A 60,948-nucleotide genomic window follows, 5' to 3' on the forward strand; every position below is an offset into this window, starting at 1 on the left:
TGACACCCACATACATATTCGTTTGCATACTCTCAAACGTTTATACATCCAAATGTCCTGTCCTACTTATCCGTAAATTTTCAATTGTGTCATAATGGGCGACTTAATGGGTTGGAATCGAAGCAATTCAAATGTTGTTTTGCGATAGTGTAATGATTCCGGATATTTGAGGTACGACCATGCAGAGTTCTCAATTAGTCACTTTACATCACGTGATCTAATTTGTGTATAAATACCGAGACTCCGCAGTCGTCTGTTTCATTTGTTGCTAGCGTTCAGCAGAGGAAGGAAGAAGAAAACAGTGTAAGTTTGTAAATTAAATAAAGTACAATTCCTCGCCTGTTCTTACAGTTAGAGAGTGAATTTTGAAGGCCATCAGAAGTCTGGCCTGCCACGAAGAGGTTGACCTCCAGTAAAGAGGCTAGCCATAGTTTGTTTTCTTTGGTGTCGTCCGCATTGGCTGAACAGACCGTCGTTCAGGCCGCTATACTCATTGTCCGTCCTGAATAAGGCGTCCTACAGTGAGTGTAGTGGTTGAAGGGCTACCACATATACTGTCCGTCCTGAATAAGTCGTCCTACAGTATATGGGGTAATCCGAGGGCGACTGGGCTCTACATTTTAAGTTAGCACTACCAGTTGCTTGCATCTGATTGATATAGTGATTCTCTGTTTGATTATAATTAACCTGGATAAGGTTAGGACATATTTGTATAGTTTGGCAGTCCACTAAAATCATACCAATTAGTTTAAATTAGTTATTGTTGAATACCACAAATCCTGGAATTGACCAGGTACGATCCCAGAATTTAATGTAAATACGTTACAATAGATTTACTAAACTTCTTTATGCTAGCTTGTCTATAATCCACACAATTGTGTCTGACTTTTATTGCACACAACCTTGCATTCAGTTCCTCTCCCTTATTTTCCCGCCCAGGCATCAGGAAGGGAAGTATCATTTGCACAATTAAATACTGAATCGAACTTTCCGTTGAAAATTGCAAGCGACGCAGCTGGTAAAGAAGAAAACCAAGGTGATGGCGTGATAAACAATGTACCATGTGAATTGCTTGTTTATATGAAGATATATTTTGCTATATATATTTAATAAAAACGCTGAGAGCATGTGGATAAAACTATCTTTTTATAATTTCAGAACGAACTCCTCAATGGATAACTGCCCGACAAATCTTGTACTCATAGTTTTCATTGTCCACAGTTGCCTTATCTTGAAGACTAGACAACAACTGCAAACGTACCTATTTTATTTATTTTCGTCTTCGATGAATCTAATTTACTTTTCTTAGGTACATTAAATCATCATTCTTCGTTTCTTGTTAGAACATAAAAATATTACTTTTCTAAGCTATATTTTATTTGATATCGCAATAGGTCCATAAATCTACAAAGTGCAATAGATTTTGAAGAGATGCTGATGAGGAAGAATTGTTCAATTGACGTAGCGACCATAGCAGGTATGGGTCATACATAACCAACATTGGTGGCTATATATGTATTGTATTGCCTGTGGGAGTCGTGGGATTGGTCGTTGTTCGTTGCCGTCATCTTTTATGTATAATAGAGATCTAGCAATTAGTGTATTTATAGCTGGCAGTACGGTATACGCATGACGTTTTTAAAGATAATTTATTGTGTGACATGATTTTCATGTTTGCTGTAGTGTTGATACCTGTTGCATGAGGTCATAAACTTTCATCGGAATTGATATTGTTGCTTATGTGAGCTGAAAGCTCAAGTGATATTTCCTGATCACTTTTTTTTTCGTCTGTCTGTTTGTTAGGTTTCACATTTTTATGTTCTCCAGAAACACTGGACCAATTTCAATCAAAATTAGCACAAATCATTCTTGGGTAAAGGAAATTTAAGTTTGTTCAAATGAAGGACCATGCTCTCTTCTGAGGGGAGATCATTAAGAAAAGATGAAAGTCGGGGTGATTGAAAGAACAACAGGGTCAGAAAAGTTGAAATTTACATGAAAACTTCCTGATATAGTGTAGCTTCAAGTTTCGTCAAATCTTGGCCTCCGTGGGTTGGGAAGGCTTCTACCTAGGATCAAAGTTTACAGGCAGATTACCGTAGGAAAAAAACTTAAAAAATTTCCTACTCAAGAGGAACAGGATGAAAGCATTCCCAGGTATCGCAGATTCACGTTTGTTCAAATTATGGCCCGAGGTAGGGTGGGACCACTATAGGGATCAACTTTTTACATGCGAATGTACATGGAAAAGCTTTAGAATTCTTCGTGTAAAAAAACCCACAGGGCCATGATACAAGCATCTCCAAGCAGTGCGAATTCAAACGTTTTCAAATCATAACCCCCTGGGGGATATTTAGGGACGTCGGAGCTAGTTAGGGCCCACAATATGAGATCAAAATCAAAAATGGAAATAAAGATTTAAAAATCTTTTGAAAATCACAATACCTGAACAACAATAGGTGCAAGGTGTCTGAGGTGCGCGATGTAGGCCTCTTGCTTCTATTCTTACTTCAATTTTCTTTGTTTTGAATTTTGAAATACGTATGACCTGTACGTCAGTTGGTTCTTGCAGGAATGTGCTTCAATTTTATGCAATGTTTTACCCCAACTGCTGTTGGCTCTGAATGTGCGCTAGAATTTTCGTATTCTGTACAATTGCTGGGAAAACAAGGAAACTTCTACTCTACTTTGTAAGGGCATGTCTCACGATAGCGGCTTTGTCGGCATACGACTAGTATCTGAGAGAGAAAGAGAAAGACTTTCATAGGAAATTTAATATTTCGTTGCCACTTAGGAAGCATTCGTTAAGAGGGTGGGTGTACTAAAATTTGGAAAAATGTATTTTGAGAAATGTTCACATGCATGTGTTCCCTTCGTACTTTGTTTTTGAAACAAAATAGTCTTCATAGTCACCCAATCAAATGGACGTGCATGAAGGTACATGCACTTCTAACTATATACATTACAGTAAAGTGTTACGTCCATGTAGTACATGTATAATGTTAATTTCATGTAGCAATAATGTTAATTTCATGTAGTATATTGTTAATTTTATGTAGTATAATGTTATTTTCATGTAGTAATAATGCTAATTGCATGTAATATAATGTTAATTTCATGTAGTATAATGTTAATTTCATGTAGTAATAATGTTAATTTCATATAGTATAATGTTAATTTCATGTAGTATAATGTTAATTTCATGTAGTATAATGTTAATTTCACGTAGGATGATGTTAATTGCATGTAGTATAATGTTATTTTCATGTAGCAATAATGCTAATTGCATGTAATATAATGTTAATTTCATGTAGTATAATGTTAATTTCATGTAGTATAATGTTATTTTCATGTAGTAATAATGTTAATTTCATATAGTATAATCTTATTTCATGTAATCTAATGTTAATTTCATGTACCGGTAGTAATAATGTTAATTTCATGTACCGGTAGTAATAATGTTAATTTCATGTAGCGTAATGTTATTTCATGTAATATAATGTTATTTCATGCAGTATAATGTTATTTCATGTACATGTAGTATAATGTTAATTTGATGTAGTCCAATGTTTTCATGGTTGATCTAATGTTTTGCGGTTAGGGATTTCGTTGTGCAAATTAAGAAGTTCAACATAGGTAGTGACCTTTGCCCCCTCTAAATGTCATAGGTCTTTGGCACATGACCTAAAAAACCCCAGAGAACACGATAAAGAACTCACTGTTACGGCCATAAGTTTCATGCATAGGTCGAAATTTGTAGCTCTACTACAGCTAATGGTGACGTCGCTAGATGACGAACAAGCATTCATGATGGATCCATTGACAGTTTCATTTAATTGAACTTCAGAATATTTTTCTTTCAGATTCACAGTGTACCCAGTGTTGTACGCTGACATCCCAGAAATCAAATGTTCACTCCAATGACAGTTCATGGCATGTATACCTAAGTCTAAATATCACATACAAGAATTCTCATCTCATCAAAAACTCTCGATTGTTTTTCTGCGGTGGCGATGCAAGAGGTACATCATATTCTGTCGTGTGTATAATTAGAGACAGGAAACGGAAGTGCAAGGAATGTGCACGTGGTATGTTTATTTTGTCATAGAATGAATTTCTAGTGATCGTCTAAATCCGTAGTAATCGAATTCTCCAAAATATGGTTGAAATCAAAGATCAATAAGGATTTAATATTATTAAAAAACAATGTTTCTATTTATAGATATGGATGATTTTAAACAATATCGAGCGAACAGTGAGTATGCAGATTGTTACATGCACACATGAATGGATTGCATCTTAAATTATTTCAAGTTACATAACACATTGAATTGTGTATTGCATTACTAGGTAAGCTATAATTATTTTTATTGAATTGGCTGTAGAGTCTGGTAATTGCGACGAAAAGAGCGCCAGAAAGCATGGACCGCCCATAATTGTAGGGATCATTTGCCTTGTCTCTGGAGTAATCGTGGGTGTTTGTTTAAAGTCAATACTTAGTTGGTAAGATATATATAAAGTATATGTATATATATTGAGTTTGATATTCAATTCGACCGTGGACATGACATAATGATATGCATAAAAAATAAAGATCCATTTGGATATTGATGGTTTAGAGCAAATATATCAATGGACTTGAGGGAAGATTATGTTCGAATTAATTCAGTTTACATGTTAAATGAATAAGTCCTATTTGATTTCAACACCATCAAACATGTTATGTACACGTATTTCATGACTTTAGATGCATTTATTTGTTACATTTTGTCAATGGAAGTTTAAAATGAAGTGACATTGAATTGAGAGAGTAAATATAATCGCTCCCGGTGAATGAAATGAAGACCTTTCTCGTTCTACAAGGAAGATAAAATTGTTTTCCAGATTTTAGTCACTCCAAAACAAAACGACTAAAATACCATCAAACTGTCATTCCAAAACAAAACGACGGAAATATCATTACCCAAAACTGTCATTCCAAAATAAAAGACTAAAATATCACTACCCAAAATGTCACTCCAAAACAAAACGACGGAAATATCATTACCCAATATGTCACTCCAAAACAAAACGGACAAAAATATCATTACCCAAACTGTCGCTCCAAAACAAAACGATTAAAATATCATTACCTAATCTGTCACTCCAAAACAAAACGACTAAAATACCATCAAACTGTCATTCCAAAACAAAACGACTGAAATATCATAACCCAAACTATCACTCCAATACAAAATGACTGAAATATCATTCAAGGCTTCATAATTTTGTCCTCAATCGTAGTATTACATGTATTTTTCTATCAAAGATAATTATTTGTTTTCAAGAAATGTCGGAGATATTACAGTTTTAATATGTTTAAGAAAGTTCGATAAATGACATAAAAAGTTTTAACTGAATGACTAGGGAAATAGACATTTGGTTTTCCAGGTTTGCACGGTATAAGAAACGTTTTGAATGTATCAACAGTTATATCTTATCTTGTTTAATATATGACAACAGGTAGCATTCACGTGATGAATGGAAAAGGAGCATTACATGGCACGTGAATTCATTTTCGGATTTCCTTGCGCTGATCAGTGTCAATTTTAAGGGACAGTCTATCAATATACCGGATACTGTAAAAATGCATATACGATTGATATTAGTTGTTCGGTAAACATTTAAAATCACGACACTAACAAAACATGTCCTATTTGAAGGCGTGTGGATTTTAAACGTGTTCATCTTACTGGGTTTTAATCTGGCTCTGAGATGAGCATAGTAATCTAGCCATGTTTAGGGTGTAAACATTTTTAAGGAATTATGTAATTCGCGCCACTTTACAGGAAGAAATTAGTGGTCATCCATACTGGGATGAAACCTATACACAATGGTGGACAACCCAAAACTAGGCAGGAGAATGATTTTCTACTTTTCCCCTACTAAACAAATGTATACATATTGTTGAAACGACTTCATCATATTGATATATAAAGGTCCCAAACTTATCATTCTATTTAAATGATGAAAACAATTACCATAAGTGCATACATTGTAATTAACAGTTTTTCATACAAATGGAAATATAGAAAATGGGATGGCCTCCTACGTAAATACGTGCTAAAATAGCAAGTATATATATGGGGACCGTTATTCATTTTTTGCTTGTTTTTCTTTTGTGTGTATTTTGTTTTTTAAGTCAGTGCCAAAGTCCAACGCGAAAGACAAAGACACACAGTTTATTAGAAAACGACCGCGAACAATACAATTCTGTTTCATATCTTTTGGAAAATAGTGTCTAAATAGAAACACTTCAATACAGTAAATTATGTTGTCTATTAAACAGATATACATGCAATATATTGATGAGATGCTGGATTATGTAAACTTGCATTTCTGTAGGAAGTACATTTGTGTATAAACATGTGTGTATCAATTTTACTGCTCGAAAATAAATTATGAATGTAAAACTTATACGGTACCAATTTTGATGCACCAGATGCGCATTTCGACAAATAATGTCTCTTCAGTGATGCTCAACCGAAATGTTTGAAATCCGAAATAACAATGAAGTTTTAGACCTATTATAGGGGAAAACACTGTCGCAATTCTTCATATATCTTAGTACAATATTTCATTATTTGATTGCTGATGTTGATACAGGATGTCAGTTTCTTTGGATTTATGCAGGTAAAAATTATCATAATAGCAACACGAAGCTTTAACTATAAGTGAATCAAATGGAATCAAAGGATGATTTTAAACATGTAATGTTTATTTCTTAAAAACACATTGGCGTATTATGTGTTTAGAAAAAGAATACCTTTGTAAACATGTTTAGCATTGAAAAACGTTTTAAGATGAAAACGCGTAAAAAACTGTTTCACAAATGTGTAATAAAGCATTATTGACCTAAAACGATTTTTTTTTTACAGTGCACTGCAGGACTTCTGGAGAACTCGTACCCAGGATAACTCGTCACAGGCACTTGTTTCTGTAAATAACTTACGACCTCAGTATACTACTAATAATTAGTTATTATTAGTATACACAGGTCGTAAGTTAAGTTTGGGTAAGAGTTTTCCTGGAGAAGATAACTCGTAGACAGATTTTTATAATACAATTGACAAGTTTTTTCTAGGAGAACTTGTACCCACATTTCTATTTGATAAATGACAAAGTTTTTCTCCAGAAGAACTGGTACCCAGATATTGATGGGTACGACTTCTCTTGGAGAACACGTACCCAACCTTCTGGGTACGAGTTCTCCTGGGTACGGGTTCTCCTGATACCCACTGCACTAGTGTAGTACTTTAAATGAAAGTTAATTATAAGTAAATCCGTTATTGCATTTCTCCACATACAAAATAGGAGCTAACACAACTATATGAGTGTAGATTTCTTATTTCATTCCAGGAGAACATGCCAAAGTCAGTCTACAGAAAGTACTAGTCCAGAAGCTGTGCAGAATGCAGTCAATGGTGACACATCACAGGATGATTTGGTATTATCAATATATTATTTCAATCAATATTGAATGTGAAGATTGTACACATAATACCTTGGGAATGTTTTGTTTTCATTTTCAGAATGCTGACCAAATACTAGAAGTGCTGTCGAGATCTCAAGCTTCATCATCTTGTCAAAACAGTAATCTGTGCAACAATTTTTCAAAAGCCGCAAACAAATCCGAGTTTGTTGATGAGATAGATATACATGTAGATCATTATGAACAAATTGGAATGATTCAGACAGGGACAGATAGTCATCCGCTAGATGTTAACCATGGGCACACGTTATATGTTAACCATGGACATGCGTTAGTTGTCAACCATGGACATGCGTTAGATGTTAATCATGGGCATGCGTTAGATGTTAACCATGGGCATGTGGTAGACGATACAAACAATTTCGACTATCTCAGTCTGGGAGACAGACTTGGCGAAAATTACTGTAAACTCTCAAAAAGAGTATGAGAGATAGAGAGAATTCTTATTGACTGTTTGAGAGATAGAGAGAATTCTTATTGACTGTTTGAGAGATAGAGAGAATTCTTATTGACTGTTTGTATGAGAGATAGAGAGAATTTTTATTGACTGTTTGAGAGATAGAGAGAATTCTTATTGACTGTTTGTATGAGAGATAGAGAGAATTCTTATTGACTGTTTGAGAGATAGAGAGAATTCTTATTGACTGTTTGAGAGATAGAGAGAATTCTTATTGACTGTTTGTATGAGAGATAGAGAGAATTTTTATTGACTGTTTGAGAGATAGAGAGAATTCTTATTGACTGTTTGTATGAGAGATAGAGAGAATTCTTATTGACTGTTTGAGAGATAGAGAGAATTCTTATTGACTGTTTGTATGAGAGATAGAGAGAATTCTTATTGACTGTTTGAGAGATAGAGAGAATTCTTATTGACTGTTTGAGAGATAGAGAGAATTCTTATTGACTGTTTCAAATGACAAACACTCAAGAAGACAATACATGGATTACATGATATTGACTTTCTCATCATATTTTATTTTCATTTCATTTCCATTGGGATTTAAGTTGTTTTTTACATACATTTTGCTGAGATTTTTTATCATTATCATTCTTATTATTATCTTTATACTTTCTATACATGCATCTACACTTATGAAAAATTATAAATTCACAAAACCAATGGACGTTCATAATGAATTTCTATGCTCATCAAACTATATTGATGAAATTATAAACAAAGCCTACATGTAAAAGAAAATAGGACTTCTCAAAAAGCTGAATTTTTCTGTAACATGAAAAACACTTTCTAAAGTATATAGACACATGCCGCCTTTATAAGATAACAGCTAGTACAATATGAAGTTCAACTCTGGTCTGGCTGTACCGTGCAAGATGCTGAAAAAATTCAGCAGGTGAAATCAACAGCATTAAGAATTATTACAGGTTTTTCAATAATAGTTCCAAGAAATGTTTTGTACTAAAAACAGGGTATGAACCACTTGATAAAAGGCATGACGGGACTAATCCGTTGACCATGAATAATATTTACAACAAATTATTTCCAGTTTATGTGAAAAAATATAGTCCCATCTATCCCAAATATCGCTTCTAATCATGAAGCAACTCTTCAGATTACAATCCACCGTTTAGGAAATTGGAAATATTTGATAAATCGTTCATATTACAAGCTGTTCGCAGATGGAACTCGATATATAGTATGGAAGGCGAAGATAACGAACAGTCACCAATCTCATGAAAGGTGACGACAACGAACAACGACAACGAAACAACATTTCTCGTTTCGTGTATATTGCAGGATAACCTCCGAGGTCGAGAAATGTTGTTTTAAAATATAAAAGCCGAGGCGTTAGTCCAGCAATATACACGAAAACAAGAACTTTATTCCTATTCTGCAACGGCACAAAAATACCCGAGTCGGTAGTTTACCTATACATCTACGAATTAGGTCACCATGAGGTCATGGCATTTTCCGAAACGGACTGTTTGATGATGGAAAAAGTGAGATGGTAGGGTATACTACAGTGTAGATCTATTTTGAAAAATATATTAAGCATTTAGTTTGATGTTGACTAAATATTTCAACTGCTGTGATTGCACAGTCCAAAAAAACCGTGTGTGCATCGACATAAAAATGTATTTGTTTACATTTGGATCGATCTTAGAATGCAGACTATTGATTTATACTGAATAGCAAAGATCTTCAGTCATTCAAAGATTTGTTTTATAAGATATACATTTATTGATATATGATTATATAATTGAATTATCAGTTAAAAACAATAAGTGCAGGCGAGATTTGTATCAATTTTCTCATAATCAGTTATTACGTATGAAGGTATATCGCAGAATAATGACTGCAGCATTCCTTTGATCTTTACAATAACCGTGGTACAATATATAATAAAGAGTTGGACAAACACGGACCCTTGGACATACCTATTATGGGAAACAATATCAGTTAGCAGTTTCAAAACACTCAACATCTATTGTGTTTTACAAAGTATTTTTGATTTAAATACAATGTCTTTTACACAGAGATTATCGTTGATTACATTAATGTATAAGAAAGGAGACGATCAAAACCTATGAAATTATAGACCCATTAGCCTTACCAACACAGACTATAAAATAATAGCTTTCGTATTTGCCAAGCGTTTACAAAAACTGCTAGATGATTTGATATCAATAAATCAAACAGCTTATATAAAAGGAAGAAATATCGCACTAAATGCAAGATTAATTTTAGACATTTTTGATTATTGCAAAGAAAATAATCAATAACTTATACTTTCATTTTTAGACTTTCAGAAAGCTTTTGATTCGATTGAGTGGAATTTTATGTTTGAAGTACTGAAAAGATTTAACTTTGGTGAAAATTTGATTAAATGGATTCAAATCTTACCGTATAAGTTTTACATGCAAATGTAATCTTCAGAATAAAAAAAAATATGGATGGATATCCAAAACTTGCATGATGCATAGGGGCATAAGGCAGGGATGTCCAGTATCGGCAATCTTGTTTCTCTTTGTGGCTGAAATATTAGGAATTTCATTAAGAAACAACCCCAGCATACATGGGTTTCAAAAAGAAGGAATGGAAAAAGACATTAAGATAATACAGCATGCAGATGATTCTACCCTTCCAATGGAAAATGAAAAGTCTTTAAAGAAGGTCTTCGAGGTGATAAATAATTTTAGTTATATTTCGGGTATGAGATTAAATATGTCAAAAACCGAATGCATAGTAACTGGACCTTTAAAAACCGATTTAAGAAAATTCATAATGTTTATGTAAATGTTTCATGTGTAAAAGCATTAAGTGTATATATTGGCCATGATAAAGATAATTAATAGTCTCGCAATATCTAAAGTTATATATATAGCTTCATTCAAAGACTTAGATTTATTTACAATTTCATTTGGAATAAAAGAGATAGAATAAAAAGAAATACATTAATCGGAACTGTCATTAGTGGAGGCATTGGAGTTGTTGATATTTTATCAAAAATTAAATTAAGAAAATATTAAATAAAAGAAATAGATTATACCATTTTGTGATTATTATACTTTTATGTAAAATACTTGAATCTGATTGGTCGAGAAGCATTTGAAAAAATATATATTGTTAACCTCTGAGAACAGAAAGCATGCGCTCCAGGATGATAGTATCTAGCAACGGGTTACAGTACTTGACAACGAGTGATATTATACATTTATTGCATGATAGTGAGAGAGATATGAAGATTTATTCACCCAAGAAAAATCACATTCCCCGAGGGCAATATATTCATATAATAGCATATGTTTGGAAAATAATTATGATTTTGACTATTTAAGCAATACTAATATAACTAATATCAAATACAATGTAGTATGAAATAATGGATGGTTTTCCTTTGTTTTACAAGAAAATGTTCGCATATGTATATTTTTGATACCCACATTGCTGATTAACTGAAAAATTGTTGAGTGTGGCGGAAAAACATCAATCAATCGATCAATTACAAGTTGTTGAACAATTTAACCAGCAACCGAGTTATGTTAAAGAAATGGAAAGATACTGATAAAGATTTATGTTCACTATGTAAGGAAAAAGAGGATAATGAGCATCTGGTACTGAAATGTAAAAATATTTGTGAAATTTGGAAAATTGTTGAGAAAACATTGAATTTTCAAGTTTCATGGAAAAACATTGTTCTTGTTTGTTTGGGGGGAAATCAATGAGAAAACAATCTTTTTAAATAATCTTTTATCACCAATTGCATGTAAAATTTACAAATATAAAATGTATTATAGAATACAAAACATATGACATTCAAAATCATGTAAATCCTTGAATTCAATGTACATGTATTTGTATACAAAAGATTTAACAAGGTATCGTTTTCACATATTCTTGATAGCATTGTAAATTTTTTTAACCTTATATATTTATATTACAAATTATATTGCATACTTGTTTTTATCATGTACAAATAAAGTAAAGGGAAATGATTTGCCTTCCCATTTACATGACTACCCAGGGTCAAAATGAACTTTTTGGAGTGTGAGAAGGGCCCTTTGGGTAATTGTCACGGAATTCTTTCATATCCTCTAGAAATAATGTATTTATATTTGTATAACTTTGTTCGCATATGATTATATAATCTTGTATTTTTCTTATTTTTTTCTTCTACATCCTGCGAGATGTAATAGGGAATGCATGTACATGATATTGTTATTTAGTGGAGCTTAGTCAGGGCCCCATCCCTGGCAGCTTTCTACACTTTTTTTTTTATCGTTTGGTCTATTTGTGATGTTATACATGTAGTGATAGGTCTGGGAAATAAAAATGTCATTTAAATAAAACCCACTCATACTTCCAAGTATAAAGAAAGCACTCCGTTACTTTGCTGTAGTAAAATAATATAAGTATATATAAAAATATAATTAGTACAAAATTAAGGCATAGCTGTAGTTTGAGTTTTGGCTTATATAGATATGATATATTAGTCCTAGTATAAACTGTGAATGTGGTTTTTAAGTTTGACGCCTATCATTTCTTTTTTGTTTACAGTAAATGCGAATCATTAAATTTTACATGTTACACGCTTTTTCATTGGTTGAAAAATTATTGGAATATTGTATCCAACGAAAAAAATAAAATAAATGACCGGAACTACTTTCTATTGGAATGTTGGGGAGTCCTCTGGGTGCTTCGTATTTATATAGCAACAACCACGCTCGCTAGGTGGCGCGTCATGTTCTATTTTTATTTCTACAGGAAAAGTGGGACGAGGTTCCACCCTATTTTTTACGGGCTAGTATGGATAAACCTAGAACCTACGAATGATGCGAAGTTGATCGTTCGGATCTAAAATAGCTATATTTAGCGTATCTCACGTGATTAGGCACATTCCAGAAAATCCCCTTGAGATTGAAGCGATTAAGCAGAGCGAGTATATGTAAACATTTACTTAACGGTGAAATACGCAACAAAGAGTGACATATTAATACATTTTATGCATGAATAAATTATACTGAGATCAAACATGGACGATAATTGCCCGTGTTCATATAGTATTTGATTAATTTAGATATCCAAGAAAAGATAACTCCCATTATTAACGTACTCACAACGTACCGGTGGTATACAATAATACAATGTTTATACATTTCTGAATGATGAGTGAATCTTTATTTTCATCAGAATCTTTTCCATTACACTCACAGCCCAGGTCCCCATACCCCTACCAGTGTCAATATGTGATTGATAGCAGTGCGGTATTTAATTTGATATAGTCTAGAGGAAATTCGAAATATGGTAGTGACATTTCTTCCTCACTGAATTAGCTGGATTTTTAACGTTTAAAGAAAAGTGAGGTATTTGCCAAATTTTCAACAATATTAATTACAAGACAAAACAAAAGGGGTCATAAGCTACCGATGATGCAATTTTCACTTGCAAGTTGCACTGCCACTAGTTACACTTAATTAGTGACTTACTAACAGATAAATAAAGTAACTTACAAATATTTTATTTATTTATTTATTTCTCTATTGTTTCATGTCATTTTTTTTAATATCATGGTTTGTACTTGAAGAGTCATCGCAATAAAGGGACATTAATTATTAGTGTTACAAAAAAATCTGATCATGCAGTTTTTAAATTTCTGAATTTTGAAAAAATAAAAATAGATAAATAATAGATTTTGATACCACTCAGCCTCCCGACTGGCCAGAGAGTCCACTGTTTCGGTAAATTCTGATAATGATGCAACTCAGCCTCCCCTCCCCCCCCCCCCCCCCTCGACAACTCTACCAGAAGTTCTCGGAAAAGACTTGCTGATGTTTAATAAATCAGTTTTCCTATTAATTTTACTTTAGCTCCTGTTCATCAGTTCATTAGGCTATGGCCCAATCTGATTACTTTTAAGATCGTTGATCCGCTCCGTATTCCTCTTCCTTTCCTGTATCTGTGAAGTCCAGAGGTGATATATATTCTTTCCAAAACAACTAAGAATGTTCATGGAACAATTCAGTATTAATTGTTTTCCTTTTCTGTTGTATGCCTTATTTCAAGAAATAACTTTCAGGTCACTTTTTAATGTGAAATGGAACATTTTAATTTTTGACAACCTGACGGTAGGGGTGTTTAAGACACTATACCTCATTTTCTGTAAGGAAGTGGAGTAAAAGGAATTCAGAATTGGATTCAGCATACTCAAAATTGGTAATTACACCTGCTTTTTATTGTTTTGGGTAATGGTGTTTCAAGAAATAAAGTTGGGTCACTTTTTGATGCGAAATGAAACATTTTCCGTTTTTGGCAACCTGACGGTAGGGGTGTTTAAGACACTATACCTCATTTTCTGTAAGAAATTGGAGTAAAAGGAATCCAGATTTGAAATCAGCATACTCAAAATTGGTAATTACACCTAATTTTTATTGTTTTGGGTAATTTCTAAAAAAAATGGGTGGTGGTTGCTAATTTATATATAGATTAGGGAATCCTGAAAAGAAAGATTTAACAATTTTATCGATCTATATAAATTTATTAAACAAAAACAAACAGATATCAAATATAAATAATGATTAATTATGCAAAATGAAATAAACATGGCTATTTCAGGACACCCCCCCCCCCCAAATATAACAACACACGTCTGCTTCTGCCACAAGGGTTTTATATATATATATATATATATATATATATATATATAGTTTGTAAATAAAGAATTCGGTATTTGATACAGTAAATACATTCAATAATAAAAGTCAAGAAACACAAAACTCGAATAACTGTTAGCGCTTTCGGCTTTAATGCCTCTTCAGACAGTTATAAAATGAGATAATATACATTTATGCATGATAGTGAGGGAGATATGAAGATTTATTCACCCAAGAAAAATCATATTTCCCGAGGGCAACGCCCGAGGGAAATATGATTTTTCTTGGGTGAATAAATCTTCATATCTCCCGAACAGTCATGCAATAAATTGTTTCTTATACCGAAACAAAGCAAGACTCAAAAGTGCATTTAAAATTGGAGTCCGCTCATCCGCTCATCTATATACATTGTATGTAGCTGAGATCGTCCTAACGGTAACACCGCGCCGTCAATGTATTACAGTAGAAGGTACAAACAACGAAATACAGTGATAATCAGATATGATAACCAGTTTTTGTATTTCCATTCTCCTTGAATGCTGATTTACTTGCTTCGTTTTGTATCAATCAAAACCATGCATTCAACTGTGTATCAGAGACCCGCATATTTTGTGCCTTACGAACTATGAAAGTAGAATGACTCGGACTTATTGTGACGTCACAATATACTTCGTCTACCTTGACGTTAAATTTATGGAAAATGCACGAGACTGCCCAAGGGGTAAATCAAACTTCCACCAGAGTTCGTTTGCTCACAAACCAAACTCTTCCACTTAGGCATTATGGGATAGCGATTTCTTAGGCCGCGTATACTGCGACGTCACTGTAGAATGACGAAAAAACATAACGTCAAACGTAAACAGCTTTCAAAACAAGAACGTAAACATCAATTTCATTACTTTACACAATAATTCGAACAGAGTCTCCCTACTTTTTAATGGTCTTTTGATCATTTTATGTTTAAAATAAAATCCATACTTTTATATCAATGCTCTTAATATCAATATCTTCAAACTTTTAACTGCGAACTACTTCTTTAGTGTTATTTGCCTGCGTGATAATCGCGGACTCACAATATACAAATCTGTATATTGTGCTGGGTCACATAGGAGAGGTCTATTCGTAAGTGACGTAATGAGGCCTCGACGGGGAGTTTGAGGGGGTAAATATGATAGGGAAATATGATCTCTGAGAGGGAGATATGAAGTTTTGTCCTCCCTGGCACGTGACCGTCTAGACCAATGAGATTACGCGTTGCATGGCATTCTCATACTGAGGTATAATAATATTCACTCTTCCATGCCCCGCCCACCGATGACAACGAACGTTACATGTTTTCAGACTCCGTCAACTTATGTAAACAACATGGCGGGCGATTTCGATCTTATACAGGATACCTTTCCAATCGCCTCGTTTACTCGTGAATTTTCACAGAAAAGTCCGTCAAAGGGTTTGACATACTTCAGAGAAGGTTATGTTCACATAATTTCAGTGGGTAAAAACGCGGAAGAAACAGCAATTATAACTTATTTGTTAGCGCTAGATGCTTTCGCTGCATTTGAAGTAAAGAAACACTACATCGTCTAACCATCGAATTGCAGGATTCGGCTGCCATCGATGCTTACTGTTCATACACAGTTGGGTTAATCACGAAACGTTTTCCGAGTTTTGAATAATTGTTTTGTTACGGAATTGACGATGTTTGTTGTTCGGTTGAAACTGAATAACTATATCATATATGCTGCGTTGACCGGTTCAATAAAATGTTTCATCTGCTTGCTTGCTTTTGCATCTTTTATTTTACTATTATTTATGATTTACTTATGAAAAACAGTTAAGTATTATCAAGAATTTACATTGCAGCTCAAATACCATCTGTGATTTCCATTAAATGTTCAACTTCAGTTATATTATACTTGAATGGATATTGTAGATCTAGATATCTACATTGAGATATTTACATGCATATTTTTTTTTAATGGTAACGGGTTAATTAGATCATTCCAAGTTTTTATTCCACGTCCACCTAAATATCTATTTCTATTTAAAAAAAAAACAACAACTTGTAAATCAACAGAAAGAATGTGTACAATGTTTGACAGACATCACCATTTTGACAGTACAGTCAAGAATATGTTAAATGACACACAATAGAAAACTTGGATTATAAACAAGAATATTATAAAGACTCGGACCAAAAACAATTTCCTGTTCGTAAAACATCTGTTTTAATTAGTTACCCAACCTCTTGTACTATAGTACATATTGTAATTACATAGGATCAGCAACACAATATAATACTTAGTTAAAGGAGTAGTTTATCATAAATAGGACAATAAATTAAGTACCACATGGTTTTTTTTATTTTCAACAAATAATTCAAAACTATGGAATAATCATTGTTCTTTAAGAATAAATGGTTTACAATATCTGTCTATTTTAATTGTCAATGAATCTGCACAAATTCTTACATTTTCTTAGTTGTGAGCATTCACACATTTCGAAGGAAAATTTAAGTAATCTACTAGTTTATATTCATCATAATGTAAGTTTTCCCAAAGTTAGACATAAATTTACTCTCTTATAAAATGTTTATCATTTTAAATAAATTCCTCACATTGTATACAAGTAGTACACAATGAATTCACATGCTCTACAATTTTCTCTTCAACCCTGGGTTTTGCCCAAGAGTTAGTAGGGTGCAAACTATCCAACTTTATTGATGTCTCCATATATATACATATGCTAACTGGTGGGAATACACCGACAGAGATACAGAGGTGCAGACATATTTCCCCTGGTTCTTTGGATATCGTGAAACCTTTGTCTGCCAAAATGAATTCCCCTTCCAGAATAATTCAACCCACCATCAGTTAACAAAGGAGTTTGTAAAATCCACTATTCCCTGTAACAGCAACATCTGACATAGATCCAGTAAATAATTCACTAACAAATATGATAATAATAATAGCCTTTATTTATCCAAGATAACACAAATTAGCATACAGCTAGTTTCCATTGTGTCCCCTAAAGGATCACAATCCACAAGTCCCCTTTAGGTTGTAGCTGATCTGTAGTCAGAATGTATAATTTGTAACTGCAGTTTTAAAGATGGTTTCTGTGATTTCCGTTCTGCACAATCAATGATAGCGATGGTTGTTGGGAATTGAGCTTTTATTCAGTTGTCATGTTGTTAATATCATTCCTATAGGACTATATTGAAACACAACCTAACACAACATAAGGTCAATTCAGGCACAGAATACATCACTGATACACTGTGTTGAAATACAAAATCTTGATGCCAAGTCCTTGATTTCAAAATTATGTCTCAGCCTCATCAGTGTTAATAACAACTGCGATTGTTTTGTCATATTTGTTATGTCCCTCCTTTTTTAAAACACTGGGGAATTTGCTCAGATGTATATAAAAAAAAAACTCTAACAAAGAACAAAATGTGGCATGTCTCAAATTGATATAATATAAAAACAACCCTGTTTTTTTTCTCTCTTGCTGTAGAGTACTGTTAATGTCAAAAGGGGTGGCCTGTTGGTGGGGTTAATCTTGGGCTTCCATTGATAACTGGAGTTGCAGGTGATGATTAAGTATGCTCTGTTGATGAAAGGCATTTTCTGCTGCTGTTAACTGGTCTTGTAAATTCTGACTTGTGCTGCTGTTACAAGTATATCCAATGAATCTATAAAGAAACAACAACAATTTTTTTAGCATTTGGAAGTAAAACAGATGCTGAGAGGGGCCATGGAATTTTAAAAGGTGACCTGACCTATTACATGAAAGATCCTATGCATACATTACACCCAACAATTGATTAGCTACTTATAAAATTTCAGTTTGCTCGAATTATTATGAAATCTAAATTCGAATTTAAAACCATTTATTACAAAATATATATGGACATAAATTCTATCGATATTTAAAAACTTTGACCACGGAATTAGTCTGATTACTGAAACTTTAGAACTTTATCCCCTGGTATGATCTATTGTAGGAATCATGGAACGAAAACTTTGAATATGGCACTCTTACAGTCATGTTATGATATGTATGGCTGAGCAAGGAAAATTTAAGACACCAGACCAGAAACTGCATATTTAGTTATAGTTATATATATTGGTGTAAACATTAAATGAATTGACCCTAGATATGAAGATAGTTTAGATAGGGGATTCTTTTTAATAGATAATATTATAGTAAAAAAAAAATAGTATTGTGTAGCTCTTAGCACAGGTGCTTGGGTTCATGACACCCCCCCCCCTCCCTTGAATAACCTAGCTACACGAATTGTTATATCCAATTGGGGAAAATCTTTAAAAGAGCTATTTTGGGGTATGCATGACATTGTTGACATGCATTAGTAGGATTTTCAACAAGAAATAATTTAAATCAAGTCGTGCAGGTTATTCGGGAGAAGGGGGGGGGGGGGGTCCTGAACCCAAGCACCTGTAGCTCTTAGTACATGTATACACAAGACATGGGCATGTATTATCATCAGTCCCTGATTTAACTATTACTATTAACTAATACATAATTGTCTGCTAAGACTAACTTACTTTGTGTGCCGGTCCATTCTGCTCTTACTGTGGGGCCTACCGCACGCCTTTATCCAACGTAAACATTAATCTTTATGTGATTTTGGGTTTGGAAATGGGATAAACATTACTTCTAGTATCCTTTCTGGGTAACGTGAATCACTGTTGCATTTCCCCGATGCACACAATTCCACCAATTTTATGAGAACTCGAAGTAATCAGGCTAAAACATCTGTACCTCAAAACCTCCGTCATCAAAAGTTTTGACGGAGGTAATGGCGGACAATTCTTCCGCGATTCTGATTGGCTGTGCGGAGATGATAACCGCAACTCCCCTGACGCCAGTGGAAGCGTGAATTGCTAAGTAACGTCAACATATCACGACGTAAGTAATTGTCCTTTGTGACGTCATAATAAATTACACTGGTAGCGGTATAATACACACAATATTAGACAAAACTTGGAAATCAATTACAGAGTTCAGTTCAATATATTACATTTTCGGATTTGCATGTCATGTTAGAATTTGGTGTTAATTTTTTGCCGCATTTAAGAATTTTTTCTCTGCCTTTCCTCTAGATGATTACATGTACCGCAACGTGAATCACCACATTTTTGCACGGATTTGGAATTTTCCGTAGTAAATCGGGCACGCGTTAGAATTCTCTTCAGATTAGGAGCCTGTCTTCTGCTGTTTTTTATTTGAGATTCTTTTATCAGGTTTTTGAGATTTTGGGATTGTTCTAATATAGGAAAAAATCTTCTAGCTGTTCCAAAAATATTGTGGTTGCGTGGGTTATGCGTAATTACAAAAGGAATATCGTTGTTTACATCGTTTTCTTCGTGTCGGGAGTTTCTTAAGATAGATATAGGTGTGTTCCGTGCTTTGGTAATTCCGTCATTAATGAGGTTTTCCGGGTAATGTTGTCGCCGAAGGTATGCTTTCAATTCCTCCAGTCTTTTCGACCGTAATGAAGTATCCGTAATTATTGTACATATCCGTCTAGCCATGTTGTATGGAATGTTACGTTTAGTATGGGAAGGGTGGCATGAATGGAAATCCAAATATTGATGTGAATCTGTTTCTTTGCAATAAAGATCCGTGATTATATTGGTATCATCCTTAATGATTCGGAGATCCAAAAATGGTAGTTCTTTATCACTCACATCAATAGTAAATTGAATTGATTGATGTAATGAAAACTATATCGGACAAACCAACAAACTGAACGCCCGTGTGCGCGTCCACAAGCAGCAAATTCGCGATCCAAGTATCAGAAATTCGCCATGTTCCGAACATTTTGCCAATTGTGGTCATGGAGATTTCAACATATTTCCATTTTATAAAATGTATAATGACTGCGAAATTTCCAGTGTTACAAAGGAGGAATACTTTATAAAATTGTTTAATCCCAAACTTAATAGAAAATAACTGTGTAAAATTGAAACTACATTGAACTGAACTCTGTAATTGATTTCCAAGTTTTGTCTAATATTGTGTGTATTATACCGCTACCAGTGTAATTTATTATGACGTCACAAAGGACAATTACTTACGTCGTGATATGTTGACGTTACTTAGCAATATTATCTCATTTTATAACTGTCTGAAGAGGCATTAAAGCTGAAAGCGCTCACAGTGAAATGTTATTCGAGTTTTGTGTTTCTTGACTTTTATTATTGGATATATATATTTATATATATATATATATATATATATATATATATATATATATATATATATATATATATATATATCACTCTGAGCAATCATATAACGACTTATTGATAGAAATACAGGGGCCTGTGGCTTCTGCAATTCCGGGCTGAGAGTTAAATTATTCAACCGGGGATGACAATAGTCCAGTTTGCACCTTGCGACAACTTCCTTCATGTCACGAACCCAAATACCAGATACACCGCACACTGCCTCAGAGATATATAGAATATCACACTCTAATGTTGATCTCGGACCTGGGATTGGCCCCGAGAGTTGATCTCGGCCCGAGCCCGTAGGGCGAGGGCCGAGATCACTCGAGGGGCAATCCCAGGTCCGAGATCAACATTAGAGTGTGATATTGTTTATATCATATACCTAAAACACAACAAGTTGATAAACATTTTTTTTTTAAATGGGGGAGGGGGGGGGGGGTCATTGACCCAAACATAAATACATGGTATACTGTACAACGATATTTGACTATTTCATTCCTTCAGAGAGTTTACTTTAATGGTTACGTTTCCAGTACTATTGACATTGTGAAACATGCTAAAGTCTGGGTTTTGTAGCTTTATTCCATTGCTGATTTTTATTTATTTTTTCGGATTTACCAAACTCGCCCGTTTTCAATATTTCATATAATTTGTAAGAGTTGTAGAACTTTGTTTACGTGGCGTCATCGTATGAACGGGAATGTTTACAGATCTGATGCTGCTATTTCTTTGCTTAAGGAATGTTACCTTATACTGAAGTAAGTTTTTTTTTTACCGTTTCCCATCTGTTTAGCATCTATAAGTCGTTGAAATACGTCGGAAGATAATGGTTCTACTTTTCTCGTTTTATTGCCAAGTCCTCGGGATTTTAGATTTCAGAAATCGTTTTAAAACAGTTTTCTACATCAAAATTGCTGTAAATTAACATTTTATCTCCATTAGGACCGGGGATTTCTGAAAATGCTTCAGTATCACCCTCCATAATCCTCCTACTGTTTTCTGTCACCTAGAACGTTGATTGTTTTGAAATGAAGTTAAACGTGTTATTGTTCTAAATAAACAATTGTTACTTGGGTTACCCCCCTTTGCTTAGATACTCGCTACAATTTAGCGCTGTTTTCAAAAACGTTTTTATTTAATTTTTCTGCTTAAATTAAATTTTGTCGTGGAAGAAAGTATTATATATGAAAAAAATTGTGTCTAACATCATTTTTTCATGTAGTTATGTTAGATTTCAAAAGATTAAAGAAGAAATAGCCATTTGAAATTTGAGGGCGAGACAGCCCCTTGACAACGGGCCGAGACAGAGATATCTCGGCCCTTAGGGCGAGACAGCCCTACCTACTTGCAGCTGTCTCACCCTAGCCAAGATAGGTGTATCAGGGCTGATACACTACTAGGTATATGATATACTGCAATATTGTAGCCCTTTAAAACGACTATGGTTTCGAACTCCGGCATAATATGTTTTTCCATAATCCTGCCAGGCACGGTAAATATCAAAATCATAAAAAATGCCAGGAAAAAGTCAGATATTTCGGATTAAATATGTTTATGAGTTGGCAACGAAACGAGGCTTCCGTATGACGTTACAACAGCTGTCACAGCCTTAGGAATTCACCGATAAGCTCGAAAAACCCTCTGAAACACTCACATGTCCACCTGGAAACCGTGACAACCCTCAAGAGAACCCTACCTGGCATCCCACATCTTGATTATGTACGTGTCCCACGCTTTCCGTTAGTACCGACATCGAACTTTGCACTTAATTCCAGTTTCACAGGAATTTTTCCTGCAATTTTCTCTCAACAGGACTTATCTCTAACTCGTCCTTTTAAAACTGCATTCTTCAGTCCACAAGAAACCCGTTTGCTCAACAGTAAACAACAGTTCGTGGAAGTCGCCATTAGGCCTAACGGATTTAGTTTTCTTTTTTAAAGTTGTCTATTCACAAATTACACGCCCATCTCGAAATGACATAGAATGTAGTCCAAGAATAACTCGCAAATTCAATTCAAACCAATGTTTTAAAATATTAAATGATAAGGAATGAATTTATTATTTTTTCGTTGGATGTTCGTGGAATTCCCACGAGAAAAAAAAGAAAGACGGAAAACTTTTGCATCATGCGCTACGCATTCCACCATCTAACGAAAAAATAATAAATTCATCCTTAAAATTTTTCCATAATTTGATAAAGTATTAGAAATGAACAACATTCGTCCTGTGTTATTGTGAGGTGTTGAATCTCTTTCAAAAGAGGAAAATATGAAAATTCGTTTTTGTTCAGAAGTATATTCACGGCACTGCATGGTCGTTTTAATTCTGCTACAAACTTTTAGTTGTAACAATATAAGCGATAAACTTTATGATGACATGCTTTCTCTGTATCCTTCTACACATATGAATATCTAATAGTCATTTATACAATGTATGGCATTTGTAATTATCAGTTGGTGATCTAAGCTTGGACTTGGTATCTCCTTTTGTCTAATTAACAATAATATGTTGAAATCAATAAATTTTGCAGTCGAGATTCTGTACGTTACGTACAGATATGTGTTATGTAATTGTAAAGTTTCTGATGATGCATGTCGAGCAGACCTGGATCGTTTACTTAATTAATTTAATGCAGTCTTACAGTCTTGTGTTAACTTCTTAGATCATAATCAAACTCAGAATGAATCCTTAATTAATAAAATATATCAAACAACTAAAATATCAAATCGATGGGTAAAAAAATTTAATGTAACTTTACATAGTTTAGGATTTTCTTAAATAAAGATAGTGATGTAAAACCTTATATCAACTCTATTAAACAAAGAAATATTGATCAAATTTTGCAAACGCAATTATCCATAATTCTGACAAGTTAACACTTTTTATTAAATTACATAACATGAATAAACGAGCAGACTATTTTGATAAATCAACAAATAGATTTGATAGGTCAATGATCTGCAAAATTACATAAGTGCTCATGAGCTTGCTATAGAAAAAAAAAGAAGATATTCAAACATTCCAAGTTTTTTAATGCCTGCAAAACCAAAGTCATTGAAGATGAAGAACTTTTTTTTATTACATTGCACAGCATATACAGAGATACGAGCTAAATTGCTGAAAGAACTAAAATCTCGTATCAAAAATATAAACTTATGATTAATATAAATGCTAAACTTCAAATATAGCTTAATAGTCACTCATTGAAAATCCTGAAATTGTCTTCATCATTCATCTTTACTTGTCTTAATCTTAAAAAATCGCTGTGTAGAAACGGACTAGGGTAAAGTGCGTTACCCTAGTCCAAGATGACAGAAAAGTACGCTTCTGTTATTTTGCACCTAATATATAAACATATGAAATATATATTGCACAGTGGTGGTTCATGTTGTAACAAACTAAATAGTTGAAGGTAAATATTCTATAAAATTTGAATGATCAGCGCCTATTACAGCGATATAGCGGTTAGGTTAGATTTAACCATGATTAGGTAAAGCAAACCCGCGACTAGGGTAAAGGAAATTTTATCAAGTTTAATGACTAGAGTAAGGCCTACAGAAATAACTCAGTGAATGAGTAAAGTGTCGACTTGGTTGTTTAATTCAAGGTCTGCCCTAATGTTGTACTTTTGTGTTAATCTTTGGAACAATCGGGTATCGAGCCCGGGACCTTTACATTACAAGTTAGATGCTACCCAGGCTAATATAAACTATTTGGTAATATTACTACAATATGAAATTTAAGCCTATTTCGGAAATCACACAAACTCTTCATATTGAGGAGATGAAAAAATGGTTTTTGAGAAAATGTAAAAAATGTCTCGTATGCCCTTAAACATCACATAATTAATTTCTCCACGATCCGGCAATTTTTAAGTGAACACAACAGCAAACTCAAGCAGATCTTTATAATACTGTATGTCTGTCATAATTAAACAAACTGAGTCTGGAAAACAGTACACACAATTGATTTGGATGCGGCCAAAAAAAAAAACCAAAAAAAAAAAAAACCAAACTCTAAAACATCTACATATCAATGTATCATAGAAAACATTTGAACTTTTGAATCTGAAATCCTCAAGATGTGAAACAGAATCGAAGAAAAACTGTCAACAACTGATGAAAACGAGGATGAAGAGCATTTTGCAAAAACGATTAGAGAGTTTGAATAGAGGGAATGGGGTGACTTTAGAGTTCTTCCGAAAAATATACTAATAGCTGTTCATTTCAGGTTATTTTTCCTGAAAATCTCTAATTATATACGATATTTCGATAGATTACTATTGTATACAAGATGTTCCACGGAAAAGCAACGAGCTGTTTTAGAGAGACTATGTAGTTTCATATCTGTAGATCAAAGTGAAAGTGAAAGTAATGGTATAAATATAGTGATACGATCCTCAATTGAAATTCTCCACCTTCATCAAACCACAGAACGCTACTGAGTGGTTAACAGAATTCTTCTTCGGAGTACTTGCTTCGCCAGGTTGAAAAACAAATATGCTTTCATTGGGTCCAGTTAAAAACTGAATCGGGCACTATATTGTGAAAATAACTGTATTTTGATAAGAATTATGTTACGTTACAAGTAATTTGTTAGTCATTGTAATTGAATTATTCATGGAAATGAAAGTGAATTTGTTAAAGTCTTTGGTTAGCGATAGAAACATTGCGGATATATAAACTAAATCATATTGCAGACGTTCAGAATCTAAATAAAAACAATGATGAATACGGAACAGGTATTAAAAAGAGCAAAGTTACAAATTGCGAAAATTCATAAAAAAAACCTTACAATTCTTTGAAATTCATGAAATTAGACCATGCAGATACTTAACTCGTTATAACGAGATAATTAACTAATTATAACGAGCTATTAAATCGTTATTACGAGATACTAACTCGTTATAACGAGTTTTTTTTTTTACTTTTTCAAATATGAGCCTCTCCGGCTTTCGTATAAAACTAACACTATCTGTTTAAATTAAAAGCTCAAGACAGAAAACATCAATATTTTAGCGAGAAAAGTGGAAGTGAATTTGCCTGTTTCCATCTTTCTATGCCATATCATTATATTACTATCCTTATTGTTATTTGTTTAACCATTACTTGTTGATGTGTTGCGCCAATAAAGAATTTGAATTTGTTATCACTCCTTTTCCTTTGCTGATATATGTATACAGTTGTATGCATTTTCATGGTGCCCTTTGAGGGCCCTTGATTGAAAGAAATAGATATGTTCTCTGATAATTCCTGGATCCACTCCTGCAACATGACACATGTATTGTTAGTTATGTCTGAAAAACACCGTCTGTTGAGCCCTGCGCGCTGAGAATCAGTGACATTACAGTCCTTTTTGAATGCAAACGAGATTTTAAAAATGGACTGCGGCTATCATATCGATCTAGATAGTGCAAGTAGATACATGTATATAGGCCTAGTACATGTAGGCCTACAAGGTGCTAGGTGTGTGTCGCATGAATTGCGACTGTCGAATTTATTCTAAATTGATCAAGTGCAAGGCCACGCCCTCGGAAAATTGTTCAGTGATCGATCTTTCCTGAGGTAAGATGGAATAAAATTTTCATAATTATTGATTCTATTTGGTATTTGGTACCATAATTTTTCATCTTACGACCTACTTTTAAAAAAATTTCAACTTTGGCCATAACCTTTGAATAATTAGTTGTAGGGCTTTCTACACTTCACATGAGTAGCCTATTCCTTGTAAAAAAAAATACTATAACTTTAATTTCTTTGGTTACCATAATTACTTTGCTACTATATGAGGTTATAGTCATAGATCAGTGTTTCGCAAATGCACCTTCGAGTTAGAATAGGTCCTCAGTTTCCCTTGCTTGTCGAATTAAATCGCAAAAACCGAGGCCCCGTGTCACAGCAGGTGTGGTACGATAAAGACCACTCCTTATTCAAAGGACGTAAGCGCCGAGCACAGCCCTTCACCGGCAATAGTGACGTCTCCATATGAGTGAAAATTTCTCGAGAGGGACGATAAACAATAGGCCTATACAATCAATCTGAATCATCATACATAGGCCACGACGAGGGAGTTTGCGTTGATTAGGAGTAGCAATCATGACGTCACAATCCACAGCTGGCGCTACATTCTATGACGTCACAATGTCTGAAGTAACAATATAGAGTTTCATTGCGACGTTGACAGGAAGCATAGATCTACAAATATAGAAATCTGCGTAGCCTTATTTTCTAGTCTATGATTTAATATGGCTTATGATGTAAGTATTATAATATTTTCCTTGCTAATATCACAATTATAGTAGACATTTTCCACTGATGTTTTGCTTTCCTTTCAGTCATTGAATCCAATTACAGTTCGGCGGAACATCAGGAAAAAATTCAAGGAAGTGATGACTGAGTTGCTGCAGGTATCAGACGAGGTAATTTACCAAAGTTTTGTCACAAAGATTTATATGCTGAGGGTGCTACCGTTAGGGCGAGCACAGGTACAAATATATGAGCTGATTCGGAGATATTTCTCTAGAGGATCGGGGAGTGAGTATCACTCAATACAAAATTTGCCTGGGGATCCAACCCACTTCTGCTGATAAGATTTTAGAAGTAGTATTTTACATAAGGAAGGAAGAAGGCAGGCCCACGACCCCCCCCCCCCCCCCCCCCAATACGTGCCTGAGATGGCTTCTGTCAATGGAATAAGGGTGTTCGAAAAACATTGAAAAAAAGTCTGTAGGGTGTACAATAGGATGAAAAACATGTATACATAGCAATCATATTTCATATAAATGGATGGTGGGATTTTTGTAATCATGGTATCATTTTGAATGGTTCATTAAATAAAAATAATCCCTTATGGGAATTTTCAACATTTTGATTATCACTTGATTTATTTCACATAGAATTTTACAAACTTTTACGAAATTTGGACTCTAGAATATCTTTTTTTCAAACAAAACAAAACATTTTTTTTTATCAATTTCCCGGAAAATTCCCCAAAAATTCAATAGTTATAAAATAATTGAGAGCTTGTATGGTGAAATCATACTTAATAAGAGGCCTTTTAACGAGTCTTTAGTGTTTTGAGCTACCTTAAAATCAAATATTTGATTTGACCCCCCCCCCCCCGGTAATATTATATTATGTTTAAGATTATGGGTTTTTTTTTCGCGACATCAAAATCCCTTATAAGTGAATATTTTCTGTTCTAATTTTTAGAGCTCGCTTAGCTTAGATATTCAGAACAGAAAATTTGTTCTAGATTTCGTAGCCCTTGGGACTAGTGATACTTTTAACTAATACTCAGGTAACCAATAAGGCCTTTGGGCTTCTTGTTAGAGTTCGCTATGCGAGCAATCTAATTTAAAAAAAAGATTTTCTCTGAGATCCCTCCAGTGTAATGGTTAGAGAAGAAGGAGTTAAGGGGCGCAACTTTATGAGACAGGGGGTGTGGGGCCTTGTGGCCCCCAGTGGATCAAGGGCAAAGCCCTGGTGGGGCCCCAGGGGCGAAGCCCCGGAAGCTCCTGGATTTTACAATTTTATAGCTGGCTTGAAAAATGTTTCCCATGTAGTCATTTCTACCATTTTTTGTAATGTTTTGTGAAATCAATAAAATAACGCAAATTTCAAGGGTTTTGAAAAAAAAAAAAACCAAACCCCCAGTTCTCCCATTTAAATGTAATTCAATAAATCAAAAGATTTTGTCATTTATTTCTCCTAGAGTGGAAAAAATTATGGCATGCTTCTTTCATCATTTATATTATTCTAAACAAGAGACCACGAGTTACCTTAAATTTGAAAATTTTAGGGGGTAAGGGTCCAGCTGCGCCCCCCCCTAATCCACCACTGATATATATGTAAAATGATATTTATATTTCACAGAACTTTACTGATTAAATGGAATAAATTCCTGTTATCAGGGCGTTGAGCAAAGTAAAAATGAAAGTGTGAATGAAATTACAACATTTTCTACAGATTAAGCAAATTAAATTGAACTTTTCCCTCAGAGTCACAATGTGATACATGCACCAAACATAAATGCATGCAAAATAAAGGTTTTACAAACTTAACAAACGGAATGTATAATTCTCAATCTGAAATATTCATGCTGCATGGTTCTTGATTATCAACAAATTATTTTGATATCCCAAATTTGATAGATCATACGCCATCACAAGTCAATCATTTGATGGATACATACGAGACAATACATGAACATTTTCACTGAAACAAGTGACTGATCAGGCCTAGAGGAAAAGGATATATTAAAAAAGAAACAACCCAACGAAAACAACAATTCCCCACCCCCCAATAAAAAAAATACAGTGTTCTAATCATGACAAGATTTATTCAATTAAACTTGATTTATCTGTTGGTATCAACACAACATAAGCAACACAAATCAATCATTATATAAAATAGATACATAAACATGTCTTCTAACACTACAGTTAAAAAGAGTTTAAAACTAGTAATGGAAATAAATAGTGACCTTTAAAAGGACATTAAGAGTAATGCCAATTTCTAAAATTTCACATAATTTTCAATGTTTTGTCTTAAAATTTTAAAATGGAATTTTAAAAAAGTGGGGAATAGAGATCAAATGTTTAGATTATTGGCTAAAATACTGAATTTTATACAAGATTTTGAGTAAATCAATTTAAACTTTCTTAAGAATCGGTGTTCTGTTTGGAAAAATATATCAACCATATTAATAAATTACAACATTTGAACAAGTTCCAAGTCTCAAGTATTATAAAACAGAAACACACGTATAGAAGTATGAAAATAGAAGATATATTGGATGAAACAGAAACTGTAATATCATGCAGATTTAGAACTTTTTAATTAATCAATCCTTCCGCCACAGAATATAGTCCCTGCCAAACCCTTTCAAAATTTGAATTGACAAAATTTTTTTCAACTGGATAGGGTTCAGTAATAGATGTGTAATATGTTTGCACCAATGGAATCAGTAATGAACCAGTGAATACTTAGATGTAGCATCCTGTATTGTGCTCAAAAGCTTAGCAGCTTACTTACTTCTTTTTTTCCAAACAATTAGAATGTGTGCAAATGAATCGTTCAAGTTATTTCCTCTAAATAATAAAAATAAAAAAATACGCATCTATTTTCAAGTTTAAAACAATTATAATGTAAAACTTATACGGTACCAATTTTGATGCACCAGATGCGCATTTCGACAAATAATGTCTCTTCAGTGATGCTCAAGCCGAAAGTTTGGAAATTCGAAATGACTAAACTTGTAAGCGCTAAAAGGAAAACTAAGCTTCAAATTACGATCCCCAAATTTTTGCTTCCTGGACAAAAATTCAATCTGCTGTATAAGATGGCTCCTCGTGTAACTTTTTGACAAACATTCAATCATTTCAAAGTTGATGAACGGAAGCTCAGAGGTAGCTAGCGTTCGCCTCATAAACAGGAGGTCGTGAGTTCGAGCCCCGCTTGTGCCATGGCCGCGTTAAACCCAAGACGTTAACATAGGTAGTCTTACTCCTTCGCTGAACGCTCGGCATTTAGAAGTGAGAATCACGGGTCTTTTGGATATTTCATCGTCGCTAGCCATAGTTACTGAGTCCGGTAGTGTAAATGGAGACAATAGTCGTGGCTCGCGACGATGTGCAAACCATATCAAATATACAAAACAAATGAAAATATATACAAACTCGTGGTTTCCTTGATCCAATACAGATACGATACTCTAATCACTCCATAAACAAAACATAAACATGTTTCTATATTTTACATCTCTTTTCGAACAAAAAGTAGTTGTTTTATAATTTCAAGTGTTATCATATATATTCATGTGCATGTAGGTCAATAACTACACGATACATCTACATACATCAACTGTATCATCATGCTTTAATTGGATAATTGATATAGACGTACACATTTGTTTGTACAATTAAATATGTGTGCATATTGTATAATTTGGGATTATAGATATAGGCACGATTCATTGCCTTAATTTTTCTCAGTTTGATATTTTTCAATCGTGGGGGTGCTAGAGTGTCTCAAAACATTTTCCCACAAACATCGTGTGTATGTGTGTGTGTGTGTGTGTGTGGGGGGGGGGGGGGGGTTCTACTAATAATTCGCATGATCATCATTCGCTATCAAAGCTTTACAAGGCATCAATTTTTATTAGGAAGAACTTTATTATTCATATTTTTAAAAATCTTGAAGAAAAATAAAACCCCGTCTTAATAGATGAATAATAGAATTACATTATGTATTTATTGACACGAAATTTTTTTCAAGATTTAAGATATACAATGGGGAGAACAGTAGATCTAAAAATAAATGTTCATGAAATATACATTACATTCCAGTAAATCCACCCACCATACGCCTGAGATCGAATGGAATCGGGCTCGCTAATCATTTGTTCGAAGTTAGTTAGAGCGGAAGATAATATTTTGTAGTACTTCACCTACAGCTGGTGACGTCTCAGTATGAGTGATTTTTTTTTTTTCACGGAACGTAAAAACAATCAATCAATCAATTAATTAATAAAAGTTGATAAATATCATTCATTTAAATCATTTTAATAATATTGGAAAGGAATGAGATGAAAATTATCAAAATGAGCGTATCTTTAAGTGAACCCTATTTTACTGAAATTTTAACTGCTCAAATAAAAGGACATCTCAAACTCAAGTTGATTGATGTTCGAGATACGCAAGCCGAGTATTTTCAATTACACACTGTTACACTGATTTGAGAATCTTGGATCAGACTGATCAGAATATCTTTCTTTACACTGATCACTGTAGTTCAGGGAATCTTGGATCAGACTGCTCCGAGCCATTCTCTCACCAGAGGGCGCGCTACGCAAGCTTCACTTAAAGATTGTGCTCTGAACATCGTTAATTAGCTGTGTGTCTTTGATTCAATTGATCTGAGTATGTTTTATTAGACTGATCAGAATATTTATGACGCAGTATTTTTTATTAGGCTGAAATTATCAATATCTTTAATTAGAGCTTTTGAGAACCGACTTTCTCATTATCACCAATGTGAGATCGACTTTTACCCATGTGTAAAGGCAGGAAAGATCTTGCACTGCTGCGACGTCATATTTGTTTTCAATTATATATATATATATATATATATATAGTTCCAACAACACCCGATACCTAAAAGTGTCGGATCCACAACATGGATACAAGGTCAAATACAAAAAATTATACAAAGTACTAAAATGACCAACGACACGAACAACCAGATTGTCTTTAAGATTGCTAAAGATAAAAAACCCCATGTAGTCTGCGTTGTAAATACGTTTGCAGATTAGTGTAGTTGTAGTGCTAGATGTATTTATACATGTATGTAGTTTTTGTTATTATTCTCTGTTGATATGCCACATTATGTAATTCTTTTCGTTTGTCCCGAAAATTTGACAATCTAGTGCTTTGTGTGTATATATATATAACTATATATATATATATATATATATATATATATATATATATATATATATATATATAACACTCTAAACACTTTGTTGAAATATTTCGACCGTGCTACCGATCTTCTTATATACATTGATATACTATCATCTCTCTGCGTCTCTCTCTTTATATATATATATATATTCTCAAGTCTGCTGAGGTAAAGATAACTGTATTGATGTATACTAAATCATTATTTTTAAACATTTATTTAGCGGAAATACAAAGCCATCCAGGAGAATGACAATTGTTTGATGGCCACTTTTGAGGTTGGTGAACTTTTACTTTCATCAAGCAGTTTGAAAACATGTTCTAAATGCCGGTAGTTCTTCGTTTACTGAGTCACATGTGTACATAATATAAGAATATAATAATGGAGTCACTCGGGTAAACTATTTACAATTGTTCTCGTCCGCCACCGCGCGTTGTCAATATTTCAGATTATAGTATTACTGATGGGGGTTTTATGAATGGCATTTGATACATGTATATATACAGTTGTATGGTCTAGTCAATGAACCTCAGGACCCGTAACAAATTACAAAAGAATAAATAGATACATTGAGTATTAACAGACAGTGAATAATCTTTAAAAAGTCGTCATTAATGTGGGGCATTGTCAATGTTATTCCTGGTTTTCATGTTAAATTACCAACTCAACACTATGAGACCGTTTAGGTAGGCGTTTCTCTTGTTCGTTAAACATTAGTATTTCTTGTCATGTTTTAAATTGCAGGGAATGGTTTTGAAGAGCTTCTTAAAAGAAGAGGACAGGGTCCCTAAAGAAATAAAAGAAGCAGTCAGAAATAGTATCAAAGACATTCTGTTGGTAGGTAGATACTAATATTATGATTGGAAACTTCAAAGTTCAAAGTTCAACAAGAATAGGGGCTAATCCATCAAGTTTTCTAAAAGCTACCTTAAAAGTTTTTTTGTGAGCAAGAAAGGGGGTATCCTAAATGACGCAAAATAACTTTTGAAATCTAACGTTCTGACCAAAGAGTTTTACATTACAACTCATGTCGACAAAAGATGTTAAAAGAGAAAGAAATTCCTATTAATTACAGTTAATTAGCCAACCATTCATTGTCAAATAGGTTGCTCATAACAGCTGCAGAGATTCCTGTATATACTTTGGATAAATCAGAAATGGTAAATTCGTACAGATTTGGAGTTTAAAAACCCTTCATTCTACGAAATATAGTCTTTTCGAAAACCTTCCAAAATTTGAATTGACATGTACAAATCTTCAACTGGATATGCTTAAGAAATAAATTCATAATTTGTTTGAATCATTGAAACAAGTATTGAACCCGTACCTAGACAATTATAACATCCTGCGCAATTGTCCTCAAAAGCCGAGGAGCTACATGTAACTTCCTTAAATTACTTTGTACATGTATGTAAAACTTATACGGTACCAATTTTGATACACCAGATGCGCATTTCGACAAATAATGTCTCTTCAGTGATGCGCAACCGAAATGTTTATCAAAGCATTATGGAATGACACAATTCTCTTATCAAATAGTCAAAGTACTTGACTAAAATCAAATAATCACATGATGATATATTTATAATAATACAATATAATACATTCGTCTACAGCAGGGGCAGACAGAGTTTGCACCAACTGATGATGAAATACAAAAGAGAGCAAAGGTACGATATAAACGAGTTATTTAATCTTTTTGTGACTTTGGGATCTGTATTACACTGTACATATTGCATTTAACATTTTTGTAAATTCTTACATTATGATTGATTAATCATCAATTCGAGAATATGTTATTTAAAAAAAATCATTGACAAATACATGCATCTGCATCCTTCAGTGGAGTACAGACCTTAAATTGAAGTTAAATAAAACTTACCTTCTAGAATCAATGTGAGAAATATCAAATGCTTGACGTTTAAAACATCCATTCAAATCTACATGTAAACTTATGAAATATATTTGAAAAGACAATGACGAATTTGAATGATGTATATTTCCCCTTTTATCAAGACTGTTTTATTTTGTTTACAACATATTGATGTGTAGGTAATCATAAAATTGATCGCTGCATCAATAAAGAGGCAGCTATCAGGAAATATCCGAGTACGAAAGCATCTACTCGATGAAATGGCGGTAAGCTTACCAATATAACTTCCACATAGAACAGTCTGTCTTTTCTAAAACCTTCATATATTCATATCTTATGTTACTTGTATTCATTATTGTTCGCATTGTCACAATATTTTTTTGTCAGAAAATGAAAGCACTAGAGAAAAAGAGAAAGGTGCACGAAGAATTGCTTGTAAGTTCAGTTGTTACTATGATTGAAATTTTTCTTGCCTGGGTGTACTGGAGAGGGTACCTGTTTGTGTTCATGGAAATGTAATGGTTTTAATAGAAAATTACAGATGCTTTCTTCAGTGATTGAAAAGATATTGAAATTCACCTTCATTAACGTTAACAGATTTGGTAGCATCCTTTTGACTTTGTCCTTGTTGTTCATTTGTCTTACTTGGTAACACATCTATGCAATGCCATGCAGATGAAGGAACTTCATTTTCTTCATTTTCATTCATTCAAAATTGTTCAGAGTTTGCAGTGAGTGGGCACACACAAAACACACTTTACACAAAGTTGTAAGATCGCTGAGAGATGCAAAATTGGTCAGGTCTCTCTAACGATTTTTCAACATGATGTCCAACCATCACCACGATATCTCAGAAATCCCTCAGTGATCTCCAGTTTCCCTAAAAAAAGACGATATGCTCAAATTCTCATCGCAACCCAATCTCCTTTAACATATATACAAAATGAACTTTTCAAGGCTTTAACATGTAAGAATATTTTTAATTCGCCCAAAGGGTTTTCAATGGTGGTTTAAACTTGCTGCTTTGAACATACTGGATTATTGATATTCCTTCTAAATCATGCCGCCAGTTCCTTAAGCTCAAATTTACAAACAAAGGAATATATGCCGTCAACATAAGCAACATTCTTCGTGATAAAAAAGTTCAGTCGTGTATTCTAACTTATTTCAAGTTCAAGTCTCCACCCAGTATTTCCTACAAGTATACTACTATTGCATCCAAACTTTTTAATTATAAAGAAACATTGCAGTGCCTAGATATTGATCATCTTATACTTAATCCACTTAGGTGTATAGATCTGAAAAAAGTTTTGCGATTTCAAGTTAGCTAAAAGTTCTTCAGAATTTTTTAGAATCCACATTTGATTTACACCACTTCTGGCATATGTAGTCGAACAGTAAGTTTGAAGTTTCTCCTTCACAGCTATTACTATTTTCGTGAGGCGCAAAGATAGGGCTTGGTAGAGCACTTACTGGATCCAGCTATGTATCGTTGTAAGGGTTTTTATGTACTTTAGGAATCTAAAGTACATATTCATTCGACCCACCGACTGGGATACCAAATGTGCCTAAACCTGAAGCATGGTTTTGAAGAATTTCATCTTTCGAAAGGGCAGTTGGAGTATAAGTAACGATTACCAAGAGTGGAGTTAATGCCAAGTTCCTTTAATATACAGTTGTAATAATGAGCCTTGCAAACAAAGACAATGTTGTTACAAGCTTTGTAAGCTGGAACCAAAACATATTTCTCATGTAACCTATCTAATTCTTTTATCACTTCTGGTTTACTAAACACAGAAGGGTAGATGGTACATGTATACTTTTGTTTTAATATGTCGAATGCGGGATTTTAATATTTCTCTTATACGTTTAATCCGTTCTAACAATGTATCAAGTTCTTTTTCATATGTTGTCCATCGTCTGGCATAATCATCAATGTGGAGGAAGAAAACAATCATTAGGCCTACTTGAATGCATTTGCACACGAATATTGTGCAGTTTGAGCCCGAATTTGAAATTAATTAGTTATCCGTCTTTGCTACGCACGCAGTCGACCAAAATAAATAAAGGCATTGAATTTAATAAAAGTATCGCTTCAATCACTCTTACGTTTCCACTTTCATTCATTACAACTACTTTTAAAAAGGGGGAGACGACGGGGTCAATACATCAAGCATTGTATGTACATGTAATAACGGAAAAAGTTTCTTTTTAATAAAAGGGGGGGGGGGGTGTTGTTGTGTTGTGTTACTACATGTATACATGTGCCTGCGTCACCATTAGTGATCATAAACTAGATGTTCTAGACAATGACTATGTTTAAGTAATTTATTTGTTACCTCTATGCAAAAGAGTTCCTATTGCCATAGCAATTTAAGATTCTAGACAAAGTTTTCAGCTAAGACAATCTTAGTTAAGATTTGCTTAAGTTCGTTTTGTGATCCATTTAAGTCAGCAATCTTAGGTAAGTTCAAATCTTAATTTAAAGTCAAAATTTTGACTTAACTTTAAGACAGTTTTATGATCCCGGAGCCAGGTCTTCAAACATTATATCGGAATTCCCATGGACACTTATTATGCTCCTTTCTTAGCTGACCTGTTTTTATATTCATATGAAGCAGAATTTATTCCGAAACTTCTACGTGAGAAGAAAAAATCTCTTGCTGTGACCTTCAATTCGACATTTAGATATATCAACGACATTTTATCTATTAACAATAATAACTTTCATTCATATGTCGACTTGATATATCACTGCGAGCTCGAAATAAAAAACACAGCGGAACCGTCCACTTCTGCTTCATACTTAGATATTTCATTGAAAGTAGATATTAACGGCAAACTAACAACACAACTTTATAATATACAGGATGATTTCAGCTTCTCTATCGTCAACTTTCCATATTTATGTAGTACGAGTTCCATTATCACCTGCATATGGAGTTTATACCTCTCAACTGATTCGATACGCAAGAGCCTGTTCTGCGTATGGTCAGTTTTTGAATTGAGGCAATCTACTGACAAACAAGTTGATGGTACAGGGGTTTCAACAGTCGTTTAAATTCAGCATTTCGCAAATTCTATGGTCGTTATAACGATCTAGTTTGCCAATAAAACCTATCATTCGGTCAAATGCTGTCTGACGTGTTTCATACCGATTGATAGACCGTTCGTGGCACACTGATTTTGACTACGGATAACTCCGTTTACCTGATTAAGATATAGGGTTCACGGCGGGTGTGATTGGTCCACAGGGGATGCTCACTCCTCCTAGGCACCTGTTCCCATCTCAGTTCTGTCCAGGGGCCCGTGTTTGCCCAACTATCTATTTTGTATTACTTATGGAATTTATGAAATTGATCACTGTTCGCTATTTTCACCTTTCATCCACCTCTTCTTTTTCGATGTAACTGCCCTCTAGTGTGATGCACTTAGACCAACGGTGTTCAAAGTGTCATCAGCCCAGAACTGAAAAAGTCGGGGTCGTTTTCATTGCCGCACTCTTCAACTGCCGTCACGACTTCTTCGTCAGACCGGAAATAACGTCCACGGATATCCTTTTCAAGCGCTAAGCGTAGCTTAAGCGCTTATTGCCGCCAGTTGGATTTTGCTTTCGTCATCATGTTTCCGGTTTATCGCCACCTATAGGCGAATTTATGCATCGCTGTAGTCAACAAGTCGTGTTTAAAGTAGTCGTAATTTTGCAAACGATCTAGCACGGAGATAAAATTCATATCTGCAGTTGCATATCCCCCCCCCCCCCCCGGAAATACAGTTCGTTGAACAGTGAATAAAATATGTATAAAAAGGGTGATATTTTTGTCCTCATTCTTGGGGAAAGTGAGACACAGATGCAGGTCATTCTTCAGTTAAAATTCCCATTTGAATCTGCGTCTGTAATAATTAAAGTGATTCAAAATCTAAAATTGAATAAGAATATGTATATGAAACCGTTTTAACTAGGGTGCCTTTGCATTGTTACCTTCGCATGGCGCTTAGAGGCCAGGAAAATCAATATGCAATGTGCAATCTATAATTAGAAGCCACGTCATTAAGCTATGCACGAGTCAGGGGAGTTTTCCACGTGTGTTTTGTCCGACGCAGCAAAAATGTGTGCAACACAGTAAAAAATTAACTGATCCGCGTCCATTGTGAACGATAAAGAATTTGTTCACGATTATGCTTTGACAGCGAAGGACAGAGATCGGTGTCTCAGAAGGACGATATTACGTAACTGCTTACACCTTCCCCGATCATATATGTAAGTCGGTCATGCAGAAATTTAGAGGATGCAACGGTGTAGCTTAAGCTTACTTAATTAATTCTAAACGACCAAGATATTCTTCAGAATCATCGTAAACACAAATTTGATTTTGTGATTTAGTTTCAAAAATGAGACTAAAAATAATAGTCTTGGGGCAAGGAAAAGATAAAAGGTACAACATTATATTATATTATATTATGGAAGACAATACCCCGGTTTCAAGTATTCAAAACACCGCGTGGAATTTTACGAGGGCTGTATACTGAAATACATATGTTTAGAACAAGTGTTAGATAAACATTGCCATTGTGTCAAGCATGAATGTGAAATGGTTTGCGGTCCACAGCACGCTACATACAACGAAAAGTAATCGTGTTTTCAATTTCTTTGTACCTCAAACAAACAATTGACAATGACATGCATATGCTACATGTATTTCCGAACGTACAAATGATGAAGAAGGGCGAGGGGCATGGATGTACTGTCGTTGTTCCCTGTCCCCACATTTTGTTTTCGCTGAACGATCTTTTCATATAAAAAAGATGCATTTAGTTTTATGATGAGATGCCTCTTCATTATTCCTAACAGCGGTTTGAACATTGCCGTTTGAAAATTACTTTTGTAACTTTTCAGTGCCTAGTTTGGGATTCTCATTTAGCTATATTCACATGTTGTAAATCTTGCATATTTATTGCGAGTCACTTCTGGTACGTTTTTTTCATATTAGAACTCCTACACAAGCTTCGAATCTTATGGTTTTTTTGCTAAGGTTATTAGCATTTTCATATAAAGAACTGTTTTATAAAATTAAAACAATGGCAATGTGTATTATATCTCATTCAGACAAACGGATGAGTCTCCTTTGCAATATGAATATGAGCTTTTACACAAGAAGTGTTGATGAGTACAGCGTTTAAGGTTGATCAATCCTCATGTGACTTATCAATAATTATGGTTAAAAGTGCAAAAACTGTATTAATTTCCATTCAATATAGTTAAATTTAAACAAAAACCATAGAAAATGTGTATGTTGCCACATTTTTAAAGATGTCAGACTTAAAAATACGAAAGTATATGTTAACATCAGAAAATCACACATTTTCGTTGTACAGAATAATTAAGATAGATAAAATCTTGTTGAAATGACAAATTTTAAATGTCAACAGCTAAAAAAAACCGTTAATTCATAAATATGTATAAATTAATTGTGGATATTAGGGAAATCATGCATAATAGACATGCAGTAGAAGAAATACCAGCATAGGAGTTATTGCCCTTGACAACACTTTTTTGATTATAAAGAAATGATTATCTATAGAAAATATACACTTTTTCAATATCAATAGTTTACCAATTTTTTTATTTTATGCAGTGAATAAAATTCCTCTGAAGATATATGTCTTTCATGCGCAAAGTTTAATTTGATAAAGATTTTTACAAAAACCTATGACATCACACGAGGTTCGATTAACCTTAATGTACCTGTACAAGTCATACAGATGCATGTTTATGTGTGTATTTAAATGATTTCTGGTAAGGTTATGAAATGGATGTAAAGCGTTTCATAATCCTGCATTATTGGTGTGTTTTGACATGTGGCATTTGTTAGTGTATGTGGTTATGTGTAATTTTCTTTTTTGTCCAGTTTGTTTGTTCCTTTTTATTATAAGTGACTTACATATATGTATCAAACTATTGATTTGTTTCATTTCAGTTGTATTCTAAAAATATTTCATACACTATTTAAGTGGAACAGAACAGTAAGTTAGTTGCGTAATAACAATTGAACACTTTATACCGAAAACTACCATTACAACTGTTTTCACATTTTCTACTAAAAATGTTCTTCTCTATAACATCACATCTGTAAGAGAAAAAAATGCATAGTCATGTAGAGCATTTAATGATCCTGGGACTGGAGCAGAGTGGATCAGAAACCCTTGCCTTGGGAAGATGGGTGGGAGCTAAACAGGGTATAAAGTGTTCATTTTTCAAATATTTGAATAACATAGCCTTAAATGCTATTGATTGATTGTATCTTGTTTAACGTTCTTCTCAATAATTTTTAATTCATATGGAGACGTCACCAAGACCGGTGAAGGGTTTCAAATTTAGGCCTATGCTCGGCGCTTACGGCCATTGAACAGTGAGGGTTCTTTAGCGTGCCACACCTACTGTGACACGGGACATCCGTTTTAAAGGCCATCTCCGAGGACCCGTGACATTCACACCTGATGCCGAGAGTTTGGTGTTGGAACTGTTACTACCTGTTTAACGAACTTGGTCTGTCGCGGCCGGGATTCGAACCCCGACCTCCCGCATACAGAGTGAACACTTTACCTCTGGACCACCGCAGCGGTGGTAATGCTATTGATACTAAATTCTGATTATAGATATTTAATAAGAACAGGTGTCCTTTACCAAAATTGTAAATTTCATGATCCAAGGACAGGGTTTTAGTTTAGTGTGGGATCAAAATTATCATAGTGACCATTGTTTTAATATCATATAAAATTTATATTTCAACGTGTTGAAAAGTTTCAGGACATTGCTTCCAATCCATATTTGCTATTTTCTTACAGAAAATGTACTACTTAGTTATGCGAAAATAAAGAATAACGCATAAACCTTTTTTTAATGTTGTTCCTGCTCATTAACATTACATACATAATTCATGAAGTCAGCTTAGCGCTTTTCAGTACTTTCAGTACTTTGATTCAAGTTTGGAAATAGGAAGAAGTCGCTAGGAGCTAGGTCAGGCGAATAGGCAGGATGTAGTATTAATTAATACCCGTTTCGCTCTACAGCATCCATTGGAACTTTGCAAGAGTGGACTCTCGCGTTGTCCTGTTGTGGCAAAACACCTTTAGAAAGTCTACCTCGGCGTTTTTCACGGATGGCGGTTCTCAGCTGGTCTAGCAAATTTGCATAGTACACTCTAGTTATTGTACTTCTCTTAGGTAAAACGTCCAGCATACTAACGCCCTTTGCGTCCCAAAAATACTGTGGTAATCACATTGCCAGTAGATGGTAGTGTCTTGAACTTCTTTGGCCTCGGGGACCCAGGCCCTACCCACTCACGACTCTGAGCTTTATTCTCTGGCTCATAATGATAAACCCAAGTCTCATCTACAGTCACCAGACGCAAAAGAAAATAATCTTTTGACCTAAAACGCTTCAACAAAGCACTGTATACTGATGCTCTGGGTGCCATTTGCTCGTCGGTAAAGGATTTGGGGACTCAACGGGATGTTAGCTTGCGCATACCTAAACCATCACGTAAGATTGTTGAAACGCTACCATGTGGAATGCCTAATGCTTGCGCTATTTCTTTCCCATATCCTACAAATTACGTTCAACGGGCGATAAAAGTCAGAGTGGATCCGTACCTCGAAAGTCCCGTAGTACAAGTTTACATAAAATAAGTACACCTTATATGATTAAAAATAAAAGATGGGGCTAGAATATGCCATGGGACTAACATAATATACAATGAAAAATACACTCAACAAATTAAAAACATAATTTGCTGTTTGGAGTGGATGAAGGGGAGGAAATGGATCAAGATTTTCTACTGTCTAGAAAATCAAATAAACTGTCAGGTGCTCAAATCAATTCAAACCTAAAACTAAAGTAGAACGGGATCAAAACAAAATCCGGTAAAAACAATTCCCGAGATGATATAAATTACTTTATGCTTCACATTAATACGAATATTCCAGAATACTTCAAATACTATCCCTCGATTTTTACAAAGTTTATTGATAATTTACAGATGACAGTTCAGGTTACGGTCTCAATTGAGGAGTGTAAGGAGGCACTGGAACTGGCTAAGGTATTTGTTCACGTTTATTAGCTTTGAGTGGGTTCTATCGAATGATTTCTTTCATGGACACATGTCTTTCATACACGTATAACACATGGATACGTGCAAGGTATCTTTGGTATTGCCTTTTTTCCAGAGTTTAACTTTTGCGTGGAATAATATTATAATTCCAATGTTATTTATTACAGTTGTTTTGATTGGACAAAAGTAAAGCTAATGAGAATTTACACATCAATAAATCCAAAAACGCTATGTATACATACGCGACTGAAAACAAATGATATAGTGCGGGGAAACTATTCAATGTTTTGAAATTGATAACACAGAGAAAGAATCGGAATTATAAGAATCAAACATTCTTTTTAAAGAATTTATCGATGTGTAAACTCTGGACATTTTACTCACAAACTTAAAATAAAAGTGTTTTACATTTTTAACCAGTTTGTGAGTAAAATGTCCATAATTTACATATTGATAAATTCTTCAAAAAGAATATTTAATCCTGTAATAAATCCATGATCATTTATCGTATCAGTTTACAAAAATTATTGAGACTATTCCATTTGGCAAACTCTCTTACTATTCTAAGTTATATAATTTTATCAACATTCATGGAAAACGTTCGAAGAGAATTTCATGTGAGTAGATTTTCATTCTTCCTATATGATCTTCTGACTATAATTTTCTCTCTCGCAATTTTGATATTGTATATTGTTCTTATGGAAAACATTTAAAGGTGTAAAACTATGTTTATGTTTAATTAACAGTTGAACGTCCAGGCCATCCCCTCTATTAATGAGGAAAAAGAAAGAGAACAAACTGAGGTATGTTTCCCATTAATTAATTTCTCTGATTTGTCTGTTATTCAAGACTTACCAAAAGAAAGCCAAAACACAATCAGCCCCAAAATTAACACCACTCCTCTGCTAAAAGTCAATGACTGGTTTTCATGGGTGGAAGGTATTCCGAAAATTTCGGCATAAGGAATATGAAAGATTCAAAGAAGGTGCAGGGAGGGGTAGTAGGTATTCTTGATAAGCTAATCATCGAATGATCCATGCATTTTAATGATCTACATATATGTAATACGTTTTTTTTCTTCAATAAATGTGCACATAGGTAATGAGTTGAATGACGAAACATACTGGTAACCATCCGAGAATTCATTATAGCATTTTAAATTCTTTACATAATCCCCGAAATACACTTTTAGTACGGTTTCATATCATTCTTAATCATTGTACAAATAGATAAATGGATATGCATAGCACCAGTTAAAACATTGAAAGAAAACAGGAATTTGAAACTGATTAGAAATTCTCATAAATAATGGAAAAAAATCGGCAATATGGCATCATCTATGAGGTACATGCAAAATTATTTAACCGAAGACATGTCTAATTGAAAAAAAGTTAACATCAATTGTTTTTACACTATTCTCTAGGAGGCTGACACGACTTAGTGACCGAGGTATAGAGAGAAAGCTTAGACTTTCTCTCATTCTGTAGCAAGCTTAGAGTTTACCTCATACTGTAGCACTCTACCATGACTATTGACCGGGGTATAGAGAGAGAGCTTATAGAATTAACATTATTCTGTAGTACTATATCTTGACTATTGACCGGGGTATAGAGAGAGCTTATATAGAAGTTAGATTATTCTGTAACACTCTCACATGACTAGTGACCGGAGATACAGAGAGAGCTTATGGAATTTACATTATTTTGTAGGAGTTTAACATGACTATTGACCTGGAGAGAGAGAGAGAGAGAGAGAGAGAGAGAGAGAGAGAGAGAGAGAGAGATATTTTATAGAATTTACATTATTCTGTAGAACTCTAAGATGACTATTTACCGGGGTATAAAGAGAGCTGATATAGAATTTACATTATTCCGTAGCACTCTATAGTGACTATTGACTGCGATATAGAGAAAGAGCTTATAGAATTTGCATTATTCTGTAGCACTGTATGAAACACGATTGACTTTATTGTATAGAACGCTAAGTGAACTGACTGAGGTATAGAGAGATACTACAGAATACTAGAGCTGTTTATCCACAACAAATGTAGTGATTAGTTTTCGCCATTGTTTATCGTTGTTTCTTTTACGTCAGTTCGAAAAGAATACTGATGTAGGGACGTCACTAGATGAAGGTTAGGTGTATCAAAAACCCATGCAGGACTGTAGCGGTGGGGGTTCTTATTTGCCATTTTTTACTGAAATACCATTATGAATATATATGTTTGGTAATAGAGGACGTGCCTTTGATACTGGACCCCTGATGAAATCACCGACAAGTATTATAGACCAATCCATGGTGCAAATCTGAACATTAACGTTTTTTCGTCGAGTGGTTTCTATCTAATGACTATCTGTCGTTTGTAACTTTCGTAATTTTATCAACATGTAACATGTCTTTCATACATGTATAACACACAGATACGTGCAGCTTATCTTTGAGATTATTGAGGCTATTCCATTTAGCAAGCTCTCTTACTATTCTAAGTTATATAATTTTTATCAACATTGTTTTCACAGAGACATGAAATAAACGTTTTCATGGAAAACGTTCGAAAAGAATTGCTTGTGAGTAGATTTTCAATCTTCCTGTATGATCTTCTGACAATATTTTTCGCTCGCGCAATTTTGATATTGTATATTGTTCTTATGGAAAACATTTTAAAGGTGTAAAACCAAGTTTATTTTTTATTAACAGTTGAAAGTCCAGGTCATCCCCTCTATTGATGAGGAGGAAGAGAGGAAGACAAGTGAACTAGCTGAGGTATGTTTCCTATTTTGGTGATTTGAGGACTGAATTTCTCGGATTTGTCTGTCACCCAAGTCACACACTAAGAAAACAAAAATCAACCGCAAAGTAAACACCACCCCTCTCCTAAAATGTCATGAATGACTGGTTTTCATGGATGGTCAGTATTACGAAAATTTCGACAGAAGGAGTATGAAAGATCATTCAAATAAGGTGAATCCGGTGGGGATCCTGGTTAGAATGGGTCCTAAATACCCCTTGCTTGTCGTAAGAGGCGACTAAACGAGGCGGTCCTTCGGATGAGACTGTAAGAAACCAATGTCCGGTGTAAAAGCAGGTGTGGCACTATGATCCATGCGTTTTAATTATCTAACATATATGTAATACGTTTTTCTCAATGAATTTGCATATGGGTAATGGGTAGAATGATGAAATATACTATGTCTATCCATCAATGAATTGATTACAGTTGTCATTGTAATTCTTTGCATAATTTCAGAAATACACTTTCAGCACGGATTCATATCATTCTACATCATTGTACAAATAGATAAATGGATATAAATAGAAACATGAAAAAGTATTAAAGAAAAAGAAAATTTTAAAAATGATAAATAATAATAATTCTTATAGTCACGGGAAAAAAAAACCGGGCATTATGAGGTACATTAAAAATATATGACTGAAGACATGTCTGCTGGAAAATGTTAACATCAAATCAAGTTTTACATTATTCTTTAGGAGTCTAACATAACTATTGACCGAGATATAGTGAGAGCTTATATAGAATTTACATTATTCTGTAGAACTCTAACATGACTATTGACCGGGGTATAGTGAGAGCTTATATACAATTTACATTATTCTGTAGAACTCTAACATGACTATTGACCGGGGTATAGAGATAGCTTATATAGAATTTACATTATTCTGTAGAACTCTAACATGACTTCTGACTGGGGTATAGAGAGAGCTTATATACAATTTACATTATTCTGTAGAACTCTAACATGACTATTGACCGGGGTATAGAGATAGCTTATATAGAATTTACATTATTCTGTAGGAGTCTAACATGACTATTGACCGGGGTATAGAGAGAGCTTATAGAGGATTTACATTATTCTGTAGAACTTTAACATGACCATTGACCGGGGTATAGAGATAGCTTATATAGAATTTACATTATTCTGTAGGAGTCTAACATGACTATTGACCGGGGTATAGAGAGAGCTTATATAGAATTTACATTATTCTGTAGAACTCTAACATGACTTGAGAGAGAGAGAGAGAGAGAGAGAGAGAGCTTGAGAGCTTGAGAGCTTATAGAATTGACATTATTCTGTAGAACTCTAACATAACTATTGACCGAGGTATAGAGAGGGCTTATATAGAATTGACATTATTCTGTAGAACTCTAACATGACTAGTGAACGGGGTATAGAGAAATACACAATATTCTGTAACGCTGAAATATGGCTATTGACCGCGGTATAGGGTAAAAGTTTATATAGAATTTACATTGTTCTGTATAACTCTAACATGACTCGTGACACACACACACACACACACACACACACACACACACAGAGAGAGAGAGAGAGAGAGATTATAGAATTTACATTATTCTGTAACACTGTATGAAACACGATTGACTATATTGTATAGAATGCTAAGTGAACTGACTGAGGTATAGAGAGATACTACAAGATACTAGAGCTGTTTATCCACAACAAAAAGTATTATAGACCAATCCACGGTGCAAATCTGAACATTAACGTTTTTTATCGAGTGGGTTCTATCTAATGACTATCTGTCTTTGTAACTTTCGTAATTTTATCAACATGTAACATGTCTTTCATACACTTGTAACATACGGATACGTGCAAAGTAATTTTGGTATTGCCACATGGAATGCTTCATTTTTCTCAGAGTTTAACTTTTACGTGGTATAATATTATTATAAAGTCATGACTATTCATCGTATAAGTTTACAAAAATTATTGAGGCTATTCCATTTAGCAAGCTCTCTTACTATTCTAAGTTATATAATTTTTATCAACATTGTTTTCACAGAGACATGAAATAAACGTTTTCATGGAAAACGTTCGAAAAGAATTGCCTGTGAGTAGATTTTCATATTGTATATTGTTGTTATGGAAAACATTTGAAAGGTGTAAAACTATGTTTATTTTTGATTAACAGTTGAAAGTCCAGGCCATCCCCTCTATTGATGAGGAGGAGGAGAGGAAGACAAGAGAACTAGCTGAGGTATGTTTCCTATTTTCGTGAAATGAGGACTGAATTTCTCAGATTTGTTTGTCACCCAAGGCACACACTAAGAAAACAAAAATCACCCCCAAAATAAACACCACCCCTTTGCTAAAATATCATGAATGACTGGTTTTCATCGATGGCCAGTATTACCATAATTTCGGCAGAAGGAATGTGAAAGATCATTCAAAGAAGGTGAATCCCTTGGGGATCCTGGTTAGAATGGGTCCTAAATATCCCTTGCTTGTCGTAAGAGGAGACTAAACAAGGTGGTCCTTCGGATGATACTGTAAGAAACGAATATCCCGTGTCAAAGCAGGTGTGGCACGATGATCCATGCATTTTAATTATCTACGTATGTGTAATACGTTTTTCTCAATGAATTCGCATATAGGTAATGAGTAGAATGATGAAATATACCGTGTGTATTCATTAATGAATTGATTACATTTGACATTGTAATTTCAGAAATACACTTTCAGCACGGATTCATATCATTCTACATCATTGTACAAATAGATAAATGAATATAAATAGAAACATGAAAAAGTATTAAAGAAAAAGAAAATTTTGAAAATGAGAAATAAGAAGAATTCTTATAATTAAAGAAAAAAAGGCATTATGAGGTACGTGCAAAAACATATGACTGAAGACATGTCTGATTGACAATTTTAACACCAAATCAAGTTTTTACACGACCTTGGTATAGGGAGAGCTTATATAATTTACATTATTCTGTAGTACTGTAAGATGACTATTGACCGGAGCATCGAGAGAGCTTATATAGAATTAACATTATTTTATAGTACTATATCATGACTATTGACCGAGGTATAGAGAGAGCTTATCTAGAATTTACATTATTCTGTAGAACTCTAACATGACTTCTGGCCGGGGTATAGAGAGAGCTTATAGAATTGACATTATTCGGTAGCACTCTAACATGACTAGTGACCGAGGTATAGAGAGAGAAAGAGCTGATAGAACTTGCATTATTCTGTAGTACTATATCATGGCTGAGTGACCGACATATTAGAGAGCTTACAGATTTTACAATATTCTATGAAACACGATTGTAGAAAACGCCTATTGAACTGACTGAGGTATAGATATATATATTACAGAAAACTAATACTGTTTATCCCAAACAAATGTAGTAATTATTTTTTGCCATGGTGTATTGTTGTTTCTTGGGTATCTTTTTACGTTAGTAATTTTTTCACTTATGTAATGACGTCATTAGATGAAGGTTAGGTGTGTCAAAAACCCATGCAAGACTGTAGCAGTGAGGGTCTTATCAATTACACTGTGAGATACCATTACGAATACCCGTGTATATATTTTTAGTAATAGAGGGCGTGCTGTTTGACTTACGTAGCCTTGGGGAAATTGCGGACAAGCTTTAAGCCAGCCTATGGTGCAAATCTGAACGTCAAAGTCCTAACGCTTTTTGACACTTATCTCTAAAACTTAATTAGAAATATCTATATTTGGTATGAGACGTTTGACCTCGGGACCTCTGATAGACAACCAAAGCCAATTTTTTTCATTAGAATAACCATGATACAATTAGGACATTGAAGTCTCTTTAATAAAGTAGCGACAGAAAGACAGATGGATAGACCGTATATGATGTATATGACCCCGATTTTTTCTCTTGTCTTCATAAAGAAATACTCAAAACAGTAACAAAATGTTAATTTTCAAGGTTTTCTTGGTAAAGAGTATCAACTTAGTGAAGCATCATGAAAGAAGGAAAAATTTTCAGTCAAACTATCAAGACATCAGAAAATATTTTTTGTCGAGTTACGGGAATTTTATGAAAATTATTCATTCTACAGTAATACTATCTTATGTAAATTTCAGGAGGAAAAAGTACAGAAAAAAATAAAGGATAATGTCAAAATGAAAGTAGACGTAAAAAGGAAACCAGAAGGGGTAAGTCACAAAAGTCCAGAAGGACCACGGGTCAAACATCTGTGTGATGTGCTATGACTTGATACCCGGAAAGGTTGAGTTTATCTAATCAAATCAAATTGTGGACGTCGTGTTGTTTGTTAAATACGCACCACAAAATCCTCGTGATCATTAAAACAACTGAGAGAGAGAGAGAGAGAGAGAGAGAGAGAGAGAGAGAGAGAGAGAGAAAATCAATTGGGTCAATTTCTAAAGAAATATCTTGTCGATAGCTTGAAATTTTATACTTATGCGAAAAAGAGTTTTGGAAGTCAAAGAGCATATTTTGGCTCCTCAAATTCTAATAACAAATTTTAATCGGTGGTGCTTTATCATTAGTATCTGAAATTATAGAAATTAGGACGTTAACACGTACTTCTTAAGGAGATCATTTGTTTTTCAGAGATTGAAAAGAATAAGAAGACGCATTAGACGTCTATTCTGTTGTGTTAGGTAAGTGGAAGTAGAATACAGATCTCTTTCCATCATATGCATCTTTATCATACAGTTCTAACAATTAGGAAGAACGTTCTCGTGGGAAAGGAAAAAATATAGAATTCATTGATACATCAGAATCCTTTGTGGGGATTTGAATCGACGTCATTGTCGATATGTAGAAGTGAAATATAACGCATGAAAATTTCTCTGGACCACAAAGTCAAGATCTCAAGATTCCCAATAAGTAATAAATGATTATTATACATTGATATATTTTTCTTGTTTGGCCTTCCCCTATCTTATTCTAAATTATCATCCCTTTAAATGCAGCCACTGTTTTCTCGGACATGGAATCAAATTTTAGCACATCAACTCATGCCAAGATGCTTAAAAGTTCGAAATGACAGAAATAAATATTTTACCATTTCAACGACGCAGACCACTTTAGAAATTGCCAATCTGATCTATATCTAAACTTCAAATGCGCTTTCACGTCAGGGAATTCTGGGAGGTGAAGTTTGATTGAATAATTCCTGATATTGTTGTTTTCGGTGAAAAAGGAATCTGTATATTACATAACGTCTTTATTGTAAATCATTAAAAGAACTGAAAAAAATACTTTAAGAACGCTAAAGTGATATATATTACTTAAGAGCTATTTTAGAAATAAGACGTATTGAATTAAACACAATTAGCTTACTAGTATCTAAAATACCAAGATGAATATTCATCACAACACACTGCATGTAAAATTGAATCGTAAACATACATTTATGTCATAAATTCTTACATCCACACAGAATATAATCACTTGTTCAATGATGCCTGCAATATTTTTCAGTATCAAAAATTCGAAATTATGAAAACTCTCTTTCTCTCTCATAGCCGCCGCCTGTCAGCCATAGCTTCATTTATATTCTTTTATCTTTGATTGCAGAGATGAACATTCTACCTAAAGAAAAGATACAGAACATGAAACTACCAGACATATGATTTTGATACAATTTTGTACAGTGTATATTTTGTTATTTGTTTTTTATCCACAAATTCTTTAAACGAAAGGGGGAACACTCGAGCTATTGTGCTGTTTGGCTTGCCCATAAACTTTTTTCATTGATCTTTCAACCTTTGAATTTTATGGGAATTGTTCCAAAGTGTAGCTTCAGAAATACATCTGAGGTAAGCTTTGCTGACAAAATTCACTTACTGTACTTTGGTTTATCTTATCTGGAACGAGGCAAGCGAGACATATCGCTGTGGTGAATTACCAAAGCAATACTACCACTACTACTTTTGGCCATCCAGGGAATGCCAATTTCGCAACTAGGAATGGGGACAGGGACTGTTCAAGAGAATGAAAATATTTCATCCTTTTGGAGATGAATTAAAGCTCCGTTGTTCTCTCAGAAATATATTTTTGTAATGTTTGAAATAAATGTACATTGCATTTAATCGATCTTTTCTTCATTTCTAAAATATGTGTCTTAAACTATGTTTGAATTCAAGCCATCCTTTTAGATATCTATATCATACATATGTATAAAAGCGCCGTTCTCTCCGCCACCCCATCTTAAAACTACCCTGATTTTCTCAATATCGAACAGGCCTCTGTCTACACTGTGTGGACCGGACAAAATCATTATTTGAGAGATACAAGTCGGATGTCCCGGCTATGGGATCATGATCACCAAATGCGTCCTACTCAAATATTGTCCACTGATGGGAGAACGCGGTGATTTCTATTTGATTCATCTCCCCTTTGTATATGTGTATCGGCCCTGCCTTTTTAAAACTATGGAAATGTGATTGGCCTTCAGAAAGTCAAATATTCAAGATGTCGGGCAATAATAATTGTGAGACCTTAGTCTGCGTTGTATAAAGTTACAAAAATACGAAATACGGCGCCGTGTCAAACTTAAGACGTTCAACATATATAGTAACTGTTCCTTCGGCAAACACCTGTTATTGGTAAAATCACAGGTCTTCCAGATATGACGTTAAAACGGAAGTCACTTCCGTTTTAACGTCATATCTGGAAGACTTGTGATTTTACAATAGGCGTTGGAATGATAAAGAACCCTCACTGCTACGGCTCTGAGCGCCATGCATAGATCAACATTTGTGATACTGTACCTAAAGCTGGTGACGTCTCTATATGAGTGGAAAAAATGGAATGGGACGCAAGACAAACGATTATGGTTAACTTTGGATCTTACTGAATCTTTGCTATAACGTATCCGTAATTTGAAGAAGATCGACGCATTCGCTGTAATTGTGAAAAGTATTCATTTTAATCCAGCTGAATTGAAAACTATATGGATCATTTATTTATTCCTTTATAAGAAGATGCATTGAACCCAGACTTACGTATCCTTATGCAGGAAGAAAAAAAGGAAATTAGCGTAATACCTCTTGAAAATTTTATTTGGTGATATTGGCCACGACTGCTCTTTACATTTGTACAATGAAAGGTGAAGATAACGAACAGTGATCAATCTCATAACTCCTACAGGCAATACAAAATAGATAGTTGGGCAAACACGGACCCCTGGACACACAAGAGGTGGGATCAGGTGCCTAGGAGGAGTAAGCATCCACTGTCGATCGGTCACACCCACCGTGAGCCCTATATCCTGTTCAGGTAAACGGAGTTATCCGTAGTCAACATCAGTGTGCCAAGAACGGCTTAACATTCGGTATGAAACACGTCAGACAGCATTTGACCCAATGCTAGGTTGTATTGACGAACTAGATCGTTATAACAATATAATGAAACCAGATATCAACTATTGCCTTACGGTATGGGCATCCCTAAACAACACAAGCATGAAGTGGTTGGCCCTGGGCACATATGCTCACCTGCTTGATCACCTAATACTGAAAAATTCAATCACTTCAAAACAAAGTCAAATAGGAAGCAAATTGTTGAGCACTACTGGTGAGCCAAATAGCCGTCAAGAGACTATGTCTAAGCATAGTCTGCGCCACCAGTAGGACAACTAGCCAACCTCTACCACACCAAGTGGTTATGAAAAAACTATCAGATTGCTTGATACTAACAATACGAGGTAAATTCCTCTCCAGCCAATTGTTTTTTGTTTTTTAAATATAAGCCCCCCCCTTTACCACCCTCAAACACCAATGGATATCCATGTCAATCAAATACGTCGTCAAAGCTGACCTACATAATATGTAGACAATAACACCAAAATGACTAAGTGAGACAAATTGTAAAAACGAAATCATAAATCTTCAATAGTCCATAACTGGTCAGTATTATACCTGTGTCACATTACACTGCGATTAGGTATCCGACTAGGTAGCGGGTTCTGAGCGGCCTGAGAATGCCAAAATCTGAAAAGTGTCCGGCCGGGGACCATGCGGTGAGAACACGCCATTCAGGGCCCGTATACCCCACCGGCAGCTTTTAGCGCGGAGTTAAATCCTGGCGATGTCAACCCCATCGTAAGATAACGCTCACGTGCTTCAGCGAGTTGTAGACGTAGGAACGGCAGTCTCAGATGCCTCGGAGGATTGGCCATGTCGATGTTGATGGCAACAGCGTCGATGATGATGTTGGAGATGATGACGATAGGTATATATACACCAGTTTGCAATTGCCTTAATTGCACTTAACACGCATGAAAAGGCAAAGGTCACCGAACGATACCCGGATGTTCTCAGAACGGACATCGTCCGGGCTTCATCCGATACCCCTCAGGTGTCCGAGCGGTGACCGCACGGGGGTACCTAGTCCGTACGATGTCCGTATGGGTACCGGACGTACCCCTCCCGGTTACCTACCGATAACCTTACGGATATCGGGCGGCCACCAACACCATCATTCCATACGCTCCCCGCCCGGTAAACATACGGCTGCCTTCCTTGTCCCGCCCGAGGTGCGGGCGGTATATGAGGAGAGCTAATCACCCGGCAGACTTGGAAATGTGTCCCTACGGTGTTAGATCTTGACAGGTCCCCCACCGATACCTATACCTCGCCCGGTACCCGCTAGTAATGTGACACAGGCATAAGGGAATAACATCTATGACTAAATGAACAATCAACCAGTCATAGCGCAGCGCAGCCACGGCCAGTTTTCGCCAAGTTTCGAGTACGCCTGAACAGAATTATCTTTCGAAATCAGCAAGGTGGACCTTGTTTCTAAAAACATGCCCATGTTGACCCTATTTAACTCTGGATACCTGACATAAGCAAGTAAGTAGCCACATATCTGTTTACTCGAATTCTGATTCTCTCTATGGCAGCTTGATCTATTGCTTCCCCTCCAGTGAAGATGTGACAGCATCTTTGACCATATCAATATTGTCGATGGTAGTAATGCTGTTGATTTTAATTTGAAACACAAGTCAGATGACTTACCCCCTTAGTCCATTGTATTGATTGCATATTGTTTAACGTCCCTCTCGAGAATTTTTCACTCATATGAAAACGTCACCACTCTCGGTGAAGAGCTGCAAAATTTGGCTAATGTTCGGTGCTTACGGCAGGGAGTGGTCTTTATCGTGCCACACCTGCTGTGACACGCGCCTCGGTTTTTGCGGTCTCATCCGTAGGACAACCCCATTTCGTCTCCCTCACGGCACGCAAGGAGTACTGAGCAAAAGCAGGATATCCCAGATATGCAAGATTTATCTGTGTTGGGAGAAAATTGCTTATACGATAGGTACGACACAAAATATACTAATTCATTGGAACGAGAAAACCACTTTTCTTCAAGTTGTAAGCCCTGCAAAGTGTTAAAAGTATTCAACGCAGTGTCATAAAACTCTCTGGTATTGTCAGAAATGGAGGAACACAAGAGCTCTTGAGATCTATGTTGTAGATGACTTGCAGAAAAGACTCGGGAATTGCTGTTGGTTGTTCCTCCGACTCCGGGAAGCTGGCCCAGAAATGTGACCATTTCTGTCGAAAAAGAGAATCAGCTTTAACACTATGCCGGCCTGTGAATGCAACGCCTTAAACTGAATGTTGTACACCAACCCTTGCAGAACTAACTTCCTCAGCAAATCATGACCCTTTTTGATTTGAATGTTTTGGAATCAAGAATGGTTACAAGGGCTAGATTATCTGAATGAAAAATTGCTCACCTGTCAGCTAATTTCTTGTCCCGAATATCGAAGGCCATTGTTATTGGCACTGACTAAAGGAATGTAATATCTTTAATGATTTCTTACCCTTTCCTCTGTGCTGGCCAACGCGTAATTGTCCATTGATGCTTTATTGTACACTTCCTGCACTATCAGTAAACAATCCCAATTCAAAACCACTGTTCTATATGATGTGACTCCATTAAAATACTCTAAAAGCATTCGTCAAGTTTTAATATCTGCCCTCAATTCGAAAGTGACCCTGTGCTTGTGATGTGGTCTTGACAGTGCACAAGTAGTATCGCATAACCTTCGAACAAAAGCCGTACTAGATGGAATGGTCATAATACAAAAATTCAATAAACCCGTAAGGGCTTGGAGCTCTTTCAGCATGACCTTGCGTGTCGATAACATATATAGTAACTGGGTCTTAAGCTGTTTAAAGAGCAAGGTACGTTTAGGGCCAAATTTGGCCCCAAGTCCAAATTAAATGATATTCCTCAAAATTCTTTCATATGGTGTATACTTCCATAAAATGGCTATGATGTCTTCGTAAAAAGCTTTACTTATGTATAAAACATGTATAAATACAGTATAGTTTAGTTACGATAACGTTGTGCCATTTTGACGTTACTTTATGCGACGTCATGAACAAGAAAGCTATGTCATGAACTCAATATGAAAATAATCCAATTTATGTCGCCATATGTGCAAAGTTTTATTAAACAAATGTGCACTATGATTTTAATTTGAAAAATTTAATTTTCCAAACGGCATTCGAATTCTCATATTGGCAGTATCAATTTCGTAACAAAGAAAGACTAAATTGTTTGTAGGACCAAGAGTTTTTTCATGAGCTAATGGGACCCCAAGCTCGGAACAGGTGAAAATAGGCATGAGCCAAGCCCAATCGGAAGTACCCTCTACCTGCCACCAGGAAGTCGTCCAGATAATGAACCACATCAAAACTATTCGCTTGCTGCTTAAGCACGAACTCTAAAAATGTTGATTTTTTTTTTCAAATTTGGAGCAGCTTACTGATCACCCAAAGAGTAAACACTTATTTTCAAATATCATTCACAGAATTTTAAAGCTCAATAATTGAAAATCTAACTTGTGAACGACTGGCAACATCCTAAGTGCATTTGTTTTATATCGAGAGGTGCTACTAGGGCTCCTGGACTCCTTGCAAGCATGTCTGATGCTTCATCAAAGGATGAGTATTTGACAGAACAATACATTTTGTCATAAGCGTTGACGCTAGTTCCAAGGGTATGAGATAATTGGTGAATTAATCTATAGGAATCTTCCTTCTTTGGTATCATGCCCACTGGGGATAACCTAAGGTTCTCCAGAGGAGGTGGTCAAATGGACTTGCAACTCTCCTCAATGAAATCAGGGCCTCCGTGCCCGAGTGGTTAGAGCATCGCGCAAAAATAAATCACACGGTCTCTCACCTCTGGTCGACGCGGGTTCGAATCCCGCTCGCGCCGGTAATGAGAAAGTTTCCCAGTTTACTTTCGGAAGGTCGGTGGTCTCTTCCCAGGTACATTGTATCTGGATTCTCTCTTCCACCAATAAAAACTGGGCGCCACCAGATAACTGAAAAATTGTTGAGTGTGGCAGAAAACATCAAGACAATCTATCAATCTCATGAATTCTCCGTAATAACTAATTGAATCGCTTCATACTTTAAATCAGCCATGGATTAGTCACTGATAACAAAGTTTAAACTCATAAGTAAAACCCTGCAACAATTCCAAAGCCTCCAAACTAAGTGGGAAAATTGCTTAATTTGCACACCTTGACTGGGTTTGATGCGATATGAGTGAGGTCTAGATGACTGAGGATGAGGGGCTCTACTAGTTGAGCTTGGTTGGGTGGATCTCGTAGTTAGTGGAAATAGCTAAGTTGCTTGCATATCGCCAGACCTAAAATTTAAACCAGAGTATGGGAATGTCTTACATGTATGTAGGTGTGATTATGTGAACATGATATACATTCGTGTTTATATTGGCACTAAGGTTTGCTACATTGCCCCTTATAACTAAAATGATAACCGGCGAGGTCTGAGGGAAGGAAGTTTGGCCAGTGCACTGTACATGTACAAAATGCTCTTGGTCAACAACGGCTAATGAAAGGGAAGGAATAGCCCCCTTCTTCAACCTAAATTGTACATCACAATCGCACCATCCTAAAATATTAACTCTACTTGTCCCTAGCCTAATGGTATGAATATATTGAAATAATTGAACCCTTCTCTCAGAATATGCCGAAGTATATATAAAAGAGTAGATGGGGAAAGCTGTATATCAGTAATGACATTGGCTTTGGACTTGGGGGCCAAAGTAAGGCTACCTTCTCTCATGGAGAAATAATTGATGTCACTGTTTGGTTAAACCCCATATGAATTTTCAATCAATATCCCCAAATTCATATATTCTTCACTTACGATTTTAAGCTTCGATCTATGTGGCACCATGTGCCCCACATCTTTGTCATAACTCTGCGTTTAAGCAAGATAAATATTAGAAATGTGCCATAATGTACCTATACTCGTCTCATCCATCGGCTTGCTTGGTAGAAGGGGCTCTGTGGGCGTGCGTCGAGTCTGCCTGGAAATGATATCTGCGACAGCTTGAGACACCTGTAGCAATGCAATTGCTCGCTGGAAAGTAGCGTTGATGGGATCTGGGGCACCGTGTTTGTTAGTTCTCTTTCAGGTTGACGGAAGGGGGGGGGGGCTGGCTGGCTAAGGTAGCGTTATCCGACCAGTCAGTACCCTTGGATCACCACCTTGACATAACCTTGGGCGTCGGTTCTTGGTATTTCCTCTTCGGCATGGTTAATATTGCTCGTAATGTAGTGACAAAAAATTCAATTAATGAATAACACATGTTATGTCGCAGTATGGGAAAATTGCAAGATTTGCGAAAGATATGGAAATTTGAGCCACGTGTAGACATCAAAGATGAAAAGTTAAATCCGACTGAAATCTGCGAATCATGTGGCCATCGGTGAGTACAGTGGTACGATTTACCTTTTAAAAAATGCTACCACATCGTACTTGAAAATCAAAAAATTCTTACAGATAATAGAATGTTATAAATTTTCAGTGGATTGAGATCAAACACGTCTTAACTTGAATTTTTTTTTTGCAGTCGACTGATGACTTTGTGTTTGACGTCACAGTTTTGAATGTGTTTGACTAATATCCCGAAAATCATGACGTGGATGGAAATGGCTCAGAAATAAGAAATAAAAAACAGGCTCCATATAACTTTGATAAATGCGTTTAAACCCAATTGGTTAAATCACATTTCTTTTCATTCGAAATGCCCTGTTTATTTCGACCATATTCAATGTTTGCTCCATCGGGTAAAATCAGAATTGCTATTCCTGTGTCCCAGTGTTCGCTAAATGTAGGTCAAGCATGGAAGTACAGGAACTTGAACGTGACAATAATCTTTTTTTTTTTCGTTTTAACAATTTTCAAGTTCATTTATCATCAATCAGTGGTACATGAGGTACAGTAAATAATAAATGATAATGATAAGTCGTCTTAATGAAAAAAATATAAATGATAAAAAAGAAAATCCAAGAGATGTACATACTATAGCCACAAACAAAGGAAAAGAAAACGTAAGAGTACGCTACGGAGGACAAACTTCATCATGAATGTAAGTTATTTTTCAACGATTTATAACTTCTGTTTGACATAATCTCACTAAACTTGAGTATATTTGGCTTGTTACAAAATCTGGGATGTGAAAACTTTTTCCTGATACTAATGGTTTTCATTCTAAAATCAAATGCAACTCGTCTGCTATTTTAATTGAGTTTATGTACAAAGTCTTCCGTTAAGTGGAACATATGACCATTTATCAGTCTCAACGGGAAGTTTGTGGTTTGTAGTTCTAAATTTTATCAGTATTTCCCTAACTTTTTTGGTAAAATGCTCGAATATTTTTTCACATCCAAAATTAGACTTCATTTTTTAAAATATAAATTTTACCTTCTGATGAGCTGTTTATATCACTATGCCATTTTTGGATAATTGATCACTTAATCTACTAAGTGTATGAACAGATTTTTATGTCTACACTGAAAAAGTGAAAACCAGCATGGTAAAGGGAAGGATGCCACTATTCTGCAGGCTTCCTAAGTTAGGAACTCTCATCTCTCAACTAACAAGCATGCGCAGTATCATTCAGTGTTATTTGGTGGAATATTTTATAGGGTATATCTAACTTGACGTTTACTCCGTTTTTGTATGCGGGAGTAAGGAGGTAATATGGTGGACTGGACGTACATAAAATGTTAGCACACTTAAGAGAACGATAATAAATATTTGTGTATCAATCTCACTTAATGATAAACCAAGAGTATTAAGGACTGTGATAGGTTTCTTGGGGGTCAAAACAATATGGGTGTGAATGATATATTTTGGTTGATCCCCTGAGCATCCGGGTTAGAATAGGTTCTCTGTACCCTTTGCTTGTCGTAAGAGGCGTCTAAATGGGGGAGGTCCTTCGGATGAGAATGCAAAAACCGCAAAACAAACCCGGGGTCCTGTGTCACAGCAGGTGTGGCACGATAAAGATTCCCATGCTCAATGGCCATAAGCGGCGAGCATAGGCCTACTAAAAAGGCCACGACAGTGTTGGTTATTTAAATCGCAACCCGTGTTACGGTACGTTTGGTCGCCTCGGCACGTTCAGTTGCCGACAACCTATTGTGCCGCACGTTTGGTCGCCAACGACCATTCGTGCCGCATGAATAGTCGCCGGGCGACTGAATGTGCCGTAAGGGTGGACACGAATGGTCGTCAATATTAGGCCATACTCGAGCACGAATGGTCGCCACCCAAGTTCACAGTCCCAAACCCCCAATTTTACTTTTATTCTTCCTCTTCTTTCTCTTTCTCCCATCTAATCCTCCTCCTTCTTCTCCAAATTCTCTTTTTTCTGGTTTGATCAAACCGAACAACGAGTCTTTCGAATTGATGGGTAAAATCTAAGGAAGGTGTGGCGCTTTCTGGTAGCCTTCTATGAGCAATCAGATGCTATTGGACACCCCCTATAAAATCCACAGCACATTCTATTCCGATTCGAAACCACCCTTCAAACCTTTGACATGTTTTAAGTGTGCAGAGAATAGGCCTAATCCTGCATTTCATAAAGGTGGCGTAAAAGGGTAAGACTACAAGCGGAGAGAGTGCACAAAAAACGACATGGATATACCCACAAAACTGTAGTATTCCTCTACAGACGCCTACTCTACAACATGTCATAGCTATCCCTGCGCCGCCCCTACAATCACCCCATGTAATCTCTCTCTCTCTCTCTCTCACGTCAAATTCAGTAACACACACACACACACAGAGAGAGAGAGAGAGAGATAGATAGAGAGAGAGAGAGAGAGAGAGAGAGAGAGAGAGAAAGAGCGAGCGAGCTGTGTTTGTGGTAAATACTTTATAAAATAATGGCTCCATTTTGAAAGAGCCGATTTAATATATGAAAAGTGCTTCATTCAGACCTATGAATATGCAAATTGCTTACTCCACCTTTTCAATTTGATGGGTACTTTGTAAAATTTCCGATTTTTAAAGGTTTTTTCGTACATCTTACTTCCATGCTTATCGCTAGTACAGTAGCTGGCCTAAATTTCTTTTTAAATTTGTTCATCGTAGTACTCATGGTTATTTTTTTTTTTACATTAAGTTAATATTTGCACGCAGTGTTGTTTATGCCGAATCTAAAGATTTCATATTCTTATCAAACCACGGCAAATGGTAGAACTCGCTTTGGATTTCACTCTGTGTGCTCATGTGTATTTGTATGCTCATACTTATCAGGATATATGGCACGCCATATTCATATTCATTCAGTTATAAAGATATCTTATATAATTTATGAAATATTTTATATTTTTGATAAGATATATAATAGAATTTATAAGATGTCTTATAATTTACAGTTTATAAGATATCTCATAAAATATACATCATGCGTATGTGTATCTTTTAAACTATATAAAATTTATGAGATATCTTGTAAAAAATAGAAGAT

General features: G+C 35.0%; 3 protein-coding genes and 1 long non-coding RNA gene across 5 annotated transcripts in view; 3 read left to right on the forward strand and 1 right to left on the reverse strand.

Annotated features, from left to right (window-relative positions):
• Window positions 1–12,627, forward strand: part of LOC130046451 (uncharacterized) — a 14,411-nt gene extending 1,784 nt beyond the window's left edge. Inside the window, exons 2-8 of one of the 2 annotated variants that reach the window (XM_056144856.1) lie at window positions 1,159–1,257; window positions 1,395–1,477; window positions 3,864–4,088; window positions 4,223–4,255; window positions 4,386–4,503; window positions 7,399–7,486; window positions 7,572–12,627. In XM_056144856.1, the coding sequence (XP_056000831.1) occupies window positions 1,172–1,257; window positions 1,395–1,477; window positions 3,864–4,088; window positions 4,223–4,255; window positions 4,386–4,503; window positions 7,399–7,486; window positions 7,572–7,958 (1,020 nt within the window). In that variant the 5' untranslated portion in view covers window positions 1,159–1,171 and the 3' untranslated portion in view covers window positions 7,959–12,627. Of the gene's footprint in view, window positions 1,258–1,394; window positions 1,478–3,863; window positions 4,089–4,222; window positions 4,256–4,385; window positions 4,504–7,398; window positions 7,487–7,571 lie in introns of both variants that reach the window. The other variant, XM_056144855.1, reaches the window with a different exon arrangement.
• Window positions 12,628–17,597: 4,970 nt separating this feature from the next.
• On the reverse strand, window positions 17,598–19,502 carry LOC125654942 (uncharacterized). The gene is made up of 2 exons (XR_007362520.2): window positions 19,213–19,502; window positions 17,598–18,338 (listed from the first exon to the last, which is right to left on the reverse strand). It is a non-coding gene; the product is annotated as an uncharacterized LOC125654942 (long non-coding RNA).
• Window positions 19,503–27,259: 7,757 nt separating this feature from the next.
• Window positions 27,260–42,634, forward strand: LOC125657174 (uncharacterized). The gene is made up of 7 exons (XM_056144857.1): window positions 27,260–27,322; window positions 32,590–32,643; window positions 33,111–33,203; window positions 33,983–34,036; window positions 34,419–34,505; window positions 34,627–34,674; window positions 42,279–42,634. Exons 1-7 carry the CDS (start codon window positions 27,293–27,295, stop codon window positions 42,357–42,359), a joined length of 447 nt encoding a protein of 148 aa, XP_056000832.1. The 5' UTR covers window positions 27,260–27,292; the 3' UTR covers window positions 42,360–42,634.
• A 119-nt stretch (window positions 42,635–42,753) lies between these two features.
• LOC130046345 (uncharacterized) lies at window positions 42,754–51,169 on the forward strand. The gene is made up of 8 exons (XM_056144858.1): window positions 42,754–43,153; window positions 44,870–44,917; window positions 45,048–45,113; window positions 47,175–47,222; window positions 47,304–47,369; window positions 49,239–49,310; window positions 49,732–49,781; window positions 50,704–51,169. The coding sequence occupies exons 2-8, from the start codon at window positions 44,891–44,893 to the stop codon at window positions 50,720–50,722; spliced, it is 348 nt and encodes a 115-aa protein (XP_056000833.1). The 5' UTR covers window positions 42,754–43,153; window positions 44,870–44,890; the 3' UTR covers window positions 50,723–51,169.
• The last annotated feature ends 9,779 nt before the right edge of the window (window positions 51,170–60,948 follow it).

This window comes from Ostrea edulis, chromosome 7 (genome assembly GCF_947568905.1).
Source record: "Ostrea edulis chromosome 7, xbOstEdul1.1, whole genome shotgun sequence".
Lineage (NCBI taxonomy): Eukaryota > Metazoa > Mollusca > Bivalvia > Ostreida > Ostreidae > Ostrea > Ostrea edulis.

What these genes read in the sequence shown, in the direction of transcription:
- LOC130046345 (XM_056144858.1), top strand. Translation starts at nt 44,891, where the DNA reads ATGGAAAACGTTCGAAAAGAATTGCTT. An exon ending in ACGTTCGAAAAGAATTGCTT is followed by an intron (nt 44,918 to 45,047) that starts GTGAGTAGATTT and finishes TTTTATTAACAG; the next exon opens with TTGAAAGTCCAGGTCATCCC. An exon ending in AGACAAGTGAACTAGCTGAG is followed by an intron (nt 45,114 to 47,174) that starts GTATGTTTCCTA and finishes TTGTTTTCACAG; the next exon opens with AGACATGAAATAAACGTTTT.
- LOC125657174 (XM_056144857.1), top strand. Translation starts at nt 27,293, where the DNA reads ATGACTGAGTTGCTGCAGGTATCAGACGAG. An exon ending in GTATCAAAGACATTCTGTTG is followed by an intron (nt 33,204 to 33,982) that starts GTAGGTAGATAC and finishes ATTCGTCTACAG; the next exon opens with CAGGGGCAGACAGAGTTTGC. An exon ending in AGGTGCACGAAGAATTGCTT is followed by an intron (nt 34,675 to 42,278) that starts GTAAGTTCAGTT and finishes GATAATTTACAG; the next exon opens with ATGACAGTTCAGGTTACGGT.